Genomic DNA, 72,089 nt, shown 5'->3' on the forward strand with positions numbered 1-72,089 from the left:
CTGGGACACCTCAATGAAGAAAGCAAGAATGGAGAAGATCAGTCTACTTAACAAATGACTTCAAAAAAAATCACATATCCCGGAGAAGGACTGTGAGGGTGATCCTTCCCATTGGGGAGTATTAGGCTATGGTCGGCCAAGATTCCATAGGTGGTCTTTAGTCGATCTAACGCACCGCTACTGAAGTTTGACTCCACGGACCTATACCAAGGAGAAGATGAAGACCATGTGGCCATCACAAGGCCAACATGAGGACACAGACACTGGCAAAGAAAGGGAAGGATCAAAAGTAGGTTGGTGAACGACAAACAACAAGAAGATGAGCGAATTTCTTAAAGACGAAAACATAGAAAGCTCAAAGTTCAAAGTGAAGATGACGAAGAGCGGCATATGCACAAACAAGGGTTGCATAATGTAACAACAACCCTCACAACCTAATTTATATTTGCATACATCTAATTAGGATCGTTGGATTCAGGTCATCTTGAAATCAGGGGATCATTGGTCGCTCGATCAAACATATAGATCGCGACAACTCCTAATAATCATTACACTGAGATAGACATGCTATCTTCCCTGCTAGAGGTCACCTCACATTAATGTGATATAATCTTGAAGATAATAGTAGCTTTTGGGCTCGAAAGTCAAAGCTAATAAAGTATCTCTCACATTTAAGAGGCGTACGAGTAATTAAGGCGCATATCTTGTTAAAGGTCACGCCTAGGATTTGCTCTTTGACATGTGTCTGAAAAATCAGGATAAAGAAAGATGTCCTATCACATCATACTAATCTAGTCAGTTGGACTTTTGTCTTCTTCGACTAGACTTAATGGAGAGATTAGTGATACAGCGGTAATCATGAGAGGTCACATGGCTAAAGAGATCAATAGTCTTGCTAAGGTGTCAGTCAAAAGTCAAAGCAATTGTACTCTAGTCTCAATGACTCCTGACTTGGGTTCTAATATGATTCCTGATTCCTGACACCCGACTCAGGTTCCAAGCGCCCCTTGGCTAAACTGAAATGACCCCAGTTATCAAGAATTAAAACGACGAACTATTATTTATCGAAAATGTGGATAATACAGCCGTTATCACAAGGAAGGTGGAAAATGCAACTATTCACTTTGAAAAAAAGGGCAATAATAATCATTTATCTCTAGAAATGTGGTAATGATCACAAGAAATGAGGGACCTAAGGAAAAAGTGGTGGATAGTCACAACCCTATAAAAGATAGTTGACCCTTATAAGGAAAGGTGTGCACATATATAATGTATCAATTCCTAATTCCTTTACACATCTTCCCTCTCTTATTCAAAGATTTATTTAAGCGTCGGAGTGGTTATGTCGAGGAACCTCTTGATCGTCATTCTAACCTGCTCTTTTTGACGTGTTTCCTTCAAGGCGGCAAAAAAGGCGAATACGCTCGTCCTCCAGCGTCCCCGCCAACCCATCCCAGGGTCAACACGGAGGAGATAAATTACGGACGGCTACTAGCCTTTGGAATAATGATTAGTATATAAGGAAAGTATTTACCTTGACTTTACCGAAATTTAAATTCCAGACCCCATGATGACAATATCTCATATAATAATCACTAGATCCATTCAAACCTCCTCGCATAACGAGCTTCATGAGACTACTTGGACAGATGATCGACACGATAATTCATTTCAAAGTACAATCATCAACAAGTTGACTATCAGCATTTTTTGGACATGACCAATCGTTTTTATAATTATTATAATTATTTTATATTTAATTTTGTATTAAAAGGGGAGAGAGAACGAGCGAGAATTAGGAGGGCAACATACTCGAATTAGATCACAGTTGAATTAAATCCAATTAGGGTCTCGATTCTGAATGAATTTCAATTTTTTAAAAAAAATTAGATATTAGATTTAACAGTTTTGTTTTTTTATAATAAATTGTAGAAATTAGATATATAGATTGAAAATTAGTCTCCAAAGTTTTCATAACTCCATAAAAATAGTTTTTACAATTAATTAAAAACATTTTAATTTCAAAATAATCCGGGAAAGGATGTAATTCTTGAAGTTGATTTAAAAAAAGAGTAAATTTTAAATAATTCTAGGATTGATAAATAATAATAAAAAATTAAATAATTTCAAAAACAAAACTGATAGTTTCCAAGTATTCAGGCAAAACTATAAAATAATTTTATAAATAGATCAACAATTTTCAAAATTATCTTTTGACGTTTCATATTGTTTAAGAAGTTATTTTTGGGATCTTTTTCAAATAATTTTGAGAATTAATTTAGACTTTAGTATCAAGTTTAGAAATCTGTTTGAAATCATTTCAGAAATTAATTTCACCTCTCGTGACTAACTTCAAAAGTCAGTTCAGAATTGTATGATAATTAAAGAATAACGAAATTGATGAAAAAAATTATGATAATTAAACAAATTTGATTGCATTCCGTTTCTGAGTTAACTAAGGGGATGCTTAGTTGATGGATTTCGGAATGAGAGAATGGAATGATAGTAAAAAATAATATTTAGATTGTGAGTTTGAGAATGATTTCTAAATTTATGGGAATTAACTAAATCTATATAATTAGATGAGTTTTATTTCCATTCTCATTCTTATTCCATCTTACTATCAACGGTAATCTATTTGGCCAGAATTGATTTGTAATACATGCATATAATTAATATATAGAGATGATATTACTAAAATATCCTTAATAATGACTTACAAAATATATTTTAACGGACCAAATTCTAGTCATTTAGTAATGTTCTACTATCAAACTAGTTCGGATCCTCTGTCCCGAACTTTCTCTGTCCCCATGTCCCACTGCCAATCGGACGGTCCAGATTACATCTCAAGGATGCATTGCACATCACAAGAATACTGCACACATCTTAAAGATGTCATATTACCTTGAGATGTAATCTGGATCGTCCGATCGGCAGTGAGACATGGGGACAGAAAAAATTCGGGACAGAGGATCCGAACTACTATCAAACACATACTCATAATCATTCCTATCATTTAATCAAACACCACCTAAATTCATTCAATTATCTCTCAGTTGGCCAAAGCATTAAATATTTTTTTTTAATTTGATTGTTTGAAAATCAAACTAAGTTGAAAATATTTTTTAAAATAATTTTAAATATTTTCCACTGAGGTTCACTGTAAAAGGGAAAAAAACAAAAATAGAATATGATATTTTATTTTAATATATTATACTTATTAGAGTTAATTAATATAGTTACTCTTAACTTTATGGGTAGCTTTCCAATGACTAATCTTTTTATCATAGAAGAAAAGGATGCATGAAATATATATCTCAAGACAACATTGCCAACACTATTTAATATGAAATAACATGATCCAAAGATGCATAAGCAACCGATTAATTACTCATTGAATCACCATTAAACCGTTCATTAATGATCCTTGTAAGGTATCTATCCATTAATAGTGAACATTGGCATAAGACTCGGAGTCCCTAGTAACTTCATCGAATGGGGAAAAAAAAAAGAAGGAAAAAAAATGCCTATACCACTTCTGGAGCATTGTGTACACTCTCTATCGCTTGTCACTGTCTTTTTGTTAGCGATCAGTCTTGAGTGCATCGCCCAAGTTAAAGTTCATGTTAGTTCTCATGGTCCTCCTTCCAACCACCCCTCCACTGATGCCTTTTCTCATCATGGCAGTGAATTCGTTGTAGTCGATTTGCCCATCCTACGATATCACATTGACATAAATACAAGAAAATGTTATCAAGAAACTAAAGGATAGTAAATGAAATTAACATTGGCAAGACTGGAGAGCAAGAAAGGACTAGGAGATATGGCTCACATTATTTTGATCTACTTCCTTGATCATGTCGTCGAGTTTGAAATCTTCAAGCCCAAATTGTTTGCACGCCTGTGAAAGTTCATCAATTGTTATGTAACCACTTCCATCTTTATCAAAGAATGCGAAAGCCGACATCAAGTTCTCCTCTCTCTCTAGTTTATTCATGTGAACTGTTGCCGCAAGGAATTCACCATAATCTATTGTGCCACTTTTGTCAATGTCAGCCTGCAGCCAATTCACTTGATCAAAACTATAGTTTCAAAGATCACTATTAAGTGGAATGTACAATAAGGTGAAAGTGACAAGTTAAAATATACTAATGTTAGTTGAATATCCATACCGCATCCATGAGCATTTTGATTTCAGATTCCATCAGCTCAGACCCTACTCTTCTTAACCCTTCTTTTAGCTCTTCAAATGTTATGGTTCCACTGTTGTCTGTATCGATCATTTTAAACAACTCTCTTAGACCTCCAATCTCTTCTTCTGAGAGGCTTTCAGCAATGACCTGTAGAAATTAAGAAATCCTCAGTAGTAAGCCTACTACCGAAGTTACTTTCATACGACATGAGCTACATGCCATTTTCAACTATGTGATCACATATTTGTTGTACAATGAGTCATTCAACTATCTACACTTAGTGCTTAAAAGTATATTGATCTACATCACCAAGACTTTAGTATGAATATCAGACAAGCGTATGGATCCTCCTCGTTTCTTTTCTAAATTTATGCAAGATCAATCGAGTGAGTGTCAATGTCTGAAATCAAACATAAGGTATTTCACATTGAGGGCGAGATGAGGGTAAATGAAGAGTTTGAAGATTAGAGTATAGAAATATTTAGACTAGGAGTATTATAAGTCAAATTGAAGTAAACATTTATTCATTTGAGCCATGAACAAAGACGACAATGAAGTTCCAAGCTTAAATATATAAAAGTTCACAAGGCCGACTAATGAAATCAAAAGTGAACAATGAAGTTCCAAGCTTAAATATATAAAAGTTCACAAGGCCGACTAAAGAAATCAAAAGTGACTAAGCATCAATTAAAAAAATAACATAATAGATGAAATTTATTTATACTTAAGGTAATATTCTAAGCAAATTATTGGCATAAATAATTATGCAATCCAATCTATATTTTAAAAGCATATAAATATATATCTTTGTGGTAGATATTGGATCCATTATTTTACAGAGACAATGTTAGGATATCTATTATTTTCCATGGTTGTGTTAGAAGAGAATAAAACTTAAAAACTTACGATGATCTCTCGAGGTATGTGTTGATGAGAATTTCTTTTTTCAAAATAAGGTTTAGATACTTCGAATCACCATAACTGCAGTTACTACTATAGATGTTTCTTTAGAGTTTCTCATGGTTACTCTAACCATATTTAAGGATGTAGTATGCATTCGCCACTCATATTTATGTGATAATATTTCTTTCTTGTAAATACTAAGTAAAGAAACCTTGTATAAACTATGATTTCAAGTTCCATGATTCAAACATTTGTATTCCATGTTGTTGTGAATTGATAGGACTTTGTAAGGAACATAATTGAAGATCATTAAATAAAACAAGCATAGGTATGACTACCGAGGCATGTAACATCCTAAATAAAAGATCCATCTATTCTAGCATTGTGATTGAAGCTTTTAGAAAGGATCTCCTAGTTATTCATGCACATGGCATTCTTATATACATGTAGATCTATAATTTAAAATATGTATCCCTACTCAGTTATTCTTTACCATTATAGTGCAGCACTGAAGAAGACAACTGAAAGAATACAATTCATATCTGTAACTACCGAGGCATGTAACAACCTTAACAAAAGATCCATCTATTCTAGCATTGTGATTGAAGCTTTTAGAAAGGATCTCCTAGTTATACATTCACATGGCATTCTTATATACATGTAGAGCTATAATTTAAAATATGTATCCCTCCTCAGTTATTCTTTACCATTATAGTGCAGCACTGAAGAAGCCAACTGAAAGAATACAATTCATATCTGTAACTATTATTGAATTAAAGTTTAATTCAACAATTATCAATATAAAACCCATAGGCTTACTCAGAGAACACAAGTTCACAAGAATACAAGCACTTTAGAGTGATGATCAAATTAAATCCATAGGCAATTGCAAGTTTGAAATCTCGAGTTATGTCAGTGTTTTGGTCTTTCACTAGAACGATATCATTTGGTATCATGCTGATGTTCTAATGTATGGTGCCGGTAGTAAATTGGAGGTGGAAAGAGGAAAGAGATAAAGAAGAAAAAATAAACTATATTTTCTTTTCATTTGAAATGCTATGATTTTGAGATTATCTTGTATGGAGACAAATTAGAATAAGATCAACATTATCTGAATTTTAGCATACCAAGGGGTGTTAAATGTTGATATAAAATGAAACTTGTTGACATAATTGGTACGATGACAAAAAAAACATTGTTTTAATGTCGAGTAGTATCAAGTTTTGGTAATTTATCAAAATGATATGTTTCGACTATTTCAACCAAAATGATATGAGATTTTAAACCATGGACAATTGTTTCAAAAGTTACCAATAACAACTGTTTAAAGCAACTACATGAATTTTATTGTCAATTGACAATAATAAGTAATTGTATTTGATATTTAAAATAAAACCATTCATCAACAAAATAACCAAGGTAATACTTAGTAACTAAACGAGAATGTTGTCTTGAACTATTAACTCTAACATTGCTATTCAATAACTACCATGAATAAAGTCAAAAAGGATCTTTATAAAAAGTATAATATTAGTGAAGAAAAATTATCACTCAAATTTAATAATGCCACTAAAAATTTTAGCAAAAAAATGTCGTTGCTAGATTTGTAAGCTTAAGCTAATGCCTAAAAATATTAATGATAGAATTAATTTGATGTATCACTAAAATTGACATCAGTGACAATCTTTTACGTCATTAATTGATAATTTGTTTTATAGAATTGTTATTAAATGACACAATAAGTGATAAAGTTTGTAATTTTTTCCTCATATATAATCATCATCCGTAGCTTTATTGCTAACAATACTTCTGATAACAATTGTTTAACATTAGTTGTGGCTAAAAGCTCATGTAAAAGTAAACCAAATTATTTACACCCTATGAAAACCACACAAACAATGTCATATAAAAATCTTAGTAGCTTAATTTATATCCTGAAACAAATTCAGTGAAACTTTCTAGTTAGCTGAGGAGAGCAAGACGCAAAGTTGTAAAGCACAGAGTACCAATGAATGTATTTTGTTGATAATATAGTTACTCTATCATAGGTATAAATCTGACACATGAATATTGCATCTAAGCAAACTAGATCACAAAATAAACTTGTCATATATATTCTAAAGGATGTCAAAATTTAGAGTTACCCGTAAAGCCATTTTCTTGAGCTTGTTCATCGCGGAGAACTGCTTAAGCCGTGATAGAACAGCAGAATCCAATGGTTTATCTGGTGCGACATTATCATCAATAATCCATGGGTGACCTAGAAGAAGAAACTCAGGCGTAAAAAAGAAATAACCAAACAAAAAAAAGGGTCAGATGTCTGTTCTTCTTGCAACCCTAATTTTAATAATAAAATTCTTCCAAAGATACTTACAAAGAACTTGGTGTGCTGTAAATCTTTCCCTGGGATTTCTGTTTAGCATCTTTCTTATCAGATCCTTAGCACTTTCAGATATTGTAGGCCATGGTTCAGTTTCAAAATCTATAGAACCCTTGATAATCTGTCTAAATATCCCCGCTTCAGTTTCTGGGAGCAAAGTAAAATACCAATATGAGCTGCCAAAATTTTGTAAAATAGGTAAACACTATTCGGTATCAGACTGTAAAAGAAACAAGTAAGACTATAAGTGATACACCTGCCCAGAAAGGTGGCACTCCACTTAACAAAATATATAAGATGACTCCAGCACTCCAAACATCTGCTTCTGGTCCATATAATTTTCGCAATACTTCAGGTGCAACATAATACGGACTCCCAACAACATCAGAAAATGTATCACCTACAAGTCGCATAAAAAATCAGATTAAACAGTACCTCTTGTGTTTCCATGTTATTTAACTACAAAGCTTTGGCTCAGCAAATGCTAACATCTCAAAAAAAAGATGTTATCAACACAAAAATATTATGTCGTATCAAAACTTGATATTGATAATTATAAGGAAATTGGATAAATATTCTCCACACATTCTGTCAAAGGTCAAAAGAACAAGTGAAACAATTCACAGGAGGAATTTAGACCTATTAAATTTAGCTGTGTAAAGACAGTGATAATTGTACATGGTGATTACTGCATGTAATTACTGGAGAAACTTTCATTAGAGGAAATGTAATGAGAAAATGCTCTCAAAATCTCTAGACCCTAATCCAAGCTGTAATAATACTTGACAACTAATCAACAAATTTCAAAATGAAATGTTTTACATATAAGCTGAGACAGCAACTAAGAAAAGTCATTATGTGTTAGTCAAAATATGCTACTATCTCATAATTAGAATAATTAATCATTGGATTACTTAATTTATTGAGGAACCAAATATTCACTTCTAGCACAAAAGAAGATATCAGCACTCTATAATATAAATGATGTGGCTCATTAAAGCAACAAGATCTACTAATCAGAAAACAATAATTGTACATGGTGAACTTCCATATGAACTTGTATCAATATCCAAGTAATATTTCAACCAACAATCAAAGAGAGATGGCATTCTGGAATCCACTATATAATCTCTAATTGCAAACTTGCATGCAAATGAACTTTGAAATTATGTAGATCCATCTTTTACCTCCATTTTGCATATTTGAAACAGACATAAGAAACCATATAATTAGCCAATTGTTTGTGGATTAGAATCATGCACTCTATGAGTACCGTCTAAATGAAACTAAATGGAATGAATACTGGAATCTGCATTTCTATTGTGCACTTCAACACAAGGCCATTCATTATCTCAAATAATCTTATTCAATAAAAAAATGTGATGAAATTCAGTAGATTGCTCCTTTTGGGTTTCTTATATTAGAGAAAAAACAGTGCTTTAATTTATGTTGAGAAAGAGTTTCTTTCCTGATCATAAACAAGGCCTTGCACAATCAAGGATAAGGAGCAATGATGAGATTGTGGGCTTCAATAAGGAAAATAAGAAACGAGAAAAGAGAGAAGAAGAATGAGACCTGGCTTGTAGAAGACAGAGAGGCCAAAGTCGGTGGCTTTGAGAGCCGCGTCCTCGTCGACGCTGGCAAACAAGAAATTCTCCGGTTTTAGGTCCCGATGCATCACCCCTAGCGAGTGGCAGGCCTCCACGACCCCCACGATGGTCTTGAGCAATTGCGCGGCCTTCCTCTCGCTGTAATGGCCCTTGAGGATGATCCTATCGAAGAGCTCCCCTCCGGCGCACAGCTCCATGACCAGATGCACGAAGAGGGCGTCCTCGAAAGTGCCCTTGATCCTCACCACATTGGGGTGCTCAGACAGGTGGTGCATGATCTGGATCTCGCGCCAGACGTCCTCGTAGTCGTCGCGGCACAGGAGCTTGCGCTTGGGGATGGACTTGCACGCGTACTCCTTGTCGTCGTTCTTGTCAACACACAGGTACGTGGTGCCGAACTGCCCCTGCCCCAGCTTCTTCCCGATGCGGTAATGGTCGCGCAGGTTGGGAGTCTTGTAGGGGAGCACGGAGGCGGGCTTGGAGGAGCGCCGGGGAGGCGGATCGGAAGAGCACGGATGACTCATCGGTGATATCTTTCTCTTCCTCTCAAAGTAAAAAAGACAAAAACAACAAAAACGAGGAGGATTGCCAATAGAAAGACGGGATCTTTAGGGGCGGATCATAAAAAAAATTGCATCTTTGTGATCATCATCAAGGAAACCGATAGAAATAGGATTACAATCGTGCGTTAGGGTTCGCCCACAGAAACGGGAACGGAATGGTAAATGCTTGCAGTTCAACAAAAGTTAAGAAAGGAATTGAAAGATGCGTTTGGGATGGAGATGCGATTATTGGGCAAGTTTGAAACGCGCATGATGGAGGCGAGAGGAGAAGAAAGAGTCGGGTTGGGAGGAGGAGAATGGAGATAGCGCGAGAGATGGAGAGGTCATCCCGTTTCCATTTGGTTGCGAGATCGATGTCTCTCTTCGGCGCACTATTTTTAAGCTGCTTCTTGCTTCATCGTCTCGGTCAGCCACCAGCAGTCTCATGCCAAATTGCCAATCGCCAAAAACAGGAACATATTATTGTCTTTTACACAAAGCCACACAAACACACGAGAGAGATATCATTTTATATTTTTCAGGTTAAAAAAATAAAATAAAAGGGAGTGGCCTTTTATTGGAATGGACGTTGCTTTTTTTTTTTTAATCGAAAAGACATCCTACTCCACTAGTTTTCCTCTATGAAATGACATTGCTACCCCGAACTCTATCAAATCGTGAACCGATCGGATGAGGTACAACAGCTATGGTAATTTAATTAGTTCATGAAATCATAACGGTTATAAATATTAATTTTGTATTGATATTAAGTAAGCAGGTCAAACCAATATTGTATCAATTATAAAATTATAAATACTACAATTTGAATATATTAGTGAACAAAATTAAATCCGTGTGTTCTAAAACTACAAATATTATAATGTGAATATTTTTATCATCTTAAATATAACAAAGTTGAATCTGTATGTTGTAATAATTACGAATGTAATTATTATAATTTGAATATTTTTATCATGTTAAATATATATTGTAACAATTAGAAAATCATAATTGCTACTATATAATGTGAATATTATTAAACAAATTAAATCTGTTGACGCTATATTTAATCCTTAGACCATCTCCAACCACAAAACTTATTTTGGTGCACTTTCAACACCAATTTGTTATCATTTAAGCACAAAAAATTTTTCAACTTCAACCAATGCACATCATTTCCTACCCTAAAAGGAATATTATTTAGAATATTCTATTTTTCCATCTTATAATTTATTATCAATATACATATTAATTTGTTAAATATTTTTATTATGATAATAATTACTATTAAAATTAAAAATTTTATTGTACATGATAACTAATTTTTATGATATTATGTTTTTAGTTACAAGAAAATTAAAATTAGTATTTTGTAATTTTGTTAGAAATAATTTAATAAACATACTAATATTTAATATTTAAAGACAATACACAATCATAAACAATTTAGATAATTTTTGTAAAATATTTTCACAAAACAAATAACACTTCATTAATAATTCATTAATAATACAAATAACACTTCATTAATAATACATCATTATGAACCTTAATTATTAGAATTACCAAATTGTTCCCACAAATACTCAATTAATGCATTTCTAAGGGCAAAGTGAGCATTTTTATTTTTGATTCCTTCATATCTAGCGAGAAACTCTTGAAATCGGGTATTGTCATCTACTGTTGTATCAACATCTGCAGCCGACGAGACTTCACCTTGATCAACAATTGAGGTATTCATATTGCGCTCATCTTCAATTATCATATTATGTATAATCATACATGAAGTCATTATATCATGTAAAATATTTTTCTGCCAAAAACGTAAAGGTCCTGCAACAATTGCAAAGTGTGATTGGAGTACTCCAAATACTCGCTCAACATCTTTTCTACATGCCTCTTGTTTCATTGCAAACAACTTATTCTTTGTACTGCGTGAATCTTGAATTGTTTAAACAAGTGTAGACCATTTTGGGTATATACCATCAAACTAAATAGAAACCCATGTTGTATTCTTTTCCTTGAATGACATAACGAGCAAGGGGAGCAATACCTTGAGCAAGGTTAGAAAAAAGATGAGAAGACTCCAATACATTAATGTCATTGTTAGATTCAGGTAAACCGAAATATGCATGTCATATCCAAATATCATAATCAGCTACAACTTCTAGAATAATTGTTGGCTTTCCACTACGACCAGAATATTGCCCAGCCCATGCTGTTGGGAAAATTTTCCACCTTCAATGCATGCAATCTAGATTACCCAACATACCAGGAAAACCACGCTGCTCACCAATATGAAGAAGCCTGGTAACATCATTAGCATTGGGTGATCGCAGGTACTGTCCTCCAAATACTTCAACAACAGCATGGCAAAATCTTTTCACACTTTCTATGACAGTTGATTCTCCTATTTTGATGTACTCACCAGTAGTGTCTGCCAGTACACCATATGCCAATATTCGAAATGCAGCTGTCATTTTTTGTAAACCTGATAAACCAAGTTTTCCAACTCCGTCTCTTTTCTGCACAAAATAATTATCATGATTACTAACCTCGTTAAAAATACGCATAAATAAATTTCTTTCCATCCGGAATCTTCTTCGAAACATTGCAACATTATATGTAGGATTTTCGGCAAAGTAATCATTGAATAGATTACGATCAGCGGCTTCTCTATTACGATTGATCACTATGTGACCAGGAATAGATCCTTGATGTTTGCCTTTGTTGCTTTCTTCACTCAGATGTTTCAAAATGACCTGATTATATTGTTTCGGTAGATCGCCTGAGTGATAAGCCTTCTGTGTGCTTCAAATATATCATCATCTTCAGAGCTTGAGGATGATAAATTTGATGTACCTTCATATCTAGCACTAATTTTTTGAGATGAAGAATGTGATTGAATTGTTTTCAGTTATGATATGTATTTATAATGTATACACAATACTATTATTTTTGCAGGTGATGAGACATCACAATGCACACACTATTATAATTATTTTAGAAGATGGTACATTACAATGAACACACAACACTATTATTTTTTTAGGAGATGGGGCATCACAATGCACACACAACATTATTATTTTTGCAGATGAAAGGACATCACAATGCACACACCATTATTATTATTTCAGGAGATGGGACATCGCAATGCACACACAATATTATTTTTTTTGCAGACGACGGGACATCACAATGCACACATTATGATAATTATTTCAGGAGATGGGACATTACAATGAACACACAACACTATTTTTTTTCAGATGACGGGGCATCACAATGCCCACACTATTATAATTATTTCAGAAGATGGGACATTATAATGAACACACAACACTATTATATTTTTAGGAGATGGGACATCACAATGCACACACAACATTATTATTTTTGCAGATGAAAGGACATCACAATGCACACACCATTATTATTATTTCAAGAGATGAGACATCGCAATACACACACAACATTATTATTTTTGCAGACGACGGGGCATCACAATGCACACATCATGATAATTATTTCAAGAGATGGGACATTACAATGAACACATAACACTATTATTTTTACAGATAATGAGACATCACAATGCACACACTATTATAATTATTTCAGAAGATGGGACATCACAATGCACACACAACACTATTATTTTTGCAGGTGACAGGACATCACAATGCACACACAAATCTTATTCAATGCACATAATTTTTTCCTATATAATGGCATACTAGACATGGTCATCACAATGCACCTTTACTCTTGAAAAAAATGAGTTCGAATTCTCGTTCATCATCCTACTCAGTTGAAGAAGATAAACATTTATGTCATGTTTATCTTCATATTTCTCAAAATCCAATCATAGGAATCAACCAAAAAAAGGATCAATTTTGGGCAAGAGTTGAGATAGAGTATAATCAAGATCCAAATTTTAAAAATTCAGAGCGACCGAGAAGATCATTACAAAAAAGAATCAATACTATGATTGCTGCTGTTTCCAAATTGAAGGGTTGCAATGACAAATCGAAGAATTGAATCCAAGTGGAGCATCAGAGGAAGATATTGTAAGTTGTTTTCATTATTTCTTTTGTAGACTATCCAAGTTATTTTCAATATCTAATTTAGTTATTAATTTTGTTTCATAATTGTATTATTTTCTTACAGATGAATCATGCTCAAATGTTATTAGTACAAGACCCTAATTACTCAAAGGGCTTCAAATTTGGACATGTGTGGAGCATTCTTCAAGGTATTGAGAAATTCAACAGTGACAACATCAAAGCTGCATCTACGAGAGTGCAACGACAAACTGCTCAAGCTGATTATTCTCAATCATATAATCTCGAGAAAGATGTTTATTCACCTTCATCTCCACATGTCTCTTCGTTTAATCTTAACATCATTGATTCAGATAGTGGTGGTACTTCAACTAAAAGACCTATTGGGGTGAAGAAAGTAAAATTGAAGAGAAAGAATGAACAACAATTCAGTAAAATGGTTTCACAGAATGAAGAACTTGTTGCGGCATTGGATCGAAGTACCAATGTTGCTATGTTCAAGGAAGAGAATAAAATTTTATTCAAAGATTTGAATACCATTGTTGATCTGATAATTCGTGAATTTATTCGCGGTGAACAAGTCAGAATTATACAAAAGAGGACTGAAAACCAAAAATCTCAATCAACTCCACATCAAGGAGAAGGATCTAGGATCAATTCGTCTCAAGAAGAAGAACAAGGATCTCAAGATCCTTTGAATGGTTCCGGTAAATTTTATGATTACTTCAGTGGTTTATTAGGAGGTGATTTTCCAGAATATTAAACATTGATTTGTTTAGTATTGCAATGTTATTGTAGTTATTTAAATGTATGTTTACTTTAGTGTTTGTGGCATCTTTAAATTGTATGATGGATTATGTGTTATGTATTTTGAAATTTTAAATGTTTAATTGTGTGTTTGTTATGAAATTATCAATATTATCAATTTTAATATATTGATAATCTTAGTAATATAACAAATATTTTAAATATTAATTATTTAAGTTAATAACTAATATAAATTTATAATATATAAAATTTACATAATAAATTAAATTCAATTAAATAATATTAATTTATAATATTTAAGAATATTTTAAATATAAATTTAAGAATATAATATATTATATTAAAAAATCCGTACTTGCACCAAAATGGTGCAAGTGAACAGTGCAACATCATTTTGGTACAAGTTTTGGGATCTCCATTGGAGGAGATATGATATCTTTTTTATACTAAAATGGTATAAAAGGGCACCAGTTGGAGTTGCTTTATGATAGAGATAAAGAGGACAATTATATTATTTTATAAGGGATATGATGGGATGAGACGGTTTTGATTAGAAAGAAAAAAATGGGACGTCCTTCTATGATTAGGAAAAAACAAAGAATGTTTTTATTTTAATTTTTATATATATTTTTTTAAAAAATATATTTATAATTTATTGAAGTGAGTAATTAATTTTATATAATATTCAAATTGAGTATCTAAATTTTATATTTTTCAAAAAATATTAATTTTCTATTATACCTTTCATTTATAGTCGATTGCTTCTTCACTATCTTGGTCAATTCTTAAATTTAATATGCCCTTCTATGGATGTCAACCTACTATTAAAATTTCTATCCGATTTATCATAGACCTATCACTATCAGTCGATTGATACTAGCTCATCAATCAATTGATTGTAATAAATTGAATATCTCAATTTTAATATATCAATTCATGTATGAGAGAATACTAAGGAGAATAGGAGGAGTATAATGAGATTATTTTGAAGTGTTTTTAATATGCCTAATTTTAGGTTTCTCATTCCCCCAACTTGATGATTTTGATGATATTGATAAAGAGTTTAAGTTAGTTGTTGTGATAATTTGATGTGTTTGTTAAGTTGTACAAATTTCACAGGGCTCGATGGCTCACAATCTGTAAGATTAGAGAAAGATAGCGCATCCGAGGGATTGTAAGACGAGGAGCATCAGAGTATGGACCATCAAAGAGGAAACCTACACAAACAAGGTGAGAAGGATGGCTAAGGTGGAGTCACAGACTCAAAGCAGCCAAAGGACACAGGGTGATAGAAGACCTGACGACTGGAAGGTACTACATGACAAATGAGTGGAGTGTAATGTACACTTAGATCAAAGGGTAAACAAGTGTATTAGGCGGACTCAAGCATAGAACTGATCGAAGTCAAGATATTAGTCAATTAAATCTTGGTGGTTCATACCTGAAGTTGAGGCTGTTTGAGGTGTAATAGTTATAACAGTTGACTGATAGTGATAGGATTGCAACAAGCCGAACAAAAAGTTCAGTAGTCGATTGTCGTAGTTGATTGGTGGCTATAGAAGATGCACAATGAGTTTAGGAATCAACTGAAGAATTGGACGTAGCACGCTCGACTAATGGGCAGAACAATCAACTACGACTAGAGCGATCGTTTGAATTGAAGTTGAAGATAGAAAGATCAATGGCATGGTGTAGATAGAATTTGAAGATCATCAACTAATTGTGATAGGCAATTGACTGTTGGGTCTCCGAATCAGTCAACGGGCAGATTCGAGCTAAGGTTATAAAAGAAGCTCGAGGGGTTACGAGAACAACAACTCTCCATCGGACAAATCACAGTCAAGCTCTATTGTTTTCAGTTCTCATTACTCTTATTCTATTGTATTCTTTTGACGGATTGCAAGAGATTTCTCAACTTTAGATGATTTATCGAAAAGAAGAAAAACAGTGACCACATGTGCATAGCCTTGGACATAATAACTTAGGGACGTAGCAACCCTCAAATGTGTTCACTGATATATACGCCCGATTCAATTTTTTAATTTTTGTTGCTTATTATATTTTATTTAGGAAATTAACCTTGTAGGCAAAGAGTGACATTCGTCCCCTCGACCACACTTATATCTATCTTAGTCGAATTAATACCTAAAGTTATCAGTGAATTTTAATCAAAACTCATTGATGAAGTTATATTGTTTAAAATTTTGACATAGTATGGATTAGAGGAGTCTTAAGAACCCATTTGGTAGGGTTGATGAGTGAGTATGACATGCCTATATCCTCTAAGGTGCTTGTGTCAAATTGTCTCAAGATGGTGAAGATTTCAAAAATACATGGCTCACAATATAGGTTATAAAATTTAGGTCTAAGAATATGGTTATACTTAAAAGGATTCAAGGAGTACAAGAACTTGATTTGAATAAATTATGAGGTGATTAAGGCTACCAACGAGTTTTAGTAAAAAAAATTGATGATAACCTTATAATGTTCAAAATTTAAAAATATTGATATGGTCTAAATTCGGGAAGTTTTAGGAACCCTTTGGAAGATGAGCTTTTGCCAAATTATGTCAAGGCTATAAATATTTTAAAAATTCATTACTCTCAATTTAGGTTGTGGAATTCAAGTATGAGGGCATGGTTATATTCAAGAGGATTTTAGAAGTATAATGGGTTTGGTTTAAAATGATTCTGAGACTTCTATGGTCGCCAACGAGTTCTAGTGAAAATTTGTTGATTGACTCGGACACTTTACAAACATTTCAAATAGAATTTATTATACTCCTTACATCCTCAAAGTATAATCATGCCCTCAAATATGAATTTCACAACCTAAATAGAGAATTATGGATTTTTAAAATTGACATAGCTTTGAGATGTTTTATCATTAGCTCATAGGGGATTTAAGTCTGTCATACTTACTAATACCATCAAATGGTTCTTTATGACTCCTCTAATTTAAACCATATTAAGAATTTAAAATTATAGACATTGTAGGTTCATCAATGCTTTTTTTTCCTAAATTCACTCATAGCCTTAGATATCCGAGAAACACATCGAACCAAACTTATTGCATTTCTTGCCTCTTTTTGAGTGTAATCGTGCCCACAAATATGGAATGAGATATTAAAATAGGGTTATTAAATTTACTGCAGTCGACTGATGCAATAGGATCACTGAACTTTTGTGACAGCTCGATAGATTAGCACAATGGATCGGAGTCCATAAATGGAGCAAAATATATTTAGAAATTGATTGGCACCCAATTGGATATATAGTAGTCAACTGTTAGTGAAGAAGCTGACAAGGACGGGCATAATAAAAGAGGAGAAAATATTTTTGAAAAAAATGATACATCTAATCTCATGACGATCATGAAAAGAATAAATGTAAAAGATTTTTTTTTTTTTGTCTCCCTCTAAATGTCGCTTTATCTTCCTACAAATATTATTTTAAATCTGAAACTTTGTATGCACCTAAAAATTTCAAAATAAATAGTAATTTTGAATTCTCCATATACTCATTTGTTTTAAAAAGAAAATTTAGATTTAACATTTTGTTGTATTTATCTCGGCAATCTGGAGTTTCTGTCTTTATTTTTCTATTTTTGATTCATTTAAATTATAGTACTTTTGGAAATTTACCAAAGGCCCACACAAATGTAAAAAATAAATAAATTATGCATCATAATTTGAAATGATCAAAAGGTACATTGATTTGGATGGTCTTCCCGTTCTACTCCTCCTGTCAACATTAACTTTTTATACTCAGATTTACAATACATCCAAGCCACATTTAAAACGTTTAAATTTTAAAATAATTTCAGTAGTTTGAATGTATGTAACCTCAATATTTCTCTTCCTCACTCTCTCTTCACTCGTGGAAAAGTAAATTTCTCTTAAATTCACCTGTTGATTTATACAACTCGATTTTTTTTTATAAAAAATTAACTACTAAAATTAGAAGCAAGATTCGATATCAAATCTACTTTCTCTAAACTCTTCTTTTTCATATGGTTCCAAATTCGCAGAAATCTAAATAGTGTACAAAATCCATTGATCGGCCTAGAGAGTTTAAATTACACTCATTCCAAGTCATATGAGTTTCTAAAGTGCCAAGGAGTCAAATGTGTCCTCATTTACTATTTTTGAACTTCTCTAGTAGAACCAAGAAAAAAATATTAATATTAGCCCTAGTACCAATTATGAGATGATTGATAAGAGTACTTTTTTAATCATATTTTATTAATTAATAAAAGGCAAAGTTTATTATTATATTTACATTAGTTCAGTGTCGAATGAATAAGTATAATAATATCTTAGGGTAGTAGGTTCTAGTTTATAGTATATCAATTTGTTGAATTAATAGTGGGATATTGTATATACATAAATAGAATGTTACTTTTAATTATTGCTAGTCAAACATTAATATATAAGGACAATATTAATGTGTTTAAACTAGCATGTAAGTCAAGGGATGACTTAATCTCACAAGTTATGAATATGAGATATTAGGTTGATACATGGATATATATTAGAGAATATGTATTGAATGACCTGCTATGAGAATGTTTCATGGATCGTCATATAAATATTATAAATATTCTCATAGTGACTATTAGTACGAATAGTCCTTAGACCTGAAATCACTATGGTTCCCTACATAAGGAGTTGTGTACTTTAGTATTGGCAAATGTCACCTGTAACAAAATGAACTATAAAGTCGATCACTGGGTATGCAATAAGTTATGCGGAGGGATGTGAGTGATGTAGATGAGATCTATTCATTCCATATGACGAAAGCGATATCTGTAAATGCCTTGATTAGTAAGACACAAAAATACATGGTCATGCTCAAATGAGTTAATATGAAACATTGAGTTTATTTGATTGAGTGTGTCAACTTAGAGATCAAGAAATACAAAAATTGATAAGAGGATGACATTGTCTATGTCTCATTGATCAATTAAATATCAAGGATAAAAGAATTGACTCATACAAGATAATAAACATGGAAAGGTTAGGTCGGATTTCGATATTCTTGTCAATTAAGTAGCAATGATATTTTACTAGATGTCACTCATTGCTTATGTATTTAAAATGGTTTTAGACACATTGTGAATGTTATGAGTTCCTATTGAGTCATACACACAAAGAACATATTAATTTAGAGATGGCTTCATATGATGGATCAATGGATTAAGTCTAATCCGAATTAAGTTCATTGAGTTAGACTCAATTAGATCTAACTATTGGATTGCGTCCAATTCGAATTACACTCATTGAGTCAATTTGGATTGATGAGGATCAATGAGTTAAACTCATTGAGTGACTTGATGAATTTGAATTCATCAAGGAAGAGGAGTGTTTAATTTAAAATTAATCATAGATTGGATGAAGAGAAAAAAGGTGGTCAATTTTGAATTGATCATGCGTTGGGTGAAGACAAATATTAATATCAATTAAGATAATTGAATGAGTACAAAAGGAGTTTTGATTCATTTCACGAAGACACACTTGTGTTCTTGTTCTTCATCTAATCTTTCTTCCTCTTTGGCCGAAATCTCCTTGTTTGGTTTCTAGCACAACCTTAGGTGGTTTCTCTTCTCCAAGTTTGTGAGTTCGTGAGATAGATAGAATGTGTTTGTGCGGATATCGAAAGAGACACGAACACTTGATCATGCTAAGATCCAACGAGGATAAAGTTGCTGTCGGAAGTTCTTGTTTACACAACAAAGGTAGAACTCTAAATCCAACTAGTATACAGTTTCTTTCACATGGATCTTCTAGAAGGATCTTGAAAATATATTCTGCTGCACTTGTCTTGTTTTGCACTTGAGAAATCCTTACAAAAAGTCTCCAGCTAGAATGCTTGGGCCTGGTTTTATGGAGACTAGGACTACATTGGATCTTATCTGAGAACATACCAGGACTAAGTTGGATCTGGTGTGGGGAGACCAAGCCTAACTTGGTTCTAATTTACTCTCAGATCAGGCCCAACATGGACCTGGCCTCTAGGAGACCAGACCCAAGAATTCTAGCTGAAAATTAATATAATATTAGAGCACCTCTAGGGAGTCCGAGATGAGTAACGGAGGATATCTTTGGACTCCTTGCAACTTCAAAAAGTCACAAGACTTGACGTGAGTATAATCTGAGCTCTCTAAATCGATCAATATGTTTTAACCAAAATTCATTAATGGATCTGGCTATTTGAATTTCTATGAACTTGCAACCATCTGGTAGAATTGAGTGAGAAGAAATAAATAGTCAAATCTTAATTAGAATCAAGGAATACTATGAACCTAATGTGGGGAGACCAGACCCAACTTCAGGAAGTGGAACATGGCATGGAAATTGGAAGCGGAACAACGACATGGAAGCTGGAGAATAGAAACTGAAGAGGAACGATGACATGCAAGTGGGTAGACTTGACCACGGTTCAGAACCGCAGGTTTCTAGGAGGATGCCCCTTAAACTTATCCGTCCAAGACAATTACGGTTCATGGTCTGGAATTGTCGATTTATGGTTTATGCATAGTTCACCATGATTTAAAATTATTATTATATTTTAAAAATTAAAATTTTCTAAATTAACTAACAAAATTTGCTTAATTAATTAATAATTAATTAATAATTATTATTTACTCTATTACTCTCCATTTTATATAACAACAAACTTAGTTATTAAAAAAGTAACTAACAATGTCAATATGATATACGATGAGACATTTGGCTTCTACCCCAGAGATCTAGGTTTAAATCTCTATAATATCATTATTTTTAATAAATTTATATCAATAAAAATATATCACATATACTAAATTTTTTAAAAAATAATATATATTTAAAAAAATCAACTAAACCCAGCGGTTTCGGTTAATTTACCCATGAACCGTATGTTGGATATAAGTGATATGAATGGAGAAGAGGTAGAAAAGGAAAGATGCTCCATTGTAAATGAAACTTTAGTCTCACATTGGGAGTTTCTTGGCATGTTGGTTGGTTTATATTGATTCATATGCATTGATGATGTGACACAAATGTATAGGAAGAGACTCTCTAGCTCTCATGCGTGGGTGCACAGGAGGGGTGCAAATCCATGGTCCGAATTGCACTGAAACAAGTTGACTCATGTGCGAGCATGACTTACCACTCAGTTCATCGTGATCACTAGTGCTTGGTGGGAATCATGGTTAACCGTGGTATCCTAGGAAACAAATGACTCGCGCAAGCCTCGAAGCACCACCAGAGGTGGGCGAATATGTTTCAAGGAAACTACGACCCTCACAGGCCTTGGTCCATTCACTTGCTTAGATTCTTTGGCTGCTCGGTTTCTCTATCTGATCAACTTGCTCGATCTCTCGGCCTTTCTGCTCACCTGACCGACCACTCGCTTGGTTGCTCTGTCTTTTTGCTCATCCGACCGTTCAGTCTCTCTGCTCACCTGGCCGCTCTCGTCACTCGCTCGGCTACTTTGCCCGGTCAGCCTAACTACCCAACTGCTCTGCTCGGTCGGACTCTCCTTCTACCCGACCACACTATTCGATCGACACTCGGAAGCTCGGTCTGGGACGCTCGGACTCGACCGCTCTGACTTTGCTGCGTGGATACTTTGCTCGCTTAACCACTCTGCTGGCAACAGTTGGAAAAAAACAGCCCCTGTTGGCAGCTTGAGATTATCAGCTCAAGTCATTTCAACAGATAAGTGAATTTAATTCGATGAATTTAAATTCAGCTAATACTTGTAAATCTCCGGCTACAGATTATGTTTTTCAACAATATTGAAACATGCTCAATTCTGCTAAGATGACCACAGAACAGAATGCTGAGGTGTAACAGACTCAACACCTGAAGGTCCTCTCCGCCCTGATTGGAATAGTGCCAATCAATCATGGGGAAAAGCCAGAGAAATTCAGTGGGTTGAACTTTAAGAGGTGGTAGTAGAAGATGTTATTCTACTTGACCACGCTTAATCTGGCTCGGTTCTTGACTGAGGACCCTCCCAAGCGTGCTGAGGATGCTGATATGCAGACCATCAGTGCAGTGGAGACATGGACTCATTCTGAGTTCCTTTGCCGAAACTACATCCTCAATTATCTTGCTGACTCATTGTACGTTGTGTATAGCATGAAGAGAACGGATAAAGAGCTGTAGGAGTCCCTGAACGAGAAGTACAAGAAGGAGAATGCAGGAGCCAAGAAGTTCATCATGGATCGATTCTTGGACTATAAGATGGTTGACTCCAAGATGGTGATCAGCTAAGCTCAAGAGCTTCAGGTGATCTTCCACGAGATCCACTCAGAAGGGATGATTCTGAGTAAAACCTTCCAAGTGACTGCTATCATTGAGAAGTTGCCCCCGAGTGGAAGGACTTCAAGAACTACCTGTAGCACAAGCGGAAGGAGATGAATGTGGAAGAACTCATTGTTAGACTTCACATCGAAGAAGACAACAAGAGTTCAGAGAGAAAGTTGTTCTCTCAGGCTACTGTAAAAGCCAATGTGGTCGAGCACAGTCAAAGCTCGAAACGGAAGAATCCCAAATCTTCCAAGATGGGACCCAGAGGAGGCATTAGCAAGAAGAAATTCTATAGGAAGTGCTTCAACTGTGACCGAGTGGATCACAAATTTTTGGAGTGCAAGAAGCCGAAGAAGAAGCAGGAGGCCAACTTGAATGAGGGACCAAAAATGGACGACCTCTGTGGTGTGGTCTCTGAACTGAACCTGATCGGTTCAAACCTACGACAATGGTGGATCAATACTGGAGCTACCAGACATGTGTGCTGCAACAAGGAGCTATTCCACAACTTTAAAGAAATCACTGGAAATAAACTGTTAATGGGGAACTCAGCAACTTTGGGCATCATGGGCCAACAAAAAGTGGTGCTTAAGATGACCTCGGGCAAGGACCTTACTCTAAACAATGTGCTGTATGTTCCAGAAATTCGGAAGCATCTAGTGTCTAGATCACTGTTAAGCAAGCATGATTTTTGCATTATTTTTGAGTCAGATAGAGTTGTATTGTCCAAGAATGGAATGCTTATTGGGAGAAACTATGTATCTGATGGGATATTCAAGCTCAATGTAATGATCATTAGACTTAAGATAAATAAAAATGAAAGTTCTTCCACTTATATGTTTGAGTCTTTATATTTGTGGCATGGTAGACTAGGGCATGTTAACTACGATGTGTTGCGTAGATTAATAAATATGCAAAGCATACCTGCATTCCACCTTGACCCGAAACACAAGTGTGAGATTTGTGTTGAAGCAAAAATGATAAGGTCATCTTTTCAACATATTGAAAGAAGCAACGAACCACTCGAGCTAATTCACACTGACATGTGCGACCTTAAAAAAAGGTAGATCCGCTACCTTAGCGGTCCTCCTAGTGCCGACCCCACAGATATGGAGGGAGGTTCATGCAGGTACACAGGCTATAGATACATGACGAGGTAAACCCCAGGTCGTCAGTTCCTGAGAATCACCCCCTGGCCATTACGCCAGAGATACCATGCGCCCGCCGTCTGCGCAACGTGTGCGACCTCAAAGGTACACCAACACGTCGTGAGAATAAATACTTCATCACTTTTGTAGATGATAACATAAAATACTGTTATTTATATCTTCTCAAAAGTAAAGATGAAGTTATAGAGGAATTTGCACTCTATAAAAATGAGGTTAAAAACCATCTTAATAGAAATATTAAGGTAGTTCGAAGTGACCGAAGCGGTGAATATATATCACCGTTCGCTGAGTTATGTGTTGAACATGGGATCAGACATGAAACAATAACTCCTTATACTCCTCAGCAAAATAGAATTACTAAGTGGAAGAATCGAACTCTAAAAGAGATGATAAATGCTCTTCTATTAAGCTATGAACTGCCAAAGTTCATGTGGGGGGAAACTGTGTTAACAGCTAATTACCTTTTAAATAAGATGTCTCGAAAGAAGATAGATAAGAGTCCTTATGAGTTGTGGAATGGAAAACAACCATCCTACAAATATTTACGAATGTGGGGGTGTCTTGCCAAAGTGTTGGTGCCTAATCCGAAAAGGATTAAGATAGAACTAAAGACTGTTGATTACATATTTATTAAATATGCACAGAACAACAGTGCATATCAATTTTTGATGTATGAGTCACAAACACTAGATATATACAATAACTCAACAATAGAATTGAGAAATGTTTCGTTCTTCGAGCATATGTTTCCATATAATACCCGAGAGGATGCTAGCTCTTCAAAGCGAGTATATGAAGCACAAGGTGAAGATGATGATGAGGAACCAGTGGAGGTTAAGCTTAGACGGAGCAAAAGAGCTCGGCTAGAAAAATCCTATGGATCAAATTTTATCACTTTTATGTTGGAAAGTGAGCCCCGAAGTTACTCAGAAGTTGTAAGCTCTTCTGATGGACCTCATTGGAGAGAGCCAATTGCATCTGAGATAGACTCTATCTTGCAAAACCACACTTGGGAACTTGTGGATCTTTCTTCTGGAAGTAAACCACTAGGTTGCAAGTGGATCTTCAAGAAGAAAATGAAGCCAGATGACATAATTGATAAATATAAGGCCAGATTGGTAATCAAAGGATACTGACAACAAGAAGACCTTAATTACTTTGATATGTATTCTCTGATGTCGAGAATAACTTCTATTAAAGTATTGTTGGCTATTGACGCTCTATGGAATCTCAAAATACATCAGATGAATGTAAAGACAACCTTTCTAAATGAGGATTTAGAAGAGAAAATCTACATGGAGCAACTGGAAGGATTTTCTGTATCAGGATAGAAAAACAAGGTTTGTAGATTGATGAAATTATTATATATCTTGAAACAAGCACCAAAGCAGTGACATGAAAAATTTGATAATACCATGAAGGAATGTGGATTCAAGATTAATGAATATGATAAATGTGTCTACATGAAAGTCACAAAGAATAACTACGTCATCTTCTACCTATATGTAGATGACATACTTATCATTGAAAGTAATGATAAGATAATCAAATTCATTAAAGATATGTTGAACTCAAGATTTGACATGAAAGACATGTGCCTATCTAATGTGATTCTAGGAATCAAAATTTTTAGACCAACAGAAGAACTTGTTCTTAGTCAGTCTTATTACGTGGACAAAATTCTTGAGAAATTCACCAAGGGTGATACTGCGTTGGCACGAATGCCGATAGATACGAGTCAATATCTATCAAAAAATCAAGGTGAAAGTATCTCTCAGATAGAGTACTCTCAAGTGATTAGAAGTCTGATGTACTTGATGAGTTGTACACGACTAGACTTTACCTACACAGTAAGTAAACTGAGTAAATACATGAGTAATCTAGGTGTTGAGCACTGGAAAGGGATAACAAGAGTACTGAAGTACTTGAGATATACTTGTGCATATGGATTGCATTATATGAGATATCCTACTGTGATCGAAGGATACAACGATGCTAGTTGGATATCTAACATAAAAGACTCTAAGTCTACGAGTGGATATGTATTCACTTTGGTAGGTGCAACCATTTCCTGGGAATCTTCTAAGCAAACGGTAATAACTAGATCCACGATGAAATCTGAGTTTGTAGCTCTTTACAAATGTGGTAAAGAGGTTGAATGACTACGACAATTCTTAGAAGATATTCCAAGATGGCTGAAACATGTGTCGGCAATTTGCATACATTGCAATAGTCAATCAGTAATTGGTCGAGCACAGAGCCATCCATATAATGGTAAGTCTAGACATATACGCCATAGACATAATACCATTAGACAACTACTCTCAACGGGAGTTATCACTATTGACTATGTGAAGTCAAAGGATAACCTAGCGGATCCGCTAACTAAAGGGTTAAACAGAGGGTTAGTTGCAAGCTCATCACGTGGAATGAGTTTGATGCCGTTATCAGCGATCAGTGAAGAGGACACCCAACCTATACTGACGGGAGATCCCAAGAACTAGGTTTAAAGGAACAACTAATTTACACTGACTAGACACACTTTGGGGGGGGGGGGGTATCCCAATAAAACAGTGACTGGATCAGGGGTAAGCCGATGGCCTTTTAATGATCAAGACGAGTATATGACTACTCTCGAGTGATCACCTATGTGAGAAAGAAGTGGGGCCGCTTCGAAGAGAATTGGAAGCATAATTCTTAGAACTTCTCACAGAACCAGGCGTGTTCATGGCCAAAAATGAACACACTCATGAGAACTGAGTTGTATCAGGAAGAGTCTTGGGTGAGATATGGCAATGCTTACATAGACGGCAGAATAGTTCAAGGATATCGTGTTTACTATCAGCAGTAAGCAAACAGATCTTTACAAGGAAAGGTTCAAAGGGTAAAACCTACCTGTCCTATACTGGACTCAACTGCTGAATATTATCACATACCCTATCTCCATTCATGTGGGGGATTGTTGAATATAAGTGATGTGAATGGAAAAGAGGTGGAAGAGGAAAGAAGCTCCATTGTGAATGAAACTTTAGTCCCACATTGTGAGTTTCTTGGTATGTTGGTTGATTTATATTGATTCACATGCATTGATGATGTAAACAAATGCATGGAGAGAGGCTCTCTATCATGCGTGGGTGCGCAGGAGGGGTGCAAATCTAGAGCCCGGATTACACTGAACTAAATTGACTCATGTGCGAGCACGACATGCGCACACTGAATGTCGGATCGATTGGGGTAAAATTTGCCCAAGTGGACCAACCATTGTTGCTTGTGTAATGGATGCATTAAAGTAAGATTAATGCAGAATCAAAACGGTCGAGTGAAACACTGGCGTTGATCTTAGCTCATATATAAGGAGGCTGCGAAGCAGCAGAAGCTCTCCTCCTATGTCTTGAAACTTTTGCTCGGTGAAGTGTCCCGTGATAGTTCGGGTACCACTCAGTTTGTCATGACCACCAGTGCTTGGTGGGAATCACGGTTAACCATTGTATCTTGGGAAACAGACGACCCGCGGAAGCCTCGAAGCACAGCCGAAGGTGGGAGAATATGTTTCAAGGAAACTGCGACTCTCGCAGGCTTCGGTCCATTCGGTCACTCGATTTTTTTGCCCGATCGGCTTGCTCGGTCGTTTGGCCTTTCTGCTCGCCCGACTGGCAGCTCGCTCGGTCGCTCGGTCTTTCTGCTCGCATGACCGGCCACTCGCTCAATCGCTCTGCCTTTATGCTCGTCCGGCCGCTCGCGTCACTCGCTCGGCTATTCGCTCGACCACTCGGTCTCTCTGCTCGTCGCACTTGGAAAAAATCAACCCTGGCTAGCAGCCTGAAATTATCAGCTCATGTCATTTCAACATATAAGTAAATTTAATTCGGTGAATTTAAATTCAGCTAATACCCGTAAATCTTCGGCCGCTCAGGTACTCGTTAATCGGGTCAACAGGTAACTGATCCGTTGATATAATTCCGGGCCGGTCCAAACCGGCTGCCTGTGGGCAGGTTTACAAGCGGGAGAACATAAGCGAAGGCGAAGAGGAACAATGGCATGGAAGCGGGAGAACAGAAGTCACAAGCCGCCAGAAACCTCTTCGCATCGTGTTATTCCGATGACCTTGGCCTCCATCCTATGAAATTCTATCGAAATTGATGCACTATTTTCATCGGATAGTTCCAAGTTATATCATGGGCGGGAGAACCGGACACAAGAGAAGGCCAGGTTGCACAAAGGAATATCCATTCTAATTGCAACCCTAGGCATGAGATATCATTTGAACACACAAATTATACCTGGATGTCATAAAAGACATTATAGCATCTTATAGGTCTGACAAAAGAATAAAGATGACTTACGCTGAACAACAGCGAATGTCAAAAAACTCAAAAGCTGAACAAGTCAAGTTACTAGAAGATATTGAAGATTCTGCTGATGAAGAAGAAAAACAAGAGCGCTAGTTTGTCAATTAAAAATCCTAGATTCAATCAAGTCAATTCATCAGAACAGTAATTAGAGGAAAAGGAGGCAGAACCATCAGTTAGAACAGACGAAAGCCGATAAATCTGAGCTAATATGGGTTATGATAGGTCGGTTAGTTGGACGACATGGAGGTCATGGACGAAAAAGAAAGGAGCAGCCCATAACTGAGTGAATGTATAATTAGTAGGGTAATGATCGACCAAATAAAAGGTTTTCCGCAGATGCCCAGTCAGATGACGTCTAATCGAGATTAGAAGCACTTAGCCTTAAATGCGTTCGGTTGAACAGAGCCCAACCGAGCTTAAATGCACTTAGCCTTATACAACTTTTAATATATTACCGGGCGCCGAATGAAAGCCGAGTGAGCACCCGTGTGCTTATATGCGCTCGGCCGGACAAAGCCGTCGTGAGCTTAATGACACTTAGCCTTATACAGCTTTTAGTATATTACCGGCCGAATGAAGACCGAGCTAGCACCAATGTGCTTATATGCGCTCGGCCGGACAAAGCCCAACCGAACTTAAAGGCACTTAGCCTTATATAGTTTCTAGTGTATTACTGGTCGAGTGAAGGCCGAGCGAGCACCAATGTACTTATATGCGCTCGGCCAGACAAAACCCGACCGAACTTAAAGGCACTTAGCCTCATATAGTTTCTAGTGTATTACCGCTCAGGTGAAGTCCGAGCGAGTACCAATATGCTTATATGTGCTCGGCCTGACAAAATCCGACTGAGCTTAAAGATACTTAGTCTTATATAGTTTCTAGTGTATTATCGGTCGAGTGAGGGTCGATCGAGCACCAATGTACTTATATGCGCTTGGCTTGACAAAGCTAGACTGAGCTTAAAGACAGTTAGTCTTATATAGTTTTTAATATATTACCGGCCGAATGAAGGGTGAGTGAGCACCAGTGTGTTTATATGCGTTCGACTGGACAAAGTCCGACCGAGTTTAAAGATACTTGGCCTTATACAGCTTTTAGTATATTACTGGCCGAATGAAGGTCAAGCGAGTACCAGTGTGCATATATGCGCTCGACCGGACAGAACTCGACCGAGCTTAAAGGAATTTAGCCTTATAAAGCTTATAGTAGTACATTCTCGACCGAAATATGCTTAACAGAATGTACTCTCAATATATACATGACCGACTTGAGTGACCGACCGAAACATACTTAGCATAATGTATTCTCAATATATACACGACTGGTTTGAAGGACCGGCCGAAACATATTTAATAGAAGGTATTCTCAATATATATATGACCGGCTTGAATGACCGGTCGAGACATGTTTAACATAAGATGACATACAAGTAGTGAACAACTTTATGACAACTTGAAAAATTTGGCGGGAAATATTTTCTAGAAGTTTCTTCAGTTACGGGGACATATATATTCCTATTGATATTTCATTAGGAATATGAGTTACGATAAAAGAGGTACATCTAGGGTAAAAAAAGATTCCTTGAGAAATTATTGCACGAAGCCTAAAGTGGTACTTCATCTTCTAACAAACTCTAACAAATCGGGGATCACCTCATGACTACGGAGGTTATATGAGATAGTAAAAAAGGGGAATCCTCTCCGTTGGTAAGGTACACAACTCAAGCATCCGAAACTATTTCTGAGTACTTTCAATACTGTACTTTTGCTTCTTCTTCCACCTTTGAGAGAAAGAATTGACTTAAGTGTTGGAGGGTCTAGCCAGAGATCCTCATCCCGGTCTTAGGTTACTAATACTTTGTTGGCTCGTCTCACTATGCGTAGGATCGTTGAGGAGCTCTTTTGGATCTTTAGGAGTTCATCTTCCTTGAAATCATCTGATTCTATCGGGAATCTGAGAAGACGGAACTTCCGGAGTGACGTGTCTGGAATATTGACCGCATCTCCATGACCCGGATGGTGAGCTATCTTCTGTGTTGACTGAGTCGTCAGAAGTCCTCTAATCAACAGTACCTGTAGCTAGCGATCGAGTTACCCCAGTCCCTGGTACCCCGATGCTCGAGGCGGGTCTCACGAATATATAAGCAACCGAATAATAATAGGACAATGAAACAAATAAAAGAATGAGTACGATGACGTACCCTGGCTTGGGGGGGGGGGGGGCGTCCTCTGGTGGACCGATGAACTGATCATAACGCTTGGCCCATCGCAGCGGGCAGAGATGATAAGTTGTCCAAAGTTAGCCTCCTTCGATATGAAATATAATGATGAATAGGAATATCATATATAAAAAGGGGAGCGATAACCTCCCTGTACCTTGGCCTGCAGGGATGAGACTTTCTATAGCCTAAGGGATCGCATTATATGGAGAAATGAGTTGACACATAACTGGGGATGATGCAAGTCGGAGGTCCCACAGAGCTAAGGAGCAAGAACATATCAATGGCTAGAAGGTCGAAATCATATTGGCTCGCAGGTCGGCCACCATATCGGCTCACAAGCCGAACACCCTAGCGGCTCGCAGGCCGAAGTAGATAAATCATACGAAACCTAAACACTTAGGTGGCGACTGCCCCAGAGGGCGATGACTGTGGACGAGGCGACAATGACGGTCGCTGAAAGCGGCAAGGGCGACCACTAGAGGCGGTTGTGGTAGTCATCGGAAGCGACGACGGCGGTGACCGCCGGAGGCGGCTGCGGCAGTGGTCGCCGGAGACAACTGTGGTGGCCGCTAGAGGCAGCAACGGCGGTGACTGCTGAGGCGGCTGCAGTGGTGGCCACATGAGGCAGCAGCAACAACTGCTGGAGGCAACGACGATGCTCCTCGGCGGCGTAAGCGCCGGAGGGAGGGGGAGGAGATGGTCGTGCCGTTCATCCTTACCAATGTCAGTGGCAGCTGGTGAAGGAGGAGGATGTGGCGTGCCTCCCTCGCGGCGGTGACGAGTCTCAGTCGACGACGCCGGCTTGGATCAAAGAGGAGAAGGGAGAGAAAAGCAGAGGTGGTCTTGCTAGCCGAAGATGGTCGGCGCCGGAGATACGGAGGAGGAGCGACGTCGAGGGCAGAGTTAATGGCGAGCCAGGAAATGGCGTCGTCTCACGGCCCAACCCCCCTACTTGGCGACGGCCTAAACCCCCTCAAACCCGATGCCCCCCCACATCTTGAATAGTGCACTTATAAACCCAAAACCCTTAATATATGAAATGACAAAAATGACGTCCATCTTCTCCCTTATTACCTTTGGGCCTCATGAGTATATCCACATCATAAGCCTCCCCTTTAAGTCTAGTCGAAGTAGGCGCAAGTCTGACTGACTAGATAGTCTGTCGCGAAAGCTAAATCGCTCTCGATATTAGGGTCACATTGCTGAACCCTTCGTATAATGCCACGCACACGGTCGCTATAGTAATGGTGTCACACGAACTGGTAAGGATGCCGAGCGGACTATGAAAAATAGTACCAAGTCGATAACCGGACAGATGTTGAGCGAGGGGCAAGATGTCAAGCGAGTGGCGAGTAAAATGATAGTCGATTGAGCGACAAGCGGGGTGTCGAACGCGCGACTGCGAGGATGTCGACCGGGCAATCAGAAGGACACCGCTCAAGAGGAGAGATGTTGGGCCAGCAATGCCGAGAGTGCGACCGCAAAGATGCTGATCGATGGATCGGGAGAATGCTAAGCGGGCCACCAAAAAACGTCAATCGAATAACCGTAAAATGCGACTGGGCGACCTAAATGCCGAACGAATGACCATAAAATGTTGACCATGCAATCACAAAGATGTCAGAAACTACAAACGAGTGGCTAAGCGAATGGTTAGGAGATAAGGATTGGGCGGCGACAAAAGTGTCGACCGAGCGACAAAAATAGTACCGAGCGGATGCCAAGCAAGCTATTGGGCGAAAACCAAGTGAGCGCCTGGGCGAATATTGAGCGAGTGACGAAGCAGCGCCGGGCAAGAGTGGTGCCCGAAAACTAAGCGGGAGCATAGCCCATGAAATCGAATACGCACAGAAATGAAAATAGTGAGCTGAATGGGTGCATCACCCATGAACTGAATTGGAATGTGGCCCGTGAGTCGAATGCGCACATAAACGAAAGTCGTAAACCAAACGGGAGTATCACCCGTGAGATGCTTTGATCCGAAACCAGTAGACATACTCTTGTCCACGACCATGAGAGATAGCTCGACCAAGCCCGGAGGAGATGGATGCTTTGATAAGCTGGTCCGTGACCAGTGGAGATCGCTCGACCCCGAACGGAGGAGATAATCCGCTAAGCTGGTCCGAGACCAGTGAAGACCGTTCGACCCTGAATGGGGGAGACAGGAGATCCGATATGCTGGTCCGCAACCAGTGAAGACCGCTTGACCCCGAACGAGGGAGATAGGAGATCCGATATGCTGGTTCGAGACCAGGGAAGACCGCTCGACCCCGAACGGGGGAGATAGGAGATCCGATATGCTAGTCCGAGACCAGTGAATACCTCTCGACCCCGAACAAGGGAGATAGGAGATCCGATATGCTGGTCCGAGACCAGTGAAGACCGCTCGACCCCAAACGGGGGAGACAGAAGATCCGATATGCGAGTCTGCAACCAGTGAAGACCGCTCAACCCTGAATGGGGGAGATAGGAGATCTGATATGCGGGTCTGCGACCAGTGAAGACTGCTCGACCTCGAACGGGGGAGATAGGAGATCCGATATGCTGGTCTGAGACTAGTGAAGACTGCTCGACCCCGAACGGGGGAGATAGAAGATCCGATATGCTGGTCCGAGACCAGTGAAGACTGCTCGACCTCGAATGGGAGAGACAGGAGATCCGATATGTGGGTCTGCGACTAGTAAAGACCTCTCGACCTCGAACGGGAGAGATAGGAGATCCGATATGTTGATCTGAGACTAGTGAAGACCGCTCAACCCCAAACGAGAGAGATAGGAGATCCAATATGCTGGTCCAAGACTAGTGAAGACTGCTCGATCCCGAACGGGGGAGATAAGAGATCCGATATGTTGGTCCACGACCAGTGAAGACCGCTCGACCCCGAACGTGGGAGATAGGGGTTTAACATTATCGCTCGACGGCTGGTGGAGACATGGGTTTATAGTCGACACTCAACTTTTAGAGCTCATGGCTCTAATATAACTCAAACCCGGTCGATCAGCTCGGGAGTCTCCGACTCAAGGGTTTATAGTCGCCGCTCGACTTCTAGGGTTTATAGTCGTCGCTCGACTTCTAGGGTTTATAGTCGCCGCTCAACTTCTAGGGTTTCTAGTCGCCGCGTGACTTCTAGAGCTCGTGACTCTAATATAACTCAAACCCGGCCGATCAGCTCAAGAGTCCTGACTCAAGGGTTTATAGTCACCGCTCAACTTCTAGGGTTTATAGTCGCCGCTCAACTTCTAGAGCTCGTGGCTCTGATATAACTCAAACCCGACCGATCGTCTTAGGAGTCTCTGACTCAAGGGTTTATAGTCGCCGCTTGACTTCTAGGGTTTATAGTCGTCGCTCGACTCCTAGAGCTTGTGGCTCTAATATAACTCAAACCCAGTCGATCGACTCGGGAGTCTCTGACATTGAGCCCATGGCTCCAATATAATATAAACCCGGTTGATCGACACGAGAATCTTCAACATTGAGCTCGTGGCTCAAATATAGCTTAAACCCGGCCGATCGGCATGTGAGTCTTTGATCGGGGAACTATGGCAGATCCTATGACCGAAAGAGAATATAATAGAAAAGCTGACCTATCGACCAACATAGGATCTGACTCAATTCCTCGACTCCCGAATACCCGTGGAGTGAGGAGAATATGATATGCTCGTCGAAACCCACCAAGGTCATGAGTATGGTCGAATTTTTCGGCGTCTTCCATCTTCACGTTCCAGATCAGGCAAAGTTCCCACAAACTGCACTAATATGATCCTGTCGGGAATCTGAGAAGATGGAATTGCAGAGTGACGTGTCTGGAATGTTGACCGCATCTCCATGACCCGGATGGTGAGCTGTCTTCTATGTTGACTGAGTCGTCAGAAGTCCTCTGGTCAACAGTACCTGCGGCCAGCGATCGGGTTACCCCGATCCCTGGTACCCTGATGCTCGAGGCGGGTTCCACGAATATATAAGCAACCGAATAATAATAGGACAATGAAACGAATAAAAGAATGAGTTCGATGTCGTACCCTAGCCCAGGGGGGCGCCCTCTGGTGGCTCGATGAACTGGTCATAACGCTTGGCCCGTCGCAGTGGGCAGAGATGATAAGTTGTCCAAAGTTAGCCTCCTTCGATATGAAATATAATGATGAATAGGAATGCCATATATAAAAAGGGGAGCGATAACCTCCCTGTACCTTGGCCCACGGGGGCGTGACTTTCTATAGCCTGAGGGATCAGATTATATGGAGAACTGAGTCGATATAGAACTGGGATGATGCAAGTCGGAGGTCCCATAAAGCTAAGGAGCAAGAACATATCAATGGTTTGAAAGTCGGAATCATATCAGCTTACAGGCCGGACATCATATCAGCTCATAGGCCAAACACCCTATCGGCTCGTAGGTCGAAGTAGATAAATCATACGAAACCTAAACACTCAGGCGGCGATTGCCCGGAGGGAAACAACTGTGGACGAGGCAGCGATGGCGGGCGCTGAAGGCAGCGAGGGAGGGCACTGGAGGCGGCTGTGGTAGTCACTGGAGGCCGCCGGAGGCAGCTACAGCAGTGGCCGCCAGAGACAGCTGTGATGGCCGTTAGAGGCGGCAGTGGCGGTGGCCGCCGGAGGCAGCAGAAACAACTACTGGAGGCGACGATGCTCCTTGGCAGCGTCAACGCTGGAGGGAGGAGGAGGAGATGGCCGTGCCGTGCATCTTTACCAATGGCAGTGGCGGCTGGTGAAGGAGGAGGACGTGGCATGCCTCCCTCGCGGCGGCGACGAGTCTCAACCGACGACGCCGGCCTGGATCGAAGAGGAGAAGGGAGAGAAAAGCGGAGGTGGTCTCGCTAGACAAAGATGGTCGGCGCCGGAGATGCGGAGGAGGAGCTACGTCGAGGGTGGGGTCGGCGGCGAGCCAGGAAATGATGTTGGCTCACGTTCCAGCCCCTGCTTGGCGACGGCCGAAACCCCCTCAAACCCGAAGACTCCCCCCCCTTTACATCTATGAATAGTGCACTTATAAACCCAAAACCCTTAATATATGGAATGACAAAAATGTCCTCCATCTTCTCCCTTATTACCTTTGGGCCTCATGAGTATATCCACATCATCATTGTTCATCCGTATTAGCACACCTTCTCGCAGATTTCAGATAGGATCATGAGCGACATGAGGGTGAGGATAGTTCTATAGTGATTCTTTTATTCACGATATAATTAGTAATTTGAGGGTAGATTTTTTCCTACCCTAGAGAGAATGATGTGGAAACATAAGAAAAATTTTAGTCTTCAATTATTTTGTCAATTAGAATTTTAAGAGTATTTTCATCTTTACAATGTTGAGTCTTAAGTCTATTTAAATCATTATTTAGTTGGTTTTAGGTTTTAAGTTTTGAATCAATAAGAATTTGTGACCAAATCGTTTCTTAGTTTGATTTTTTATCTCCTGGTATTCTGTCGAATCAACAGGATTTAGAAGGTTGTTTTCGTATTCGTGCGTGAATCAACAAAATCGATAGTCTTATGCTATATTAGTTAGTATCAGAGTCAAATTAATCTGTGCAATCAAGCCTTCAAGAAGACAACAACGCATCTAGTAAATTAATTAGGATGAACTCTCTGTTGGATCGTGAAAGCGCGGAGGGAGGGGGGGGGGGGTGAATAGCGATCATTTAAAAATTCGAAAATCGAGTAAGCAGCGGAAACATAAAATTAAACACAACACTAACACAAACCAATTTTACTTGGTTTGGAGCCTTCAGCGACTCCTACTCCAAGGCCCGCACGTGAGAGTGCTTTCGTTGGGCAATCACTAATAAATCGTAATAAGTACAAGAATTTATGAAAATACCGACAACAATAAAATAAAAACTTAATCACCTAGTTGTCAGAGAGGCTTCGCGGCGTAGCAAGAACATCTTAGAAGCAACGCGCACGAGAGTAGTCGTAGCAGAAGTTGTTATCCTTTGCTCCAGGTGGTGGCCTCCTTATATAGGAAGCTCCGGGCGCCCGAATCCCTTCCGTGTGCCTGGAGTGTGACATCAACCCAGCCAATCATCACGCTCTACGTTGCGTCGGGATAGAATTTACATTCCGGGCACCCAAACCACTATTTTCCAGCAACTCAATTTGTTGTAAGAAAATATTAGTTTGAGGCAAATGCAAATTGTACTACCCTACAAAACAAAGTGTTAGCACAATTATAGAGTAGTAATTAAATTCCGTCTCACTGAGACCAGAATCTAGTCACTATCTCAACTTAGATTACCGAAATGGTTCTAAGTTGGATCGACGCGTAAGTTCCCTGACTAGGAATGCGTCCTCACCAAGTCACTCCTTTCCAGTGACTTATCTTAACTTACCTGCCAGACATCAGATTAGCCCGTCGACCTATCTGCACTTCGTGTCAGCTATCAAGTCAGCCCATTGACCTAGCACTACAACAAAAACCCTCATAGACATCGATTTTCCACCGGTGTCTATTACATTTTCGACCGATGTCTATGAAGGCGATGTAAAAGGTCTGCCATTTTAGACATCGGGTTAAAATCGGTGTAGTATCACTTAACGACACCGGTGTTCGAATCGATTATTAACCGGTGTAGTATCACTTAACGACACCGTTTCATCAACGGTGTAAAACCGATGTAATATTATATGCTAATAACATCAATTTTGGCAGTGGTATACGACCGATGTAATATTGGTTAATGGCACCGGTTTTGCAGCGGTGGAAAACCGATGTAATATCAGTATTTTTTAACAATACAAATTTGATTTCCAAAACAGTGAAAAACCGATAGTAACAAAAAAAATACACAAATATTCATAAATTATACAAATATTTTTCATTCAACAGTATCCATAAAATACACAAATATTCACAAATTACATAAATATTCTTCTTACAACAGTATCCATAAAATACACAAACATTCTTTTTACATCAAAAGCTAATAGATATCAGAATCAAGGTAGAACATTCTTTTAACAACACATCAAAGTAGAACATCGTGAGTCAAAAATCAAGCTGAAGCTACATTAAATTATGAGAATCAGAATCTGTTCAACTTGCTATACTACTCCATTCTTCTTGCGCCTTTCATTTCCCTAATCTCACCGCTTTTCACCTTCAAATGGCTAGTTTTCTGAGTTAAAACATACACTGTTCTAATCTGCCAAACAAAAGTATCATTTGGTCTACTTAACTACAGCAAAGAACAAAAACAGAAGAATTATACATGCTGCAGAAGTCCTAGAATATCACCATCAGAAAGAAATTGACATGGGACAATATACGCAATTTACATTCCATGCAAATGCATGCATCATCCAAAGTTTTCAAAAATCAAATACCTTTCCTACTCAAATGTAATCTAGCATGCATTCAGCCCACTCGAATCACACTTCATCAATTTCAACTCTGGAGTACTTGAGATTTGTAAACTGTAAAAACACATAAATAATATATTAGTAAACCAAGAACAAAAATCATAGTTGAAAGAGAGAAGGGAAGTTCGTTTTAGACCAAACAAATGGTATGCTGCAACTTAACTTAAGAAGACTGTTTCCACAACCTCCAGATTCCTTGGGTGGGCAAGGAATGTTGCTTCCATGATTCTTAGCCTTGCTATCAGACTCAACGGTGGATAAAGATGAGTTATCTGGTCGCTCGCCTATAGAACGTCTCTGTCTTTTCCCAACAATTTTTCTGATGACATACTTCTTTGCCCTCTGTCTCCTACCAGCCTTGGAGGAATCAATTGCAGGTGTCTGAGAAGCAGTTCCCTTTACTATCTTTCCATAACAATCTAAGCAAAGTTTGTAAGAGCAATTTGAGCAGCTTCTGTGAAAATCCACTAGTGAAGTCCTGCAATAATTACTGGTTCCAAGGGGGAAACAAGAAAAGAAAACAATATCAATCTAGTGAACATTTTAATGCATGATGAGACGATAACAAAGAACAGAATATGACCTAAAAATTAGAACTTGCTAAAGCAAAATAGAGGCACAAGTTTACAAATGACCATCTAAGAAACAGGGTCAAGACACATTATTTAGTTATTATGTCCATGATTTCATAAACATAGAAAATTACGAAATTCTCAGAGATGTTATAGATGTGAAGACATACCAGTTAACAAGCTCATTGTGAGGCTCATATACTCGAAGAAGTATACCAGAAAATCCACCTTCTAGATGATAGATCGATCAAGAGGATATCTAACTGGAGGAAGAAACTAGGCAATTGTTTTGAAGCTTACCTTGATCCCCTTGCTTTACTTCGAGCTCATTTAATTGGTTCTGATAGATATGTTTCAGCAAGGGAAGCAATTCAGATATCAAGCTATATGTGTGCTCCTTATTATTAAACTTGTTTTGACCATTTGCCAGTTCCTGAAGATGATACAAATTGCATATGCACATAAAAGTTCTAGACTAGTATGAAAGTTGACAGAACCGTCTCTAACTTAACAATAATTGGCTAGGCAGTTAACCTTATGCTAGTCTTCTTTAGCTCCAAGAGGAGAACAAGTTGGACAATCCAATTGTCCATGACTAACAGGGTAGACAGTTGTCACATCGACAAGACAAATCTCATCACTATCGGCATGCTCAGTCTTCCTATGCTCCTGAACAATTTCAAGATCCTGAAGATCACATAAATGGAAACTTTCATGACAAAACATTCTCAAAGTAAATAATGTTCATAAAACTTTGCATGTTAAAAGTAAGTAAACCTTATAACCATCTTTAGTTCGACTTCTAGAACATGCTTTGCAATCACAAAGACAAGCAATCTTTACCTCCTTTTCAAGCATACCAGAGTACCTTGATAATACAAACTACATCCGATAAATAGAAGTAGTTTTTTTTATGTATAAGATCCTATATCACTGATATTAAGATGTTCAAGTCTAAAAAGGATATGTGATTCACATCCTGTTTTCACAATATCAAAAAGCTAAAAGAAAAAAAAATAAATCAAAAGCATTTTGCCAATATGGTTCAATTCTCTTCCTGTAGACAAGGCATGCCATTTGAAATTTAATCACAAACAGGGTGGATATACAAACAAGATCACAATTCAAGCCATTGGATGTGAATATAGTAACAACAATATAGCTCAACCAGAATGAAACTTCACCAAAATAACAAAAGCAATCTAGCTCAACTCATAGTGAAACTTATACTCATAAGACAAAAAGGTAATTTAATAATATCAAAATCAAACCAAATCATGAGAAAAAGGCTCAAATAAGATTAAAGCACAATTAAGATTAACCCAAACCTCAAATTAACTTGGATTCATCCTACAATAAATCAAAATTGATCTAAAAATCTCTACTGAAAGTCCTAATGCAAGTGTGCCTTGAGTGACCCTCCATAATGATAATCCATTCAAATCAAAGCTTCTCATACTAAGGAATATAACAGAACCTGCAAACTGAATCCAAAATAAATAAACTATATGGTATTCAATTTAGGGAGTAAGAGTTCACAATCCAGCCTGATGACATAACTAGACCATCAAGGGATACAGAGTGTGATTATATCCAATGTAGAATTTATATGCTTTCGGGACCAAGAGATACCAATTGCAAAACTAATCAGGTAGGCTGGAAACCTAAAGCCATGCTTCCCAGATGGCCGAAAGTTTAACAATAAAAATTTGTTTATATGTACCAATATATTGAAGTTTCATCGACTTTAATCTAGTAACACACACAATAGGTAACAACTTGTAGGACACATTTGGTTATAGATTAATGGGTGTCAATGAAAGAAATCTTTTTGTCTTTGTGAAATGTTAATATCATGATTGGTTAGCTTATGCAGATTCACAGGATTTCCTATGTATTTCTATCACATTTTCAACGTACAGATGAATTTATCTACTGTTCAAAGAAGGAACTTGCCTCAGCTAGGCCTTTAGGGCCAAATAGCAGCAGAGCTACCACTCCAATAACCAATGCTTCAGGAGCACCCACTCCAAATAAAGAAGCACGAACAACTTTACCATGAATTTTCACCTTTTTCTCTGCCAAACAAGTAAAAGAACATCAAACATATTTTCCAAGTAGATTAGACATCTGTGGAAGTCTATGAAAACAAGAAAGTAAACCCAGCAGCAGGAATGAATCAGCTACAAGTAGATAAGCAATTTATACATAAAAGCAAAAGATGCTTAATTTAACTATTTAATAAGAAGAAGAAGAAGAAGAAGAAGAAGAAGAAGAAGACTAGAATGAAGCTTAGTATTAGTGATGGGTTCCGGAAATAAATGCATCAGCGTGACCGAACCCCTAATCTTCCCAGAATTAGGTATGCACACGCAACTCTCAAGCAAAGAACTCGTTTTTCAAGAAGACCGAAATCTTATGGAGGACAAGGAGTTACCTTTGCGCGTAAAGTTTCCAAAAGAAAGAGGCCTCACCAGCGGCTTGAGGTCGTCCCACAGCGGGGGTCGAGGCAGGTGGAGTGCGGAAAAGAATCTGCGGAGATGAGACGAAGGTGGGATTTTGGGAGAAGCCCTAGAGGGCAGACGGGAAGAGATGAGGAGGGCCACCTTCATCGAGTGGGAAGAGGAGGAGAGGGAGAGGGAGCAGTAGCAGAGTGATGCGAGGACCGTTGCAGAGCCCATCGCGGTGGAGGAGAGTGTAACGACCCAATTTTCCCTATTCTGAGTTTCAAACGTCCATAAAAATGCTTGAAAATACTGTTAAAATATTCTAGAAATTTTTAGGAATTTTTAGAGTATTTTTACGTAATTTTTGGAGGTCGTTTAGTATTTTTACAAAACCAAAGAAGTTTAAGCAAAAAAGTGTTGGAGAAGAGGTTCGAACCCGCGACCTCGGGTCGGACCAAACCAAGCCAAACCGGCTTGACCAGCTGGGATAAGAGATTGATGTTAATCTCATATAGAATTAAATAAGGTTATAGTATAGTTGGGTTATATCCGAATACTTATAAAAGGAAATAAGTTTTGGGATTTTAAGAAAAAACCGAACTTTTTCTCCCGAAAACCTAATTTCCTTCGCCTTCTCCCTCGCGACGGCGCAAGTACTCTCGGCGGAAACCTAGAGCGAGCTAGGGTTGGAGATTCCGGCGCCGGCGAGACTTGATTCCAGCCGTCCCTCATCCACGGTGGCTGTTCCCGACGGAGAGAAGCCCGAGAGCTCCGAGAACACGCCGGGAAAGCTGCTACCCGAGCCCTAGAAGCCCTCCTTCCCTTCTTCTCGGTTGTAAGTCCAAGAAAGCAAGTAAGTACTACTCACCTGCGGTAGGAGTTGTTTCGGATTTCTTTATTTTTTTTCTTTGATTCTTCCTTGCTTCCGAGGTCTAGCATGAACCCTAGAATCTTAATGTTTCACTGCACGGCAAGTTTGACCTTTCCTTTTCATGAGCATAGCAAGTTAAGGTCAAGAAATAGTGTTCTTTGTTCTTTTTGAATACAAAGCATGTTGTAGAGATTTTTGGTCCTATTGGGCTCTCTGCCGTGAGTCATAAGGGAAGAATATGAATTATTAGGTGTAGTTTTGGATGCCCTAATTAATGTTCCGAGTATGAACAGATGTTAAGCTCAAGTTGGAGTTTTAATTCTTCCTTTGTTTCGGATTGTGATGTACAAAATTGTGGTTCTGTTGTGGGAAGTATAGTATTACCTTGGGTGTCATGAACTCATTGGGATTTATGATTTTCCATGGCAGTTTTCCATACTTGTGATTTTCTGTTACATCGTGATTCTTGACTTAGGAGTCGGATTTAGCACATATCACATATATATATATATATATATATATATATATATATATATATATATATATATATATGCTTGCTTCAATTGTTAACTTTTAGGGTAGAATTTCTGTGGTCATGTTTTCTTAGTTAGTTACGGCTTGGTTTTGGATTTTATTCCAACATTTTAGTTTTAAAATTGTTTAAGCACTGTAGGTTGGATTGATTTCAACACTGCGGTGTAGATCTGTTAAAGCATTGTTACGATACCAAGCTTGAAACCTTTCATGATTAGTAAACAAAATCTTGATTAGTTAGTATGCAGACTTATTTTTCTTAGCATGCTCAGTTAGTTGCAATTCAACTCCCTACCTGATAGATATACTTTCAGTGTTCAGATTTGCTTTCCTTTGCTCTATCTTACAACATGTTTAGTAAGTCCAAGTTAGCATTCTATGCCATGTTTTTACAGCATGTTTAGAAGTATTAAAGTAGCATCCTTTGTCTATTTTACAGCATGCTTAAGAAGCCCTAAAGTAGTATTCTTTGTCTATGTTTTATAACATGATTAGAATCCCTAAAGTAGCATTTATGCCATGTTTTTACAGCCTGATTGAAAGCACTAAGTAGCATTCTTTGCTCCATTTTACAGCATGATTAGTAAGCTTAAAGTTGCTTTCTTTGCTCTATATTATAGCATGATTAGTAAGCTTAAAGTTGCTTTCTTTTGCTCTATTTTATAGCATGATTAGTAAGTTCAGATTTGCTTCTTTTCCTTTGTTTTACAGCATGTTTCGAAAGTTCAGATTTGCCTTTCTGTTGCTTTGTTTTATAACATGCTTAGAGAGAGTTTAGATTTGTTTCCCTTGTATTGTTTTTATATAGCATGCTTAGTTAATTGTAATCCTATACTTGTTAGAAATATATCTAAAGGATTCTAATAAGCTCTAATAAAGGATTATGAGAAGTATGAGTAAAGAAAAAGACCAAGGTCTAATTAAAAAGAGATAACAAGTAAATTAAAGTAAGAGGCTAGTACCCGACATCCAAGAGCTTGTCGTTAAACAAATCCAGGTGACCATTTCCGAGGTCTTGGCCCTGGTAGACCGAGGTCTGCTCTTTTAGGATTGGTGGCTCGCAACCCCAACCTATTAGGGAACGCGCATGAGTTGGTACTAGGCCTGGGCCCAAGAAAAGAAAACCAAAGTAAAGAAGTAAAGTAAAGAAGTAAAGTAAAGAAAGAAAGAAGAAGAAAGTAAAAGATAGAAATTAAAAGATTAATTTCTAACACAAGGATACAAGAAATGAAATAAGTTCCAAGCTTAGAATAGATAAGAATGGTTAGTTTCTTTAATTCTAAGTTACATAGTTAGTTTCTTGTTATTCTGCTTGATACTGAGTATGATTTGTATCTAGTTCATTTTCTGTATACCATGAGCATATGCAGATAGTTTTAGTATTTCAGTTTCAGTACTTATGCATTTCATTTATGCATTTCGAGTTTTGTGAGATAGATTAGTACTTACTAAGCGTTTTCGCTTATAGATCTTGTTTTCTTTCCTCCTACTGCAGATAAAGGAAAAGCTAAGATATGAAGGGAGGCGACAGGGTGGTGGTGATGATGGATGTGTGTGGTGACTGAACTATGGAGAGGTCCAGAGGGGACTAGCAAGACTTATTTATTTAGAGTTTATGTCTAGTTCATTTTCCTTATTTCTGTTAAGAAATTATGAGTTTATGCTTGAGTTTGAAGTGCGTTGTAGCTTGTTATGCTTTGTTCTGAGAGTTTTGAGTTTAATTCTTATTGCTAGTTTAGTTTTTGATTAGAATATGATTTATTAATGCGTGGTTGTGAAGAATATTGTGATCCAGCCGCATGTGGCTGTGTATATCTTTTATGTATTGTGGATTTGGTCACCGGTACAGGGGAGACTCTGCCGAATTTTTCGGTGGGAATCCCTCTGAACTGTGATAAAATCTACCTGACTCTAATTATAGAGTCAGTGCCACTAGAAGGGAAGTTATAGTTAGGTAACAATCTCCCTTAGAGAGTAGTGGTAAGAAAGGGTGGTTGTTACAGAGAGACTGTTTTTGGTTTTTCCTTCTTCTTCTTCTTCTTCTTCTGCTCCTTCTTCTTCTTCTTCTTCTTCTTCTTCTTCTTCTTCTTCTTTCAAACAAGTAAAGGAAAGTGCTGCAAAATCTAAACTCGAGAGCAAAGAAGCATACGTAGAAAGCAACCACCACTCCAGCCACGTAATCGGAGGGCAGTTTAATGGAGGCACTAAAGAATCCATGGAGGTAGAGATCTTGCGACGCAAATGCAACACCTGATCACAGAACAAGGTAAGTTCAAAGATGTCCCTTTCTTTTTAAAAAAAATCTTTTAACAGAACCTATTCGCTGGTCGAGGGAGAGGCGGACAGTCCGACCGTCGCCGTGAAGCATGAGGTTGGAGTCTCCGAACAGTTGGGTGTAGCCTTCCTCAAAGGAGATGGTGGCAAGGTTGGGCAACTCCGGGAGGAAAGCGGCCTCATGGGAAGGGAGCAGAACCAAACACAAAAACAGGAGGAAGTAGAAAGGAAAAGATAAAGTATGGACTACCGGAATGCGAAGAAGGTCTCCTCTTCTCACCCAAAGGGAGGAGTTGGAGGAGATGCGGTGTGGTTGGACGGAGAAGCAAGGGCATCGTGTCTTGATCCTGATCGGGAGAGGAAGGGGTGTCGATCTAGGAAGGGGAAGAGGGAGATGAGGTTGAGAGAGATGGTCAGAGGTTTAGGTTTAGGTTTAGGCTGAGAGAGATGGTCGGAGGAAGGGGTGCGATATAGGTTTAGGTTTGGAGGGAACTTCACAGTGTTGCAAATTTTGGGTTGTGGGAAAATTAAAATATTTTATTTTGATTCATTAACACCGGGTTTTAAAAACCCTATTAAAATCGGTGTCTATTAACGAAAAAAAGGTGCTCATAGACGTCGCCTAAAAAATCAATGTCTATGAGCGAAAATCTGCGCTCATAGACACCGATTTTTGGAAAACCCGGTGTAAAATACTCAAAGCCATCGGTTTTTGCTTAAAATCGTTGTTGTTCCACCGATGTCTATGAGGGTTTTTGTTGTAGTGTAGCTGGATTTCGTGCCAGACATTCGGTCAGCCCGTCAACCTGTTTGGACTTCATACTAGCTATCAGGCCAATCCGTCGACCTAGTTGGGCTTCGTGCCAGCTATCCGGTCGACCCGTCGACCTAGTTGGCCTTCGTGCCAAATATCTGGTCAGCCTGTCTACCTATCTAGAGTTCTCCTGCATACTCAATCAAGGTGTTAGATCACACCAAACCTAACTTAACATACTTTATCATTCATCAAAACCTGAGTTAGATCGTTAGTGCTAACCGCACCTATTGGTGAGGTTAACACTGACAATCTAACTCAGGTTTTGATGAATGACAAAATAAGTTAAGTTAGTTTCGTTGTGATCTAACACTTTGACACATTGTGCAGGAGAAGTCCAGCTAGGTCGACGGGTCGACCGGATAGCTGGCACGAAGCTCAGCTAAGTCGACGGGCTGACCTGATAGCTGGCACGAAGTCTGGACTGGTTGACGAGCTGACCGGATGTCTGCCACAAAGTCCAGCTAGGTCGATGGGCTAACTTGATAGCTGGTACGAAGTCCAGACAGGTCGACAGGCTGACCAGACATTTGGCAGGTAAGTTAAGGTAAGTCACTGGAGGGGAGTGACTTGGTGAGGACGCGCTCCCAGTTAGGGAACTTAGGCGTCGACCCAACTTAGAACCATTTCGGGAATCTAAGTTGAGATCATGACTAGATTCCGGTCTCGGTGAGACGAAGTCTAATTATTATCCTATTTTATTATATTTGTGCTAACTTTTATTTTGCAGGGTAATTTAATCTTTATTTTGCCTCGGACTAACATTTTCTTGCAAGAAAAGGAATTTCTGGAAAATGGTGGTCCGGGCGCCCGGAACTGGTCCAGGCGCCTGGAAGGCAAAAACTTATCCCGTCGCAGATATGAAGTGCGCTGATTGACCAGGCCTACGTCATGGTCTGAGCGCCCGGAAAGGATCTAGGCGTCCGGAAGGGATCCGGGCGCCTAGAGCACTCCTATAAAAGGAGGCTACCTCCAGAGCTGAGAACAATAACTTCTTCCTATGACTATTCCATTGCGCACTGCTCCTGCGATGCTACGAGGCTGCTCCGACAACCTACGATTCGAGCTTATTATTTTTCTGTTGTCGGTATTTCATTCCTATACTTAACTTTGTAATCAATTTTCGAGCTGCTAGTGAATTGCCCAATGAAATCACTCGACGAGTGCGGGCCTTGGAGTAGGAGTCGACGAAGGCTTCGAACCAAGTAAAACTGGTTCGTGTTAGCGTTGTGTTTTGTCTTTCCTTTCCTCTGCTTACTCTATTTCGTACCCCCGCCCCTCTAGCGACTTCTATGATCCAACAAGTGGTATCAGAGTAGGTACCGCTCTGATTTGGTGCAACCACCAATCAGACAAAGGGGGTGAAATTCTTTTTCGTTTTTTTAAATTTTAAGTTTACAATATAATCCAAACTGGTATCATTACCTTTTTGAAATTTTTTTTCTGTAGTAATTAAGCTGAACTGGTGCAACACCAATTCAGTTTTAGATTTTTTATTTAATCCCGCACTACTAATCCAAGACCAAGTCTTGGGATTTTTTTTCTTGTTTCCTTGTGTGCAAGATCAATGTCTCAACTCGAAGGTTTCAGCACAGTTCCTTCCCTTCTTTTCAACGGTGATGACTTCCCCTACTGGAAGAAACGAATGGAGATATACTTAAAGACCAACTTCGACTAGTGGTTCAACGTCACTCGTGGCTACAAGGTGCCTGTCGACAACTCCGAAAATCCATTGGGCCTGGAAAAGTGGAATCCGAACATGAAGAAGAAAGCCCAGACGGATTTCAAAGCATTCAATACACTGCAATGTGGGCTGACGAAGGAAGAACTGAACCGAGTGGGACCACACTAAAACGCCAAAGAACTATGGGACAAGCCCGTCGAACTACACGAGGGAACCAGCGACGCCAAGGTAACGAAACGAGACCTTCTTTTAAATAAATTATTTAATATTAAAATGCAGGAAGGAGAATCCGCGAGTCAGTTCCACACGAGCATCAAAGACATCCTCAACGGACTTCATGCTATCGGCCACCAAATGGAGAACCGCGACTTAATCAGGTACGCTCTAAACGCATTTCCTCGAAATGCATTGTGGGCATCTATCGTGGATGCCTACAAGATTTCGAAGAACCTTTCTAAGTTAAAACTAGATGAACTATTTTGTGAACTTGAGCTACACGAGCAAACTAACGCTAGAACCGAGAAAGGTATCACTTTGTTTGCAGGTTCCTCCAAGGAAAAGACAAAGACCAAGTCTGAACCTGAAGATGAGTCTGACTAAGATTCAAAAGACGAAGAGTACCTGGTGAACTTGGTAAGAAAGATGTTCACCAGAAGAAAGAAGAACTTCAGCAGAAAAGACCTGCAGAAGATCAACTCCACAACCGAATCAAGAAACGTGACCTGTTTCGGATGCAACAAGAAGGGTCACTACAAGAACGAGTGCCCAAAATTGAAGAACGACAAGTCAAAGATAACTAAGAAAAAGACACTCAAAGCAACGTGGGATGATTCGTCTTTAGAAAAGTTAGAAGCCGAAGAACAGAAGTACTAAAATCACCTCGTGCTGATGGCTCGTGAGTCAGAATCGGAGGACGAATCGGAAGATGGGTCTGAACTCGAATCAAGCCACGAGTCCGTACTCGTTTCCGAAGGTCCTGATGAGGTAAATTTCTATTTAAGCAAAAAAAATTTAAGGTTATTTCATGTTTGAATAGAAAATTAACCGAACAAGAGAATAAAAATAAAATGCTCCTTAAGGAAAACCAACAACTCAAGGAACAAATTGAAAAATCAAATCCAAATCAAGTTTTAACACTTGAGGAGGAAAATTCAACACTAAAAACTGAAATTATAAAACTAAAAGGGCTTTTAGAAAAATTTATAGTTAGATCTAAAAATTTAGATCTTATTTTAAATAATCAAAAAGCTGTATACAATAAATTTGGACTTGGATACAAGTTAAACTCAAATAAATCATTTATATTACTAATAACTCAAAATAAAAAACAAACCAAAAATTGAGTTCCGAAAGCGTGTTTAAACACGCAAGTAGGAATTAATAAATATTATATACCTAAAAATAAAATATATTATGTAAAATCTAAAAATCCAATTCAGAATTCTAACTATAAAATTAAATCAACCAAACCAAAATCAAATAATAGAAATAACTGTAGAACCAAAATAAAACCAAACTATCATCAAGTTGATTACAATTACAAAAGTAATAGACATAAACTCAAAACTAAAATTTAACCCAGATCAATAATTCAGGGGGAGGCTCCAAACTAGTTGGCACCTCCAAAAAAAAATAACCTACCCGACAGGATAATTAGGATTAATTTAAAAGGGGACTAAGTTTAACTTGACGTACGGTACTAGTGAAGTTTTGGATGATAGTAGGTTAGAGAAGCTCAGTCTATGCATGTCTAGGAAGATATGTATTCGACTTGGTGCATTTGGCTGAGTGGAACTAACTAAAGCAACCCCTTACAGATCCTAATTAGTTAGACCAAGATTTTGTACTAAGTTCAGTGGATAGGACTATTTGAAAAACCTCGAAGGCATGATTATTCTAATGATGTCCAGGTGACTCACCATAGCCCAGAAGTTTATCCAAAGAATGCTTGTTTGTTGAGCTTAAAGCTAAACCTAAATCTAACATAAAGTTAAACCAAACCCTAAAACTGAATTTAATTCATCTCACAAAAATTATATGTTTCCCTGATTGAAAATGTAGATCGGGTGAGATGACTAAGGACATCAAATCAAATCGAATCAAATCAAATTGAACCAAATTAAATTAAATTAAATTAAATTAAAAAATTATTTAAAAAATTAATTTAACATAAAAATTATTTTAAAAATTAATTTAACTTAAAAATTATTTAAAAAATTATTTTAACTTAAAAAAATTATTTTAAAAATTAATTTAACTTAAAAATTATTTAAAAATTTTTTAACTTAAAAATATTTTAAAAATTAATTTAACTTAAAAATTATTTTAAAATTTATTTTAACTTAAAAAAATTATTTTAAAATTTATTTTAACTTAAAAAATTATTTTATAAATTAATTTAACTTAAAAATTATTTTAAAATTTATTTTAACTTAAAAAAGTAGTTTAAAAATTAATTTAACTTAAAAAAATTATTTTAACTTAAAAAAGATTATTTTAACTTAAAAAAGATTATTTTAAAAATTAATTTAATTTAAAAATCATTTTAACTTAAAAAAATATTCATTTTAACTTAAAAATTTATTTAAAAAAATCTTTTTGACTTTAAAAAATTATTTTAACTTTAAAAATTATTAAAAAAATCTTTTTAACTTAAATTATTACAAAAATTATTTTAACTTTAAAAATTATTTTAAATCATTTCAACTTGAAATTAAATTGTTTTAAAAATTATTTTAACTTAAAAATTATTTTCAAAATTTATATTAACTTAATAATTTCTTTAAAAAAAATCATTTTAATTTAAAAACTAATTTAAATTATATATATATATATATTTATTTATTTATATATATATAAATCTTGTCAGAAATCAGGGGCGCTCGCCCCTGGTATTGCCTTCTGGGCACTCGGAAGGCAGTCCGGGCGCCCCGCCCCGACACTCTGCTCCAGGCACCCGAAGCCAGTCCGGGCGCCCGGAGTGCCCTATATAAGGGGCGGCATGGGCGCCCCCAAATTCTTGCACCTCTCCTTTCCACTCTTGCAAAGGCTCTCACCGAGCTTTAACGCAAGAGGGATTAAATTTAAAAACTTTTTCTTCCTTCTTCAGTTATTACACCGCTGCAAATCAACCAAGGTCATCATTTCTAGTATTTTTTCACGATGCATTGGTAAATTCTCTTTCCCTTTTCTAAATTTCCTTAAATAAGCATTTTCTATAATTTATTGCTTAGTCTAGCTTTCCTTTGATAAAGTAGGAAACGTTCTAATACTGGTATTGGGCCCTCTACTGCTAGTACCGATCCTAGGTTTCCTACTGAAGAACTTAGGATTATGTTTAACTCTACCATTTATATGCCTATATGGACTAGGTGTATCGATAGACCATTTTTTATATGCTCTTGCATCCCAACTGTAAAGGTCATTGACTACTACAACTTGTAGCGTCTTGTTTACTGTACCAATTTAGTTAACATAGGGATCTACCATTTGGTTAGAGTAGATGACCTTCTATACACTACTAGCGTAGCTGGTATTGATATCACGCTATCCCCTGTTATCATCCAGACCTTTTTAGGTCTACGATCATCTGCATGCACTTTTCAATGCTACCCTCCTAGGGATCTACCATTTGGTGATCATTACTCGCATATTACTCTTGATACAATTTATTCATATTTTTTTGGGGGAGAGCGAGTACCCACTATTACCCTGTTTAGGTTAGTCTCCCTTCGAGTCTAGGGATATGTCCTCTATAGGGTTTTAGTCTCCTGTATTTTGTCGTTAACCACTCGCGACGTCGCGATGATGCGTCCATTTTACTCTTTTCTCCTTTATGCCTTTTGCCATAGATTAGATATAGATATTAGCCTACATATCTTTCATGCCATTATCTACTAAGCCGGAGTCACCACCAGCGAGTGGGTTTATATGTCATGCTGCCATATTTTGACAGCATATATTGCCTCCTTAGATATTGATATCATCAGAGGTGATTTCCGAGCCCTGACCGAGTTTGACGTTGTAGGATCTAGGAACTTCTCTTTAGGTGATATCCATACCGATGATGAGGGTGTTCTGTCCTGGCGAAGGGGGCACAACACCAGCCTGACCCAGATGTAGTGTAACACCCCAAATTTCCTCAATTAGAGTCCTAAAAGTAATTTTAAAATATTTAAAAATGCTATAGAAATATTCTAGAGATTTTTATAAATTTTTAGAGTATTTTTATGTAATTTTTGGAGGTCGTTTGGTATTTTTATTAAACGAAGGAAGTTCGACAAAAAAATGTCCAAGCCGAGGTTTGAACCGGAAACCTCGGGTTTAAGCAGAAGTTCGTTTAACCAACAGACCAGCCGCGAGTTTCTCAGTAAAACCTGAACCCAATAGTATTTAAGTCGTAAGAGAACCCAAAGTTAGATTTAGTTATAAAGGATTAGGTTTTCTTTCTCCCGAAACCTATTCCCTTCCTCTTCTTTTCTCTCACGCAGCGTCCACGACTCCTTCTCGGGCGAAATCGCAGCCGCCGCCAGGACTCCTTCCTCTGGTGGCCGGCGAAGGTTTCCTTCCGGTGGATCTTCACCAATTGAGACCACCTCGGCAGGAGGGCCCGTAGGCACGAGGAAGCGGCCGGGGAAACTCAAGCTTCGCCGCAAACCCTAGATCTCTCTCTTCTTTGGTTGTAAGCCCAAGAACACGAAGGTAAGTCGCTTACTCACCTGCGGTAAGAGGGGTTCCGGATCTGGTTCTCTTGAAATGCGATGTATATCATAAATTTTGGTCTTGAGATTTCTGCCGTGTGCTTCAATGAAAGGAAATAGGGTTTGCTTGTTTGTTTGTTTAGCTTATAGTTTGCTTGCTTCAGATTTTTGCTGTTCTTGGCAGTGAGCATGAGAAACAATGCAGATTTTGGGTTCCAGTAGCAATTCCCTTTGTTTCTGCCGTGTATTAACAGTGGTCCTTTAGGGCTGCTATATTTTCAGTAGAGCAATATATAGAAATTCAAGTTGTGAATCAGTTTTGTAAAGGTTTATGTTTTAAACTTTCAGCAAGTTTAATTTGGTGTTAACAACAAGTTTAAATTTGAATTGTGCCACAAAAAGGGGCGTGATTAGAGGAGCTTACTGCCAGTCATGCTGTGCAGTCTTCATATGTTTTTGTTTACAGTGCACGAGTAGCTATTTTCCTGCTGTTTAGACCTTCATATGTTATGAATCTGCACAAGCAGATTTTTCTGTTCTTTCCTTGCTTGGAGATGCACATGAATAGATTTCTAATTTTGTTTCCCTTTTGCTTTTAGATGTGGATGAGCAGAAATAGCATACATATATACATGTAGGAACTTAGTTTTGGTTGTCCTCTTCTTTGCTGCCATGTGTAGGAATAGGCCTTTTAACGAGCATGCAGTAGAGTGGTTTTGTGCTGTTGGCATTTCCATTGCTTAGTTTTGATATAGATCCTTCCTTATTAGTTTTTATGCATGCAGATTTCAAGTTTATGTAGCTCCAATGAGTAGGAACAGCTATGTCAGTTCACGTTGCAGTTTTGGGTTTCCTTTGCATTATAACAAATCTGAACAGCTTTCATTTTTGCATGCTTAAAGATTTCAGAATTATTTTCCTTTGTTTTAAATCTGTTGTAGCATGTTTGAAGAAGTTAGATATGCTTTCTTTTGATTTGTCTCTGATATAGCATGCTTATAGAAGTCAAATTTTCTTTCCTTTGATTTAATTCTGTTGTAGCATGCCTATATTCTTTTTAAGAGTTTAAGAAAAATATAAGAAAGATAAAGAAAAGAAAGAAAAAGGCCAAGGCCTTAAGTAGATCCTAAAGTCAAGACTTTAGGGATTTTGGCACACAAGGTGCTAAAGAAAATGCCGAGGCATTATATAGAAATATTAAAAGATAACAAGTATTTTACTTTTATCAGTGACATTGTGCTGGACTCTCAGTTGTCCTTGGGTTGGGCTCCCATAGTCGTCCCTAGGTTTAGATAACCTAGTAGTAACGGCACGGCCGACGGTCAACGACCCGAGGGTCGCCAAATGGGCCGCCGAATGGGTGGGGTCGTTACAAAAGTAAAAGCACAGTTGTCGGGCCCAAGAGAAGTTGATTATTATTTTGAAGTATTATAAGTATAAGTTTTTGAACAAGTAAAGCAAGTTTTACATAAGTATAAAGTATTAAAGAATAAGTTTTAAACAAGTGAATTAAAGAATAAGTTTAGAACAGATGAATTAAGTTTCACTTTGTTTTAAAATCAGCAAGTTGAGTTTTCTTTTATGCTAGCATGTTATTTAAATTAGCTTACTGTTCTTTGCTATTTTCTGAGCATGAGCAGCTTTACATGTTTAGCATTTCAGCATGTCTTGTTCTTTTATTAGTAGATGTGCATGAGTAGTCTTCAGTAAGTAATCAGTTAGATCATGTTATGGATGTATGTACATGCATATCGAGATTTTGTGAGTTAGATAGCGCTTACTAAGCATTTTGCTTATAGTTTGTATTTCCTCTTACTGCAGATACAGGAAAGGAAAAGATATAGAAAGGAAGGCGACAAGGAGGTGTTCGAAGGATGTGTGATGCCAGGACTATGGAAGCCTTGGGACTTAGTTAAGGATTTGTCTAGATTAATTCTTTATTTAGGATGATAAGAAAATTAGGAAGTAAGAAGTTGTATTTCATTATTAAGCTTCCGCGTTTAGTTTCTATTGTCTTTTGCTATGTTAGAAGTATTTGAGATAGTACATGATATTTTGATGTGATTAGGACATAGTAGATGAATTGTGATATGGTGTGATGAGTTGTGGTATTGTTTTCTTTATTTTGGATTTATTATACTGTGTGATTGATTGATATGTGTTCCAGCCGCTTGTGGCTGAGTATATATTGCATGTATTGTTGAATATGGTCACCGGTACAGGGGAGACTCTGCCGAAATTTTTCGATAGGGTTTCCATGTGATTTTTAATCATACTGGTTAAGTAGAGTTAGTAGTTAAGTAACGGTCATCCTTAGAGAGTAGTAGTAGTAAGAAGGGTGGTCGTTACATGTAGAGCCAGATGCCCAGGAGGAGGAGGCAGGGCAGGATGAGTTTATGATCGCACTATTCAGCGAGGTCGCTCCTGCCCTAGCACCGCCTCTAGTTCGAGCACCACGTCCCGCTCCTCGCATTCTAGGCGACCGAGTTGTCGGACTAGAGCTATCTATGACGAGTCCCCGCTAGAAGGTCCCCAATTTTCACCGAGGTATGCGTCAGGAGGTCTTCGACTTACGATGGGATATACGACAGGAGGTCTTTGACATGAGACAAGATATGTGGCAGGAGATCTCCGACCTTCGACGTGACCTATCCAGCTCTCGAGAGGATGACCGGACTCGTTACTCTAAGTTGATAGCATTGTTACGGTCCTTGGGCTTCGAACCACCCCCTTCATCATCCTAGTAGATTAGGCGTTATTGTATTTTCATCCTGACTATAGTATATTAACTGTAGTATATATTGAGTTATTGACCTTTATTTCATATATTGTTTTGTCATGAATAGACTAGGATTCTTAAATTGCAAAATAATTTTAAAAAATTGTCTTTAAAATTCTAGGATAAAACTTTTTATATATTTCTCAAAATTTCCTATTTTTAGAATTTTTGAAAATTAGTTTTAGCCTTAGAATAGATCAATGTCTTAGAAAGCATGCTCATATAGATCTAAGGTTTGAGCATCTCACCAACACATTAGGGATAATTGTTTGTGTATTTCTGAACTTAAAAAGGGGTGAGATGTATAGGCAGATTGCCTGAACTTAAAGATGTTTATATCAATACATTGACATAAGTTTGGGTGTTAAAAACTAAACAAATATTAATCAGATTAAATATTTCAGCTTAGTCAAATACTAACTGAATACAATCAACTTCACCTGACTATCCAAGTGAAAGCTGTTATCATCTGATAGTTAGTAAATAACTAATGGTTAGACAGTTAAAGTTTTTTTTAATGTCAGACTCAGGAGGAGGATTAATTCAAATTATTTTCATACTTAGTAAAACTATTTGTAATAAAATTATTTTCTCTTTTGAAAATATTTTTGAAAAGTGTTTGTCATTTCCTTAAAAATACTTTAAAACTACTTTAAACTTATTTTTGAAAAATGACTTTCACAAATTTATTTTTGAAAAATGACTTTAATAAACTTATTTTTGAAAATTAATTTTTAGAAACTTATTTTTGAAAATTGACCTTTATAAATTTATGTTTAAAAATTGTTTAAAAAAAATTACCTTAATTTTGTAAGCTTATGTTTGAAAATTGGTTTAATTTTACAAAACTTATTTTTGAAAAGTACTCTAAAAATTAACTTATAAAGTTGATACGCTTTTGCCTTAATATTTCTAATAAAAAGTTAGCTATTTTGAAAAAGTTAAAGGATGTTGAAAATTATTTTTAATCTCAACGCTTATATTAAAAACTTAATTTCTAAGTTAACTCCCTCAGGTCAACCTGAAAATTTTATAAATTTTTTTGTTGTTGTCAAATTTATTTTCTTTTACTTTATCATTTTTCTTTACTTATCTTTGCTTGCTATTTTTGATGAATGTCAAAGAGGGAGGGTTAGGTGGTTTAAGTTAGTTAGCAACAAAATACCAAACATAAAACAAGGCTAACTTAAAAATCATGTCATTTCTTATAATTAATTATGTTTTGCATATTTTTTCAATAACTTAATCTAGGTTGTCATTGCATCAAAAAGAGGGAGATTGTTGGTGCAGTTAGCACTGACGGTCTAACTCAGGTTTTGATGAATGACAAAATAGGTTAGGTTAGTTTCGTTGTGATCTAACACTTTGACGAAGTGTGCAGGAGAAGCCCAGCTAGGTCGACGGGCTGACCTGATAGCTGACATGAAGTCCAGACTGGTCGACGGGCTGACCGAATGTCTAGCACGAAGTCCAGCTAGGTCGACGGGCTGACCTGATAGCTAACACGAAGTCCAGACAGGTTGACGGACTGACCGAACGTCTGTCAGGTAAGTTAAGGTAAGTCACTGGAGGGGAGTGACTTGGTGAGGACGCGTTCCCAGTTAGGGAACTTAGGCGTCGATCCAACTTAGAACCATTTCGGGAATCTAAGTTGAGATCGTGACTAGATTCTAGTCTCGGTGAGACAGAATCTAATTATTACCTTATTTTATTATATTTGTGCTAACTTTTGTTTTACAGGGTAGTTTAATCTTTATTTTACCTCGAACTAACATTTTCTTGCAAGAAAAGGAATTTCTAGAAAATGGTGGTCCGAGTGGCCGAAATTGGTATGGGTGCCCGAAAGGCAAAAACTTATCCCGTCGCAGATATAGAGCGCGCTGATTGGCCGGGCCTAAATCACGGTCCGGGCGCCCGGAAGGGATCCAGGCTCCCGGAGCACTCCTATAAAAGGAGGCTACCTCCAGAGCTGAGCACAATAACTTCTTCCTACGACTACTCCATTGCGCACTGCTCCTACGACACTGCGAGGTTGCTCCGACAACCTACGATTTGAGCTTATTGTTTTTCTGTTGTTGGTATTTCATTCCTGTACTTGACTTGTAATCAATTTTCGAACTGCTAGTGAATTGTCCAACGAAAGCACTTGACGAGTGCGGACCTTGGAGTAGGAGTCGATGAAAGCTCCGAACCAAGTAAAATTGGTTCGTGTTAGCATTGTGTTTTGTCTTTCCTTTCCGCTGCTTACTCTATTTCGATAACGAATTTTCGATTCAAGGCAAGTAGTGCTCCCAGCATTTCATATAAGGTGTGCGCTCCCAAATGCAATGAAGAGTGGCCTTGATTGGAGTATAGACGGATGGACTTGAAGAGAGGTCCGAACTATGAGAACAATGGTGGTCCTTCGTTTAAAGGGAGACTTGTTGGGAATACAATCCAAGTCTCACATTAAAAAATATATGAAAAAGATCATGAATTTATACGATTGAAGATATATCTTTTGATATAAGATCTTTTGAATAAAATCTAAAAATAAATTTAAGAGGGCTTAAGCCAAAATGGATAATATTATATCATTTTAGATATATATGAATTTCATGGGTCAACAAGCAGTATCAGAGTCATGGTCTAGATCGAGCTATGTAAATGAAATAATGGTCTCGAACGAAGAAAATTGTAACGACCCAATTTTCCCTATTTCGAGTTCTAAATGTCTTCAAAAACATTTAGAAATACTTTTAAAATATTCTAGAGATTTTTAGAAATTTTTGGAGTATTTTTTCATAATTTTTGGAGGTCGTTTGGTATATTTACAAAACGAAAGAAGTTTAGCTCAAAAATTGTCCAAGCCAAGGTTTGAACCCACAACCTTGACCCGAGCCGAACCTCAGCCGAACCCAGCTAACCAACTGGTCTGCGGTTGTTTTGTAATTAAGAAGGGAAGCGAATTTATTTAAGCTATAGTTGGAACATTTAAAATAGATTGGAAAAAATTACGCGGCTGAGGGATCGAAGCCGAGGCCTCCGACCCGAGCAAAACCCGACTGACCAGCTGTGCCAGCGGGCGATGCTAACCTAAGAAGGAGAGAAAAATATATAAGCTATAGTAATTAATAAAAACCCTAGTTATAAGAAGAGAACCTAAGTTTGATCCCGTGACCTAAAATCCCGTTTCCTTCTTCCTCTTCTGCGTGTGCGACGGCGGGCTCGGGCGGAAGGCAAAAAGGGAGCTAGGGATTGTTTTCCGGCGGCCGACCAAAGCTTTCCGAGGGGTTCTCTTCACCTCCTTGAGGTCGCCTTGTCGGGGGGAGCATGCGGGCACAGAAGAAGCACCACGAGCTTGGGTTTTCTCCGAACCCTAGAAGCCTCCTTCCTCCTTCTCGGTTGTAAGTGCAAGAACAAGGAGTAAGTACTACTCACCTGTGGTAGGAGTTGCTCCGAACTTTTGGATTTTGTTTCCTTGCTTCCGGATCTTGCTGTGCCAAGTAGAAGTATATGCTAGGGTTTGCGTTTGCTGTGCTAAATTGCTGTGTTAAGGTGTGCTGTAACGAATTTGCCATGTTAGGGCATTAGGTTTTCGGATTTTTATGCTAGGGCTTCCCTTTTGAGTAAGCTAGGGTTGCTGTGTTGAAATTTCTACATTAGTTTTCCTTTGGAGGTTGCTGTGCAGAATTTACCATGCTAAGTTGCTGTGCAGAATTTACCATTCTAAGTTGCTGTGCCGAAAGTTTCTTGCTTGGGTTGCTGTTGAACAGGATTATAAGCTAGGGTTTTCCCTTTCATTCCTTACCTTCCGTAGCATACATATTAAGCATGCTAATTTATGGTTTGAGTTTAAATGTATAGAAGGAGTTCATTTTAATTCTTAGCAAGTAAGCGCAGTAAGAAATGTTTAGATTACCTATTATGTTGTTTCCTGCTGTGAGATACAAATCAGTCTCGTAGCTAATCTATAACATTTGCTAGGTATGCTAGTAATTGTTGAGTTTAATTCTTTTCTAGAAGGTTTGCATGATCTAGATTGCAAATCAAAGTGTGTAAACAGGTTCTATTTATGCTTGCTGATTTTTGAGAATTTCGGCTGTTCACTTTGTAGTATTAGTGTTTCATGTCGCTGCCATGTATAAGAATGAGATTAGTATCTTCCTTGCAACTCAAAAAGGCAAGAATAGCCTTTATTTAAAGTATGCAGTATAGAATAGCATGAGCAGTATTAGTTCTTAATTCTGTTTTATTTGCAGATTTTTAATGTTTCACGTGTGTAGATTTTTGTTGTTCACATGTGCAGATTTTTAGTATCCGTATGTGCAAATTTTTATTAGCCATATGTGCAGATTCATATATGCAGATTTTTTTTTATTAGTCATATATGCAGATTTTCTAGTGTTCATTTGCTATTATTGGGCACGTGCAGCTTTTAATTGCCATGAGTTGAGCATGATCAGTTTTCCTTACTACTAGATACACATGAGCAGTTTCTTTAGTTTTCATTTGCTATTTTAACAAGCATGAGTAGCTAGGTATTTAGTGGAATGATTATGTGCCCTATTAAACCTTTTTAGAGGATTATGAGAAGTTATGAGTAGAGAAAAGACCAAGGTCTAATTAGAAAAGATAACAAGTAATTTAAAGTAAGAGGCTACTACCCGACTTCCGAAGTTGTCGTTAAACAAATCCAGGTGACCAATTCCGAGGTCTTGGCCCTGGTAAGACCGAGGTCTTTACCCTCATAGGACTGGAGGCTCGCTACCTCAGTCTCTATTAGAGAGCGCGCATAAGATGGTACTAAGCCTGGGCCCAAAGAAAAAGAAGAAGAAAGAAAAAGAAAAAGAAGAAGAAAAAAAAGTAAAAGTAAAAGAAATTAAAAGATTAATTTCAAGTATAAAGGTAAAAGTAAATGAAACAAGTACCACCTATGTTTAGAATCAACAGAAGTTTAGTTCCTTTAATTCTAAGCATACAGCATGAGTTTCATTACTTTTCTTATCAGTTTAGTGAGCATGTTTAGTTTTATTTCCAGTATTCAGCTTTATTCTGGTATATCATGAGTATGCAGTTTATTTGAGTACTTTGCTATTAGATGAGTACATGTAGCTTTTCTTTTAGCATTTTAGTTTCAGTATCGTTTGCATTTTTATGCACTTCGAGTTTTTGTGAGATAGATTAGTACTTACTAAGCGTTTCGCTTATAGATTTACTTTTCCTCCTACTGCAGATAAAGGAAAAGCTAAAATATGAAAGGAAGGCGATAAGGTGGTGGTGATGGAGGTGTGTGATGACTGAACTATGGAGAGATCCAGAGTTTGCTAGCGAATTTTCAGGACCTACCTGTTTAGAGTTTCAGTTTATGTTTCTTTTAGTTTAAATACTATTATGAAGTTGGGATTGTAATTGAGTTTATTCCGTACTTGTAGCTTGATATGTCCTATTGTTGGAGTTAGATATTTGTTTACTATTGCTAGAATAATTTTCTTTTACTTACTGTGTTATTATTACTGCGTGGGTGTGGAAAAATATGTTCCAACCGCCTGTGGCTGTGTATATAGTGTTTGTATTATTGATTTGGTCACTAGTACAAGGGAGACTCTGCCGAAATTTTTCGGTAGGAATTCCTCTAGGGCCATGATAAATCTAAGTGTCGCTAATAATAGCATAAGTGACACTAGTGAGTAGAATAGTAGTTAGGTAACGGTAACCCTTAGAGAGTAGTAGTAAGAAGGGTGGTTGTTACAGTTGGTATCAGAGTGGTTCCCATTCTCCAGCATCACACACACATCAGTATCAGCCTTGCCGTCTTCAAGTAAGAAAGTATTTATTTCTTTCTTTATTGCTTTCCTTTATTACTATTTGCAGTATAAAGTAATTGCTTATAAGTGCTTAAGTCAGATAAGAGTTTTTGCTGTTTTCTTTATTCCTGTAAAAATATGTATGTTAGAAAGGATAGAGAAAATATCAAGTCTTTTTCCTTGCATAACTAGATGGCAAGAAGAAGACGTCCCCGTACCGTTCGTGCTGAGGACCAAGATCAGGAGAACGAAGAGCTTAGATCAACTGAGCTCAATCTCTCTGAAGTTGTTGCCCAACTCCAGAGACAAGTAGTAGCAGCAACAAATGATTGCCAACTTGATAACCAATCAACAGCCAGTTCCCCCCACTTCCCCCCAACCATCAATGTGGAGACCCCAATGGTGACTGAAGTCCCATCAGCTGCCCTGGAAGTTGCCACAGCACCTAGGAGACAAGAAGCATACCTGATACAGTGGCTGAAGCTGAAGCCAGAAAGTTTCTCAGGCACTACTGAGCCCTGGGATGCCCAGACTTGGTTCAAGACACTGGAGAGCACAATGGATCTTCTTGACTGGACAGAGGTCGAGAAGGTCAAGTGTGCCTCATTCTGCCTATCTGGAGATGCTCGTATGTGGTGGGAGAGAGTTAAAAGCAAGAGAGCAGTCAATCAGATGAGCTGGGCTAAATTTGAAGCAGAGTTTTATGAAGAATTCTTCCTCCAGCGGATCACCAATAAGCATTATGAGGAGTTCATAGAATTCAAACAGGGTGACCTGTCAGTGGAAGAAGCAGCCAAGAAGTTCAACAGATTAGCTCGTCTCTGCCCAGAGCTAGTAAGTACAGAGAAGGAGCGAGTCAGACTGATGCTCAGAATGCTGAGACCACAGATAGCACTGAATGTGAGCAGTGGAGCTCACCGGCCCCAGACTGGTGAATAGCTGATCAGTAGGGCATTAATTACTGAGCACTATCTGGACAACATCAGGGCACAACGAGCGCAGCATAAGCAAGTCAAGATCGAAGACAAGACAGCTGGGAGTCAGAAACCTCAGGCAAATAAGCAGAACTGGAAAGGCAAGGGTAACAAAAGAAAGCAGTGGACTGCCGCAGAAGGAAAGTGATCTTTAGTCTAGAAGGTGAACCATCCTTTGAGTTCACAGGGGTGCCGAAGAGGAAGACCCAGAAGTTCCTTTCTTCTCTCACAGCTCACCAGATGTTAGCTAAAGGGTGTGCTGGTTTTCTTGCGCACATTGTGAGTACAGAAGAACAAGAAGGACCCAAGCAGGAGGAAGTTCGGGTAGTCTGTGAGTATCCAGAGGTATTCCCAGAAGAGCTACCTGGACTACCTCCCGACAGAGAAATGGAGTTTGAAATTGAGTTGGTACCTGGTACCGGTCCAATTTCAAAAGCTCCGTATCGCATGTCTCCAGCAGAGCTGAAAGAGTTACAAAAATAACTTCAGGAGCTGCTTGACAAAGGCTTCATCCGCCCTAGTCATTCACCATGGGGAGCTCCTGTGTTGTTTGTCAAGAAGAAGGACGGATCTATGCGGATGTGCATAGATTATAGAGCTCTGAATCAAGTGACAATCAAGAACAAGTACCCCCTTCCCAGGATCGACGACTTATTTGATCAGCTGAGAGGGGCAACAGTATTCTCGAAGATAGACCTGCGCTCTGGGTACCATCAGCTGAAGGTGAAAGAAAGAGACATACCCAGACAGCTTTCAGAACCAGATACGGACACTAGGAGTTTGTAGTCATGCCTTTTGGTGTGACAAATGCACCTGCAGTTTTCATGGACCTGATGAACAGAGTGTTTAAAGAATACCCTGACAAATTTGTCATTGTGTTTATCGACGACATTCTAATCTATTCCAGAACCCTAGAGGAGCATGACACGCACTTGAGGATAGTACTGCAGACTCTTCAGCAAAAGCAGCTGATCCTGTCCGAATCAAGAGTCAGTGGACGCTGGGCACGCGACGCTCTCTGCTGGGTCCTCAAGTGCTCCGGCGAACCTGCAACAAAACCGAGCCGGGAGGGGTGTCCCGGCGACGGTCCTCCGACGCTCAAGTCAGGTAAGTGGTGGAGAAAGTGGCTGCCAAATTCGTATTCTGCGTACCTTCGGCGAAGTAATAGCCTCTTTATATAAGACGGAGAAGGAACTGATGCACGCCCACCGAGGTGCGTACGTGTCAACAACCCATACCACGGTATGCACTTGTCAGAGAGCTTACCTGACACCATGCTGCCACAGTCCGAGCATGTTCTTTGATGGGACGGCAGGACCACCCGTTGTCAGACTAGAAGTATGGCACAGCCATACGACTTGACGGCTGTCAGAAGATGTCCCCGTCTTTTACCCACCGTCTGACTGGGGTGCCTGGCCCGCCGAGCGGGCGATGAACGTCGTCCGGACGGCCTTGATTCTTTGCGCCGTCCGGGCGGCACCTCCTTCCGCTCGGTTATTACGCACTGCTTTATTTGAGCGTCGGACCCCTGGTCCCTACCAGGGTGCCTTTTACTACCAGATTTCCCTTTCTTCTGAGTCCGGTCGGCTCGCCCTTTTCCGGCGAGCCACTGGACCCTTTGACCTCCCCTCGGCGTTGACTCCTTATGGGGCTCCGGATTTTTACCGCCGGATCACTTGCCTTCCTCTCGAGTCTAGTCGAAGGAGGCAAAGTCCGACTGACTGGACTGCCGATCTGTCGAACAATGATCATTGCCTTAGGCCGCTCGGCCAGGCATAAAGATGCTCCTCCGTGCGGCGATATCTGTCTGTCCGGCGACACTTTGTCCATGCCTTGTATTTTCTGGGAATCGATGTCCGCTGTTCTCCCACACTACCCATCACGTGCTCTGCGCACGGTAAGGGGAGCTCATTAAATGCGGCTAGTAACCGGCAAACACGTGGCGACCGTATATTTGTCAGAGTATGGCGGTTACGTCACTTCCGATGGGACAGCCGCCGTTTGAAACGGACGATCCGATGACAACCTCGATATCGACGACCTGGATCGGACGGTGGAGGTTGCTTCCGGGCGGCAATATAAAGCCTGCGGCTCCGCTTCCGCCGCCGCCTCGCTGCTTCATTCTCCTCCGGCACTCTCGCCCCTCAACTCTTCGGCAAACCTCGGCCCTTCGTCGATCATCTTCTTTGTTTGTAAGGCCTTTTCTCTTGTTCCCAGCGCTTTCTTCTTTTTGTTACCTGTTTCCTTCAATCGGCTTCTGCTCCATTCTTTGCTCACCCCTTCCCTCGGCATCCTATATTCTCGTCCCTTGACCATGACTAGCACTTCACAGTCGACTGGCGGCGCTCCAGGTCTGTGGTACACGACCATGGAGAGCCGTTTTGATGAGGAAGACGCCTTGCGCCTCGTCCGGACTTATGACCTGCCGATCGACCACCAAATAGTGTTAGCCACACCAGCCGCTCGGCCTCATGAACCGCCGTCCGGCACAGTGCTTTTCTTCCGAGACCAATTTCTGGCCGGACTGCGTTTTCCACCTCACAAATTTTTCTTAGAAGTCTGCAACTATTTCCGCATTCCGCTCGGCCAGGTAGTTCCCAACTCTATTAGGCTGCTGAGCGGAGTGATAGTTTTGTTTAAGCTGAACAACATCCCCTTGGACCCAAAAATATTCCACTACTTTTACTATCCCAAGCAAGCCGAGTGGGGTACCTTTGTTTTCCAGTCTAGGATAGGCTTCGTGCTTTTTGATCATATGCCGAGCTCCAACAAACATTGGAAGGAGCATTTTTTCTATATACGTTTTCCCGAGCGGCCGACTTTCCGCACCAAGTGGCAGACGGCTATGCCCGCGCAACCGGAGCTCGGCAAGTTTAGAGGTGACGCGGACTATCTCCATGCAGCCGAACGGCTAGTCGGTCAGCGCTATCATATTGACGAGATGCTCCTTCCGGGAGTAATGCATATATTCGGCTTGTCTTCTATCCCCGCCGATCTGCCCTACAGCATGAGTAAGTTTCCTTGTCTTCTCATTTGTTTTGTTCTAACTGATTTATTTTTTGTTTCTGCAGCTGAAGTCATGTGGCGTGCCAAGGCTACCGAGAAGCTCAAACTGAAAGCTGCTCAGATTGAGGAGGTGACGAACAAGGAGGCCGCCGAGCGGGGCCTTGCTCCATCCGATCCGACCGGTGGAGAAAGTGAGGGGGCACCAACTGTCCCCGAAGCCTCAGATGTCCCTGCCTTTCACAATGAGGCCGCGGGTGCCCTGGAACCTCCTCCCGAGGTCGAGGTAGGGGCCGTTCGCCGATGATGTGCCGCCACGCACTCGGGCGCCAAGACCAGACCGCCTGCCCGCCTCGCTCTAACCTTGATGAGCCACCGCCCGAGCGGGCGCTAACCTTGATGAGCCCGCCGAGCGGAGCGCGAGCGCACGGTGCTATCCGGACGGTTTCGCCGAGTACCCCAACTCCTCGGGGCTCTCCGAGGGCTACCGAGGTGCCGCCACCCTTCCAGAACTTTGCGCCGTATCAGGCGTATGAGTGAGCTTCCCTCCTCTTCTGCTGGTGGGCCGTCCGATAAGGTCGCTGCTTCTCAGAGCGAGCCGAGCGGCCAAAACTTGATAAAGACCGTTCTGCGCCTCCCCTCAGAGGCGTACATGGCTGCTGCTGATCGGCCAGTGGTCCCCGAGCAGCAGATTACTCTGACGGGCCCTCTTGCCCAAGCTTGGATAGATGCTCGGCGTCGCATAGCCACGATGACTCCCGGGCAGCTCGGCAATAGCAACCTTCAACAGGCCACCGGGGTATGCTCTCCTTTTCTTTATTTGCATATTCGAATTAGGTTTCTGACCTGTGGACATTTGTTGGTAGAACTGGGTGGAGCAGATCGCTATTAGCAATCGATTGGCCGAGCTGGAGGACGAGTTGAAAAAACAAAAAACCGTTGGGGGTAACGGGCAGTCGGCTGCCGCTTTGGCGAAGGCCAAAAAATCGCTGGACGCCGAACGGAAAAGGGCTAACGATTTGGCGAGCAAAGTCGTTCGGCTCGAAACGATGATCAAGCAACGAGAAAAGGAGCTCAAAATGGCGATCACTCGGAAGCAACAGGCCATCAATGATATGGACCGTATGAAGGTGGAGATCAGGGGGTTGGAACAACGCATCAAAGACTTGGACACCCTGTTGGCCGCCGAGAAGGAGGGCCGCTCGGCGGATCTCCAAAGATTCGACGGAGATCTGGCCGCGCTCCAAGCCACTAGCGATGCCGCCCATGCCGCGCTCAAGGAATACCAGGAGGGGGAGTCGGCCCGCTCTGACGAGGTGAGGAAAGCGTTCCTTTGTTCGGAGGACTTCGGAGAGAAGTTCACTGACAAGATATCCCTCACGTTCGAGGAGGCGATCAAGGCGGCGGTGGGATATCTGAAGAACAAAGGTCACCTGTCTGCCGAGTTGACCATCCCCCCCGAAGATATAGCGAGCGTGATGGACACCATCCCCGACGCTCTCTTTGATTTTGATGTCTGAGGAGCGTTTTTATAAACTTTTTTGTATTCCAGCCGTTCGGCCCGGACTATCTCTGTAATGACTTTTTTAGCTTGCGTAGTAGATGATCTTCTGTTCCTTTCACCTTTTATTGTGGCAAGAACTTACTAAGTATTCTTTATAACCATTCCGCTCGGCACCTCGCTATGCCAGACAAGCGAATTATCTTTAATGTCTCATTACGCGCTTGATCAGCCGCTCAGCGCGCAAACTTGTTTGCCTCTTTAATTCCGATTAACCATCCTTTGCTCGTCTCTTGATATTTATCGTCGGTGGTCGACGGCGCGATTATTTATAGCCGATCGGCGCGGCTCTCGATCTTTAACGACGGTGCTCGTCGGCGCGGATATTTATAGCCGATCGGCGCGGCTCTCGATCTTTAACGACGGTGCTCGTCGGCGCGGATATTTATAGCCGATCGGCGCGGCTCTCGATCTTTAACGACGGTGCTCGTCGGCGCGGATATTTATAGCCGATCGGCGCGGCTCTCGATCTTTAACGACGGTGCTCGTCGGCGCGGATATTTATAGCAGATCGGCGCGGCTCTCGATCTTTAACGACGGTGCTCGTCGGCGCGGATATTTATAGCCGATCGGCGCGGCTCTCGATCTTTAACGACGGTGCTCGTCGGCGCGGCTATTTATAGCCGATCGGCGCGGCTCTCGATCTTTAACGACGGTGCTCGTCGGCGCGGCTATTTATAGCCGATCGGCGCGGCTCTCGATCTTTAACGACGGTGCTCGTCGGCGCGGCTATTTATAGCCGATCGGCTCTCGATCTTTAACGACGGTGCTCGTCAGCGCGGATATTTATAGCCGATCGGCGCGGCTCTCGATCTTTAACGACGGTGCTCGTCGGTCTTCCGCTCGGAGGGTTTATAGACGCCGGCTCGTCTCTACGGTTTAACGTCTGGGCTAGACGGCCTTCGAGGCTAACTCCTTACCAGGTCGAGCGACCTTGGCCTTCATATCCCGCGCTTGAACAATATTTATGCTCGGCCGAACAGCACGGGTCATTCGCTTGCGAACCTGATCGGCAAGGAGGCTTTCACTATTCGGGTGCTTGGCTCGGATAATCCATATGCCCCTTTTACCCAAGAACGTACTCCTGGCCGAACGGCTCAGGGTCTGCTTCGAGCATTTTGGCTCAGATAATTTATATCCGTCCGAATGGTACGGGGCTTCCGTTTTTAGAGCGTTTGGCGCCAATTTGATCCGTATACCTCCGGCCGAGCGGTTCGAGGCCTTCGTTGTCGAGCACTTGGCTCGGAAAACCATATACCTGGCCTACCGGCTCAGGCCTTCGCTCCAGGCAATAACCTCCCTCTATCATCCTGAACAGCGCAGGGCTTTGGTTTCCTTCCTGCCACACTAGTATGCAGCCCGACCGAACTGCTCGGGGTCTTCGATTTCGAACGCTGCTTATATTCTATACGCAGCCCGGCCGAACGGCCTGGGGTCTTCGGGTTTACGATGATAATGCCTTATATTCGCTCTTTTGACTTTTCATCTCTGCATTTCAAGTATTTAGTCGAAAAATGAAATACACAGGGTGATTTACAGTGATACACCTTTCACCCCGCCCGGTAAGGCTGGAGGTGGTTCGCGCTCCACGGCCTATCTAGCTGCCGTCCTCGTCCTCCAGATAATACGCGCCCGAGCGGAGCTTTTCGATGATTTTGAAAGGGCCTGCCCATGGAGCTTCAAGCTTGCCGACGTCGCCGACCGGCTTGACTTTCTTCCAGACAAGATCGCCGACTTGGAACGATCTGGGAATTACGTGCCGGTTGTAGTTTTGCTTCATCCACTGATGGTATGCCATCAGCCGAACGGACGCCTTTGCCCTCTCCTCTTCTACCAAGTCCAGCTCCATGTTTCTTCGTTCGGCGTTGTCATCATCATAGCTCTGGATCCGGGCTGACTCAACGCCGACTTCGACCGGTATGACAGCCTCACCGCCATATACCAAATGGAACGGTGTGACTCCCGTCCCTTCTTTTGGCGTCGTTCGGATGGCCCACAAGACGCTCGGCACTTCATCCGGCCAACTCCCTCCCAAATGGTCGAGCCGAGCGCGCAGAATACGAAGAATTTCCCGGTTGGCGACTTCAGCTTGACCGTTGCTCTGAGGATAGGCCACGGACGTGAAATGTTGCTCAATGCCGTAGCTTTTGCACCAATCCTCTAACATCTTCCCTGTGAACTGCCGCCCGTTGTCGGACACTAGTCGGCGAGGGATGCCGAACCGACAAATGATGTGTTGCCAGATGAATTTTTTAACCATTTGTTCAGTGATCTTTGCCAGCGGCTCGGCCTCCACCCACTTGGAGAAATAGTCTACCGCCACTAGTAAAAATTTCCTCTGCCCGGTCGCCATCGGAAATGGACCCACAATATCCATTCCCCATTGATCGAACGGACATGAGATGGTTGATGCCTTCATCTCCTCTGCCGGTCGGTGGGAGAAGTTGTGATACTTTTGGCATGAAAGGCATGTAGATACTGTCCGAGCGGCATCTGTTTGTAAAGTTGGCCAAAAGTATCCGGCCAAGAGGATCTTCTTGGCCAATGAGCATCCGCCCGGATGACCCCCGCATGATCCTTGATGTACTTCCTGGAGGATGTAAGCTGAGTCCTCCGAGCTTACACATTTCAGCAAAGGGCGCGAGAAAGCTTTCTTGTAAAGCTGATCTCCGATGAGTGTAAACCGACCGGCTCTTCTTCTGAGGAGCCGGGCTGCATATTCATCGGATGGTGTGGTGCCCGAACGGAGGAATTCTATAATAGGTGTCCTCCAGTCACTTGGAAATGCGAGGCCTTGCATCCGGTCGACATGCGCCACCAGCAGCGTTTTTTCAATTGGTTGCTGAATGGCGACCGGCGTTATTGAGCTCGCTAGTTTGGCTAACTCATCGGCAGCCTGGTTCTCCGTTCGGGGGATCTTCTGAATAAGCACCTCTCGGAAAGTAGCTTTGAGTTTTTCAAAGGCCTCAGCGTAGAGTTTGAGCCGAACACAGTTGATTTCAAAGGTGCCGGAAAGTTGCTGAGCGGCCAACTGTGAATCAGAATAGAGTGTCACCCGACCTGCTCCCACATGCCGTGCTGCCTGCAATCCGGCTATGAGGGCCTCATACTCTGCTTCATTGTTAGTAGCTTTGTAATCTAGCCGGACGGATAGGTGCATCTTTTCTTCCTGAGGTGAGAGTAGTAATATTCCGATCCCACTTCCAAGCCGAGCGGAGGATCCATCCACATATATTCTCCACATAGCTTCCGGCTCTGGCCTTTGCACTTCGGTCACAAAATCAGCCAAGGATTGGGCTTTAATCGCCGAGCGGGGCTGATATTGGATGTCAAATTCACTTAATTCTGTCGTCCACTTGATAAGCCGTCCGGACGCTTCTGGATTCAACAGCACTCTTCCAAGTGGACTGTTCGTCCGGACAATAATGGTATGAGCCAAGAAATACGGTCGCAGGCGCCGAGCGGCTAGAACTAAAGCAAAGGCCAACTTCTCGAGCCCAGTGTAACGAGATTCAGCATCTTTTAAAATGTGGCTTAGAAAATACACCGGCTGTTCTTCGCCGTTCGCCCTCACAAGTGCTGAGCCTACAGCATGCTCAGTTGACAACAGATACATATAAAGTGACTCACCCCCGACCGGCTTGGCTAACACTGGTAGAGAATTAAGATATGTCTTCAACTCTTCAAATGCTCGGTCACATTCTTCATCCCACTGGAATTTAGTAGCCTTGCGCAGGATCTTGAAGAATGGCAGGCTCCGGTCGGCGGTTCTGGAGATGAATCTCGATAGAGCAGTTATCCGACCGGTCAACCTTTGCACTTCTCTTGTATTTCTTGGGGGCGGCATGTCTTGCAGTGCTTTAATCTTGCTGGGGTTTGCTTCAATTCCCCGCTCGGTCACTATATACCCCAAGAAACGCCCTCCTTTGGCTCCGAACAGGCACTTTTGGGGATTTAGTTTGACTCCATATTTGCGCAGCGTTCGGAAGGTTTCTTCCATATCCTTGAAAAGATCGGCCGCTCGGACGGATTTGATAAGAATGTCGTCCACATAAACTTCCAGATTCCTCCCGATCTGCTCCTTGAACACCTTGTTCATCAAGCGTTGATAGGTGGCTCCGGCATTCTTCAATCCGAACGGCATCACATTGTAACAATATGTGCCGTCAGCAGTTACGAAGCTTACTTTTTCTTGGTCTTCCCGGGCGAGCGGTACTTGATGATATCCTTGGTAAGCGTCAAGCATGCAAATTAGTTCGCAGCCGGCCGTGGAGTCTACCAGCTGATCTATCCGGGGCAGAGGATAAAAATCCTTGGGGCATGCCTTGTTTAAATCTCGAAAGTCGATGCAGACCCTCCACTTGCCGCCCGACTTGGAGACCAAGACTACGTTGGCCAGCCAGCTCGGGAACTGCACCTCGTTTTTCCACCTCCGTCCGGATGATGGCATTCTGCTCGGCGCTGAAGTCCCTTTTTCTCTGCTTCACTGGCCGAGCGTCCGGTCGGACATGCAATTCATGCTGCGCTAGGCTCGGCGAAATTCCAGGTAACTCATGTGTCGACCAAACGAAGACATCATGATTTCGTTGGAGGCATTGAATCAGCTTCTCCTTTTGTTCTTTCCCCAGATCAGAGGCGATAAAAGTCGTGGCCTCCGATCGGGTCGGATGGATCTGGACTTCCTCCTTTTCATCATAAATTAAAGCAGGAGGTTTCTCGGTTATGGCGTGTACCTCAATTCGGGGCGCCTTCCGAGCGGAACAAGCTTCTGCTCGGATCATCTCTATATAGCACCGCCGAGCTGCTAGCTGATCTCCCCGCACTTCTCCTACTTTGTCCTCCACGGGGAACTTTATCTTCTGGTGGAAGGTTGAGACAACCGCTCGGAATTCGCCGAGCGCCGGTCGTCCCAAAATGACGTTGTAGGATGAGGGAGAGTCGACCACCACGAAGTTTATTGTCCTGGTCCTCCTGAGCGGCTCTTCTCCCAGCGAGGTCGCCAGCCGGATTTGTCCGACCGGCTGAACTTCGTTGCCCGTAAACCCGGCATGGGCAGCAGCTCGGCTCGATCAATTTGCAGCTGATCAAACGCCTTCTTGAATATGATGTTGACCGAGCTCCTGTGTCAACAAATATGCGGTGAATGGTGTAATTTGTTATTACCGCTTTAATGAGCAGCGTCGTCGTGGGACACTTCAACTCCTTCTAAGTCCCGGGTCCGAAAGTGATTTCGGCCCACTTGCCGCTCTTGGCTGCAGCCGCGTGGATCTGCGGTGACGGACGCCCGCCTTCGGCTCGGTTGGAATCTCCTCGGTCGGCCCACCACCGGCAATAACGTTGATCTCGCCGGAAGTATTGCTCCTATTTTCCTCCTCCAGCGGACGGTCGTGACCGTTCTCGACGCCCGGATTCTCCCGCCTCGGGATCGGTGCCGATCGGGTGTCTGCGGTGTCGCCCTCGGTGCGGGTTCGGTCGCCTCATGAGTCCCACGTCTCACAGCCGATGGGAGGCGGCCGTCGTTCGGCTTTCACAGGAGCAGTTGGACACAAAGGAAGGCTTCGCAATCCCTCGTGTTGTGCGTATCCGTCGGTGGAATTTGCGAACATAGGGTCCACCTCTTCTTTGGCTTGGGCGGCACCACTTCTTGTACGTGCGATCGGCGTGAGGATCGGTGCTTGACCCTCGGTCCTCGGGTGGGCTGGCAGGCGGTGTCTTGTTTCCGCTCGGCATGAGCAGTCTTGCTTTGGAGTTTCCTTTCCGAGCGGCTTGCGCTTCTTCCACATTTATATATTCGTTGGCCCGATGTAGCATGTGATCATAATCTCGGGGCGGCTTTCGGATGAGCGACCGGAAGAAGTCCCCATCCACAAGGCCTTGCGTGAAGGCATTCATCATCGTCTCCGATGTGGCCGTTGGGATATCCATCGCCACTTGGTTGAATCGCTGAATATAGCCTCGAAGCGATTCTCTCGGCTCTTGCTTGATGGCGAATAAGCTGACACTTGTCTTTTGATAACGCCGACTACTGGCGAAGTGGTGGAGGAAGGCCGTTCGGAATTCCTTGAAGCTCGTGATGGATCCGTCCGGCAACCTTCGAAACCACCGTTGAGCCGATCCCGAGAGGGTGGTAAGGAAAACTCTACACTTTACTCCATCTGTGTACTGATGGAGCGTGGCTGTATTATCGAACTTACCCAGATGATC

The 72,089-nt window shown here is 40.2% G+C and overlaps 4 protein-coding genes and 1 long non-coding RNA gene across 6 annotated transcripts; 1 reads left to right on the forward strand and 4 right to left on the reverse strand.

The window, feature by feature from the left end:
- Positions 1-3,371: 3,371 nt before the first annotated feature.
- Positions 3,372-10,115, reverse strand: LOC122041935 (calcium-dependent protein kinase 28-like). Its single transcript, XM_042601827.1, has 7 exons — positions 9,055-10,115; positions 7,736-7,879; positions 7,474-7,626; positions 7,244-7,359; positions 4,176-4,343; positions 3,836-4,060; positions 3,372-3,718 (listed from the first exon to the last, which is right to left on the reverse strand). Exons 1-7 carry the CDS (start codon positions 9,611-9,613, stop codon positions 3,587-3,589), a joined length of 1,497 nt encoding a protein of 498 aa, XP_042457761.1. The 5' UTR covers positions 9,614-10,115; the 3' UTR covers positions 3,372-3,586.
- Positions 10,116-13,804: 3,689 nt separating this feature from the next.
- On the forward strand, positions 13,805-14,461 carry LOC122043902. The gene has a single exon (XM_042604466.1). The coding sequence runs from the start codon at positions 13,805-13,807 to the stop codon at positions 14,459-14,461; it is 657 nt and encodes a 218-aa protein (XP_042460400.1).
- A 16,442-nt stretch (positions 14,462-30,903) lies between these two features.
- LOC122043903 (proline-rich receptor-like protein kinase PERK2) lies at positions 30,904-35,255 on the reverse strand. Its single transcript, XM_042604467.1, has 2 exons — positions 34,923-35,255; positions 30,904-31,308 (listed from the first exon to the last, which is right to left on the reverse strand). Exons 1-2 carry the CDS (start codon positions 35,253-35,255, stop codon positions 30,904-30,906), a joined length of 738 nt encoding a protein of 245 aa, XP_042460401.1.
- A 2,643-nt stretch (positions 35,256-37,898) lies between these two features.
- Positions 37,899-39,252, reverse strand: LOC122039886. Of its 2 annotated transcripts, none has more exons than XR_006128420.1 (3): positions 38,629-39,246; positions 38,072-38,376; positions 37,899-37,940 (listed from the first exon to the last, which is right to left on the reverse strand). It is a non-coding gene; the product is annotated as an uncharacterized LOC122039886 (long non-coding RNA). The 2 variants fall into 2 exon arrangements; XR_006128419.1 differs by lacking the exon at positions 37,899-37,940 and having other exon boundaries at positions 38,026-38,376; positions 38,629-39,145; positions 39,236-39,252.
- Positions 39,253-40,390: 1,138 nt separating this feature from the next.
- Positions 40,391-41,139, reverse strand: LOC122043904 (sec-independent protein translocase protein TATB, chloroplastic-like). The gene is made up of 2 exons (XM_042604468.1): positions 40,896-41,139; positions 40,391-40,536 (listed from the first exon to the last, which is right to left on the reverse strand). Exons 1-2 carry the CDS (start codon positions 41,137-41,139, stop codon positions 40,391-40,393), a joined length of 390 nt encoding a protein of 129 aa, XP_042460402.1.
- Between the last annotated feature and the right edge of the window lie 30,950 nt (positions 41,140-72,089).

Source organism: Zingiber officinale, chromosome 2A (genome assembly GCF_018446385.1).
Source record: "Zingiber officinale cultivar Zhangliang chromosome 2A, Zo_v1.1, whole genome shotgun sequence".
Lineage (NCBI taxonomy): Eukaryota > Viridiplantae > Streptophyta > Magnoliopsida > Zingiberales > Zingiberaceae > Zingiber > Zingiber officinale.

Bases quoted from the DNA above. Each gene is read 5' to 3' on its own strand.
- LOC122041935 (XM_042601827.1), bottom strand. From the start codon at position 9,613: ATGAGTCATCCGTGCTCTTCCGATCCGCCTCCCCGGCGCTCCTCCAAG. The intron at 4,061-4,175 runs GTATGGATATTC...AATTGGCTGCAG, and splicing joins TCAAAATGCTCATGGATGCG to GCTGACATTGACAAAAGTGG. The intron at 3,719-3,835 runs GTGAGCCATATC...GTGATATCGTAG, and splicing joins AGGAAGTAGATCAAAATAAT to GATGGGCAAATCGACTACAA.
- LOC122043902 (XM_042604466.1), top strand. From the start codon at position 13,805: ATGAATCATGCTCAAATGTTATTAGTACAAGACCCTAATTACTCAAAG.
- LOC122043903 (XM_042604467.1), bottom strand. From the start codon at position 35,255: ATGCCACGTCCTCCTCCTTCACCAGCCGCCACTGCCATTGGTAAAGAT. The intron at 31,309-34,922 runs GTATGATTTATC...CTTTGATCCAAG, and splicing joins CGCCTGAGTGTTTAGGTTTC to CCGGCGTCGTCGACTGAGAC.
- LOC122043904 (XM_042604468.1), bottom strand. From the start codon at position 41,139: ATGGGCTCTGCAACGGTCCTCGCATCACTCTGCTACTGCTCCCTCTCC. The intron at 40,537-40,895 runs GTAACTCCTTGT...CTTGTTTGGCAG, and splicing joins TGGAAACTTTACGCGCAAAG to AGAAAAAGGTGAAAATTCAT.